The sequence below is a fragment of the Oncorhynchus nerka genome, linkage group LG5 (assembly GCF_034236695.1).
Source record: "Oncorhynchus nerka isolate Pitt River linkage group LG5, Oner_Uvic_2.0, whole genome shotgun sequence".
Taxonomy (NCBI): domain Eukaryota; kingdom Metazoa; phylum Chordata; class Actinopteri; order Salmoniformes; family Salmonidae; genus Oncorhynchus; species Oncorhynchus nerka.
Window position 1 is genome coordinate 25,217,814 of NC_088400.1, and position 72,089 is coordinate 25,289,902.

The following is a 72,089-nucleotide window of genomic DNA, read 5'->3' on the forward strand; positions in this document are numbered from 1 at the left end:
AAGCATCCCTTTATGGTGATAAGAGAATGTACAGTGGTGGGAAGTGTGATAAGATGGAGCTAGATGAAATTTGGCCGACATGCTACACATTTTCTCATCAATGAAACATTCGATCTCAATGCAGTTCTGTTCCCAAAACTAGAACCTGTTATGAACAGAGTTCACAAAGTTTTGTAGACTTGACCCTTAGCCAAAGTAAAAAAAAAAAATAGCGTTTAGAAGGAGTGCACTTCACAGAGAAGGCGCTTCCTAATGGAAATTTGCAAAACATGCTAAAACACGCCAATAGGATCTCACTAGCTCATGCTTGGCTCTGCCCACTATGCTTCATTTGTTCCCATTGGAACAACACCAATGAGATATCTTGGGTTAGTTATGCGTGTCTTTGGTAACACAATCATTGTGAAGTGAACATCCAACTTAGTATGACTACCTTAAATACAGTGCTTTCTGAAAGTATTCACACTCCTTGACTTTTTCCACATTTTGTTGTTTACAAGGTGGTAATTTATTTTCAGTGATCTACACAAAAAATATTCTAATATTAAAGGGGAAGAAAAAATCTAACATTTGTAAAAATAAAAATAATAAAAATAAAAACTGTATATGTTGATTAAATAAGTATTCAACCCCCTCAGTCAATATATGTTAGAATCACCTTTGGCAGCTATTACAGCTGTGAGTCTTTCTGGGTAAGTCTCTAAGAGCTTTGCACACCTGGATTGAACAATATTTTCAAAATTTTCTTTGAAAAATTCTTCAAGCTCTGTCAAGTTGGTTGTTGGTCATTGCTAGACAGCCATTTTCAAGTCTGGCCATAGATTTTCAAGCCGATTTAAGTCAAAACTGTAACTAGATCACCCAGGAACATTCAATGTCGTCTAGGTAAGCAACTCCGGTGTGTTTGGCCTTCTGTTTTAGGTTATTGTCCTGCTGAAAGGTGAATTTTGAATTTCTCCCAGTGTCAGTTGGAAAGCAGACTGAGAGGAAAACCTGGTTCAGATTTTGCCTGTGCTTAGCTCTATTCCTTTTCTTTTTACCCCCCAAAAAAAAAAAACTTGATAGTCCTTAACGATGAAAAGAATACCCATAACATAATGCAGCCACCACCATTCTTGCAAATATGAAGATTGATACTCAGTGATGTATTGTGTTGGATTTGCCCCAAACATAACACTTTGTATTCAGGACATTAAGTTCATTTCATTGCCACATTTTTGCAGTTTTACTTTAGTGCCTTATTGCAAACAGGATGCATGTTTTGGAATACTTTTAGTCTGTGCAGGTTTCCTTCTTTTCAGTCTGCAAATTAGGTTAGTATTGTGGAGTAACGACAGTGTTGTTCATCCATCCCCAGTTTTCCCCTATCGCCATTAAACTCTTCAACTGTTTTAAAGTCACCATTGGCTTCAGGTTGAAATCCCTGAATGGGTTCCTTCCTATCCAGCAACTGAGTTCGGAAGGATGGCTTATCTTTGTAGTGACTGGGTGTATTGATACACCATCCAAAGTGTAATTAATGACTTCACCATGCTCAAAAATATTCAATGTCAATGTTTACCCATCTACCAATAGGTGCCCTTCTTTACGAGGCATTGGAAAACCGCACTGGTCTTTGTAGTTGAATCTGTGTTTGAAATTAACTGCTCGACTGAGGGACCTTACAGATACTTTATGTGAGGTACAGACATGAGGTAGTCATTCAAAAATCATGCTACACTATTATTGCACACAGAGTGAGTCCATGCTAATTATTTTGTGACCTGTTAAGCACATTTTTACTCCTGAACTTACTTAGGCTTGCCATAAACAGGTTGAATAGTTATTGACTCCAGAAATGTACAAATTAAAAAATCCACTTTGACATTATTGGGTATAGTGTGTAGGCCAGTGACACACAATCTAAATGTAATCCATTTTAAATGCAGGCTGTAACACAACAAAATGTGGAAAAAGTCAAGGAGTGTGAATACTTTCTGAAGGCACTGTATGCCTCATGCCTTTCTTGTCCTAGTACTCAGGATAACCTACTTTACTTTAATATGGTTAGATGTTGGAGACAACCACAGGGACTTGACATTTGTTAGATTCCCCTGATACAAACCCTGGATTGTATTCCCATAAGATCACAAGTGATCTTTCTCTGTTAATTTGCTTGCAGACCCTTGACAAAACAAGCCTTTATTTAGTGGAATATCACTTGTAAGGAAATCTTCCTTCATAGTATGATACTAAAAAATCTCCTCCAGACACTACATTTGTATTGTGCAGGTTTTGATTCTGGGACCATTTGATATGGAAATGTAATGACTACATGTCAGAATTGTTCATGCCGAACCACTGTTCACAATCTCAGCTTCACTTTAAAAGCATTTTTATCTCTCCACAAAACAGGATAGAAATGAGTCCTCTTCAGCTGTTCAAAGACATTTGCTGACCTTCATTGAATTGGTATGTCCACCCATACTCAGGACATTTCAACTAACTGCTTGAGAGGCTATAATTAAGCAATAAGACCCGAGGGTGTGTGGTATATGACCAATATACCACAGCTAAGGGCTGTTCTTAAGCACGATGCAACACGGAGTGCCTGGACACAGCCTTTAGCCGTGGTGTATTGTCCATATATCAAAAACCTCAGAGGTGCCTTATTGCTATTATAAATTGGTTACCAACATAATTTGGTAACAAATTTATGTAAAAATATATGTTTTGTCATACCCATGGTATATAGTCTGATATACCATGGCTGTCAGCCAATCAGCATTTCACTTAGATGTTTCCATGGCCAATTCTCTCTCATAACTTAGGTCCACCTGAAGTGAACCACCTGAAATTCAAATTGCACTGTGAATGTATTTGGTATTTATGATGCCTGAAGTTTTCCAAGATGGCATAGCAGTTCAGACATCTTTTGTCCTCGTCTTGTCGTGTCCCGTATATATATATATATATTTACAACTTTTTTCACATACATTTTATTTTTATTTTCCATCAACTCATCTTCAAAACACTCTCCTGCAACCCGCCTCACCAATTTATATTTATAAAAAAGTATTATTTACCTCAAATCTGTAATCCTCCAAGAAGCTAGCCAGAAACTAGCCAGAAGCTAGCCAGGAGCTAGCCCAGAAACTAATCCAGAAGCTAATCAGAAGCTAGTTCAGACGCTAGTTAGCTTCTTTACTGGCAAATCGTTAGTATTCAGCTAACCACGGTTTGTGGTCATCAGCTATCCTTTAGCTCGAAAATCTATCACCAGTTTTGTACAGCGCAGCGCAGCGCAGCTCGGAACGGAACATACCGGACCAATTTTTCTCTCCATGTCTCTGGATTTCAACTGCTCTCTGGACTTTCATACCTGGATCTCACAGCTAGCTAGCTGCTATCCGTGTGACTATCGGCTTTCGTCGATTCTGGAGCAAATATCAATTATTCCGGAGCTAGCCAGCTCCGTCAATCACTCCTGAGTTCCATCAATCACTCCTGGACTGCAGTCACCTATCCGGACCCGTTTTACTGCCTACGCGGAGCCCCACCGGGCCTTCACAACTGGACTGCCGACGTTATCTACCCGAAGGAGTTATCCGGCTGGCTCCTCCGTCGCAACGTTACCTGAACGCCCATCTGCGGCCTGCTAACCGTTAGCTGTCTTACCGGCTGCTATCTGAATAGACAATCGGACAATTTATTTATTTTTATTTTTATTATGTTTTCTTCTTGGGCCTCTATAACTATATCTATTGTTTTTATTTTTTTTTGTTGTTGTGTGATTTGGATTAATCCCCTCTACCACACGGAACCCCACTAATCTACTGACGGAACGCAAGAGGTGGCTAATAACAGACCTCCATCCTATGCTAGCTTGCCACCGATGGCCTGGCTAGCTGTCTAAATCCCCGTGACCCCCAACCAACCTCTCCACTCACTGGACCCTTTTGATCACTCGACTAAGCACGCCTCTCCTTAATGTCAATATGTCTTGTCCATTGCTGTTCTGGTTAGTGTTTATTGGCTTATTTCACTGTAGAGCCTCTAGTCCTGCTCACTATACCTTATCCAACTTATTAGTTCCACCACCCACACATGCAATGACATCTCCTGGTTTCAATGATGTTTCTAGAGACAATATCTCTCTCTTCATCACTCAATACCTAGGTTTACCTCCACTGTATTCACATCCTACCATACCTTTGTCTGTACATTATACCTTGATGCTATTTTATCGCCCCCAGAAACCTCCTTTTACTCTCTGTTCCAGACGTTCTAGACGACCAATTCTTATTGCTTTTAGCCGCACCCTTATTCTACTCCTCCTCTGTTCCTCTGGTGATGTAGAGGTGAATCCAGGCCCTGCAGTGCCTAGCTCCACTCCTATTCCCCAGGCGCTCTCTTTTGACGACTTCTGTAATTGTAATAGCCTTGGTTTCATGCATGTTAACATTAGAAGCCTCTTCCCGAAGTTTGTTCTATTCACTGCTTTAGCACACTCCGCCAACCCGGATGTTCTAGCTGTGTCTGAATCCTGGCTTAGGAAGACCACCAAAAATTCTGAAATTTTAATTCCAAACTACAACATTTTCAGACAAGATAGAACTGCCAAAGGGGGCGGTGTTGCAATCTACTGCAAAGAGAAGCCTGCAGAGTTCTGTCCTACTATCCAGGTCTGTACCCAAACCATTTGAACTTCTACTTTTAAAAATCCACCTCTCTAAAAACAAGTCTCTCACCGTTGCCGCCTGCTATAGACCACCCTCTGCCCCCAGCTGTGCTCTGGACACCATATGTGAACTGATTGCCCCCCATCTATCTTCAGAGCTCGTGCTGCTAGGCGACCTAAACTGGAACATGCTTAACACCCCAGCCATCCTACAATCTAAACTTGATGCCCTCAATCTCACACAAATTATCAATGAACCTACCAGGTACCTCCCCAAAGCCTTAAACACGGGCACCCTTATAGATATCATCCTAACCAACTTCCCCTCTAAATACACCTCTGCTGTCTTCAACCAAGATCTCAGCGATCACTGCCTCATTGCCTGCATCCGTAATGGGTCAGCGGTCAAACGACCTCCACTCATCACTGTAAAACGCTCCCTGAAACACTTCAGCGAGCAGGCTTTTCTAATCGACCTGGCCGGGGTATCCTGGAAGGATATTGATCTCATCCCGTCAGTAGAGGATGCCTGGATATTTTTTTAAATGCCTTCCTAACCATCTTAAATAAACATGCCCCATTCAAGAAATTTAGAACCAGGAACAGATATAGCCCTTGGTTCTCCCCAGACCTGACTGCCCTTAACCAACACAAAAACATCCTATGGCGTTCTGCATTAGCATCGAACAGCCCCCGTGATATGCAGCTGTTCAGGGAAGCTAGAAACCATTATACACAGGCAGTTAGAAAAGCCAAGGCTAGCTTTTTCAAGCAGAAATTTGCTTCCTGCAACACTAACTCAAAAAAGTTCTGGGACACTGTCCATGGAGAATAAGAACACCTCCTCCCAGCTGCCCACTGCACTGAAGATAGGAAACACTGTCACCACTGACAAATCCACCATAATTGAGAATTTCAATAAGCATTTTTCTACGGCTGGCCATGCTTTCCACCTGGCTACTCCTACCCCGGTCAACAGCACTGCACCCCCAACAGCAACTCGCCCAAGCCTTCCCCATTTCTCCTTCTCCCAAATCCGTTCAGCTGATGTTCTGAAAGAGCTGCAAAATCTGGACCCCTACAAATCAGCCGGGCTAGACAATCTGGACCCTTTCTTTCTAAAATTATCTGCCGAAATTGTTGCCACTCTACGCAGACGACACCATTCTGCATACTTCTGGCCCTTCTTTGGACACTGTGTTAACAACCCTCCAGGCAAGCTTCAATGCCATACAACTCTCCTTCCGTGGCCTCCAATTGCTCTAAAAATACAAGTAAAACTAAATGCATGCTCTTCAACCGATCGCTACCTGCACCTACCCGCCTGTCCAACATCACTACTCTGGACGGCTCGGACTTAGAATACGTGGACAACTACAAATACTTAGGTGTCTGGTTAGACTGTAAACTCTCATTCCAGACCCATATCAAACATCTCCAATCCAAAGTTAAATCTAGAATTGGCTTCCTATTTCGCAACAAAGCATCCTTCACTCATGCTGCCAAACATACCCTTGTAAAACTGACCATCCTACCAATCCTCGACTTTGGCGATGTCATTTACAAAATAGCCTCCAATACCCTACTCAACAAATTGGATGCAGTCTATCACAGTGCAATCCGGTTTGTCACCAAAGCCCCATATACTACCCACCATTGCGACCTGTACGCTCTCGTTGGCTGGCCCTCGCTTCATACTCGTCGCCAAACCCACTGGCTCCATGTCATCTACAAGACCCTGCTAGGTAAAGTCCCCCCTTATCTCAGCTCGCTGGTCACCATAGCATCTCCCACCTGTAGGACACGCTCCAGCAGGTATATCTCTAGTCACCCCCAAAACCAATTCTTTCTTTGGCCGCCTCTCCTTCCAGTTCTCTGCTGCCAATGACTGGAACGAACTACAAAAATCTCTGAAACTGGAAACACTTATCTCCCTCACTAGCTTTAAGCACCAACTGTCAGAGCAGCTCACAGATTACTGCACCTGTACATAGCCCACCTATAATTTAGCCCAAACAACTACCTCTTTCCCAACTGCATTTTATTTATTTATTTATTTTGCTCGTTTGCATCCCATTATTTTTATTTCTACTTTGCACATTCTTCCATTGCAAAACTACTATTCCAGTGTTTTACTTGCTATATTGTATTTACTTTGCCACCATGGCCTTTTTTTTGCCTTTTTTTGCCTTTTTTGCCTTATCTCACCTCATTTGCTCACATTGTATATAGACTTGTTTATACTGTATTATTGACTGTATGTTTGTTTTACTCCATGTGTAACTCTGTGTCGTTGTATCTGTCGAACTGCTTTGCTTTATCTTGGCCAGGTCGCAATTGTAAATGAGAACTTGTTCTCAACTTGCGTACCTGGTTAAATAAAGGTGAAATAAAAAATGTATTAGGATCCCAATTAGCCGCTGCAAAATGATCAGCTACTCTTCCTGGGATCCACATGAAACATGACATAATACAGAAGATTATTCGTCAAGGATAATTCGTAAAGGATACAGTGCTGATGAAACTATTGGAATCAACCAACACAATATGTTACAGTAACTGTTATATAACCTTGAAGATATAAATGTACAGAAGCGCAGAGAGCTGTGAAATGTCACGCTGCGTATATTAAGCAGATACCGAGGTAGATGATCAGTGCCATCAGGATTCATTAGGCATTAGAATGGGATAGATACTGTAGGAAATTAGACACAACGAGTCCAAACAACTACTCAATTACACAGATGAGAAAGACATTTTATGGAAGAAAACAGACGATACTAAAGTCATTCAGTGGCTATGAATACATCCAGAAAGAGACATTGAAATGAAGCTAGGCCAATGGGGAGTTTTTCCTGATTTCTCAGGTTTATTTCAGGGTGTTGAGTTCAACCTTCCCTCACTGTACTCTACTGTCTCTAATATCATTATTTAAAAATGCAGTTGTATGCCTGTGTCTGATGCAAGACATTGCAGGAGTGCATCATCACAGATGGGTAGCTTTCTGATTGATGTACTGTATCTCATTTGATATGGCTGATACCACAGCATGTGAGGAAATATATATATATACTGTATATATATATATATATATATATATATATTGTTTTAGAGTAAGACAGTTCAAGATTGTTTTTATTTAGGATTTATTCTAATTTGTACCCAACACTTTTGCCAAACGTATGGCCTACGGCTTGCGTGTTATGAGAGAGCAATTGCAGAAAAACAAAGTTCCATTGCTCTTTGTATTCTAATTATATTTTAAACTTGATAATTATGTCTATATTACATACAGTATGTTGCTATAGTAAAAAAATCAGGGTATAGAAATGGCCTAACTTGTGCGACTGAATCATTGACAAAAGGCACTCGAAAACAATTATGTTTTTTAGATGCAAACAGTTCTGACCTTCTGCTCCTCATTTCAGAGGCAGACGTGTAATGAGATCAAAGTTGACAAGGTTACCAAGTTTACCAGGTTTGTTTGCATCAATAATTATCTTTTTTAATTCGTGCACATTTCTCCATTTCTATTTCTGTTTGTAAAGTACTGTTTTTCATTGAAACGTTCATGGAGTTTGGTCTGTACTCTTTGTATAGCATTTGCATTGTATACATGGCTGCATTACTGCCCGATTGAGCAGAAATTCACCACCTGCATGTGTAAATGTTGACTACCCATTGGGCAAAAACTAGTTGAATCGACGTTGTTTCCACGTCTTTTCAACCCCGCAAAAATAATAATGTGATAATATTGAATCAACGTCGAAAACTGATTGGATTTGCAAAACGTCATCAACGTAGGGGACATTTCATATTTTCTTCACCCAACTTTCAAGCTATATCCAATGACATGGTGACATTTGTTGTTGGTTTAATGTTCAATAAATGGTTAGCTGACATCTCAACCAAAAGTAAATAAAAACAAGACGTTGAACTGATGTCTGTGCCCAGTGGGTACTGACATTTGATTTTTCAGATATATTCAGAGACATCAAAGGAAATATTCAACCCATTGTGATGCAAAACACATCATACAAGCTGCATTTCTGCCTACTTGAACAGCAATAGCTCCGATACACATGAAAACATGATGTGACCCCGGGAATCGATAGAACATCGCTCAGAGATGCACAAAACATATAGAACATTCAAATGGGTCAATGTTTCCGTTAACAATATTCATGTTTAGCCCTGTGTGCATGATGCATGAAATGTGATAGCCAGCACTCTCTCTCTCAATTCAATTTCAATTTAAAGGCTTTATTGGCATATGTTTACATTGCCAAAGCAAGTGAAATAAGTTTAGATAATAAACTAAAGTGAAATAAACAATACAAAATTGTACAGTTAACATTACACTCGCAAAAGTTCCAAACGAATAAAGACATTTCAAAAGTAATATTATGTGCAAATAGTTCTAGTACAAAAGGGAAAATAAATAAACATAAATAAACATAGTATGTATTTACAATGATGTTTTTTATTTTCTGGTTGCCCTTTTCTTGTGGCAACAGGTAAGAAATATTGCTGCTGTGATGGCACACTGTGAGATTTCACCCAATAGATATGGGAGTTTATCGAAAATGTATCAACATTCTTTGTGGGTCCGTGTAATCTGAGGGAAATATGTCTCTAATACGGTCTTCCATTTGGAAGGAGGTTAGGAAGTGCAGCTCAGTTTCCACCTCATTTTGTGCGCAGTGCGCACATACTGTAGCCTGTCTTCTCTTGAAGAAGCATAGCAAGGCTATGCTCACTGAGTCCGTACATAGTCCAAGCTTTCCTTAAATGTGGGTTAGTCACAGTGGTCAGGTATTCTGCCACTGTGTACTCTCTGTTTAGGGCCAAATAGCATTCTAGTTTGCAAAGTTTTTTTTATTAATTCTTTCCAATATGTCAAGTAATTATCTTTCTCTTTTCTCACAATTTGGTTGGGTCTAATTGTGTTGCTGTCCTGGGGCCCTGTAGGGTCTGTTTGTGTTAGTGAACAGAGCCCCAGCACCATCTTGCTTAGGGACTCTTTTCCAGGTTCATCTCTCTGTAGGTGATGACTTTGTTATGAAAGGTTTGGGAATCGCTTCCTTTTAGGTGGTTGTAGAATTCAAAGTCTCTCTCTCTCTCTCCCCCCTCTCTCTCTCTCTCTCTCCCTACCTCTCTCTCTCTCTCCCTACCTCTGTCTCTCTCCCTACCTCTGTCTCTCTCCCTACCTCTCTCTCTCTCTCCCTACCTCTGTCTCTCCCTACCTCTGTCTCTCTCCATACCTCTCTCTCCATACCTCTCTCTCCATACCTCTGTCTCTCTCCCACCCAGTGGTTTGTTGAGTGTCATAAAACAGGAAGGAAGGATAGAGACTATTGTCATGGCTGAGATAATATGAAGATAAAGTGTATTTCCTCCAGTTCTGTTTGAGCAGCAGTTGACTGAAAGCATGAGAACCTCCCTCTAGACCATGTTTTAGAGGAACAGATGAGCTCAGAGAGCTCTTGTTAGGCAGCCCATTATTTCAGTGTGGTTGCCATTGTTACAGATAAGCATTACTGAGTTTTTTTCTTCTTCCATTGTTCTTTTACAGAGATGAAAAGACAGGAGAGAGGAGCCTGTGTGAGTTAGGATCAGTCATGTATATGGTCTGTTATCTATTGTGCTACTGCATTACTCTTTACCAAAACCAATCTAGCCTGGGGTTATGAGACAGGCCTGGGTCTTGAAAGAGTACTAGTCTCTTTCTCTACAGATGCAGTTTCTACAGTGAACCCATTTCAGCCGCAAAGTATCTGAATAGGTTGTGAGGAACAAAAGACACATTCCCTTTTATGCCAATATATGCAATTCACATGCAGACAGGAATCAAAGAAAAAGTTGAGTTCCCTACAAACAAAGTGAATTGCCCTTTAAGTCGTGACTATCGCTTTTTTACGTTTTCAGGGCTCCATGTGCCCATTTCTTTTCATCGTGCATAATAAAAGCAATAATGTGATGAAAACATTATTAAATATGAACATGAATATTAACCTGTATGGTTTCACTGGCAGGTTATTGATGACTATTACATTTGTATGGCTGAATCGGCAGAGTAGATCATTCCCTGAGGGCTCTTTTTTCCACTGACGATAAGCCAGTACAATTGTCAAATTCATGCTTGTTTGCAATTTCGACCTGTTAAAGCCGGCACTCTTCTAATTTCAAACTCTAGAGCCAGGATTGGTAATTTACCTGTTTTATATGCGCTCGCTTGCGCTGAGTTGGGAGGAGTGGCAGTATCTGAGATATGTCCTTAAAAACATGTGCCGAAGTGCAAATTTCAGTATGCGCTGGTGGGGATTTTTAAGACCAACCGAAAGCTGGTTTTAGCGGTAACATGGTTGTCTATGGCATGAATTTTGACAATAGAAGCGGAGCCTATCCAGCTGTGTTGCACAGTTCCAATACGCATATGGAAAAGAGAGATGTACTTTTCGTGCCCGTAAACCTTGTATTTTATCCCATTTCTTTTAATTTGAATAAAAATGAAGCCTCCTCTCAATGAAGGCAGTTTTTCTGGTCATGCCCAATGCATTCGCCAAATAGGCAAGACATTCAATAAAGGGTTTGGATCGTGAGACCACTTTTAAATAAATGTTCATCACCAAAGCTTTATTAAAAGATTAAGTTTAGCAGCAGCAAAACAGTGAGCGGACATCACCTTTTATCAATCTAGGCTATTCTACTTTATTTTAGCCAGCTCCTGTTGTTATTTGGATGTGTGTAAAAAAAAATGTAGGCTATATGTCCACCATGGAACAAGAGAGGAGATAATCCAATGGTCCCTCCATGTAGGCTATATGTCCACCATGGAACAAGAGATGAGATAATCCAATGACCCCTCCATGTAGGCTATATGTCCACCATGGAACAAGAGATGAGATAATCCAATGGTCCCTCCATGTAGGCTATATGTCCACCAGGGAACAAGAGATGAGATAATCCAATGGTCCCTCCATGTAGGCTATATGTCCACCATGGAACAAGAGATGAGATAATCCAATGGTCCCTCCATGTAGGCTATATGTCCATCATGGAACAAGAGATGAGATAATCCAATGGTCCCTCCATGTAGGCTATACGTCCACCATGGAACAAGAGATGAGATAATCCAATGACACCTCCATGTAGGCTATATGTCCATCATGCTACAAGAGATGACATAATCCAATGACCCCTCCGTGTAGGCTATATGTCCATCATGGTACAAGAGATAAGGTAATCCAATGACCCCTCCATGTAGGCTATATGTCGAAGAGACAAGATAATCAGCTGCCACTCATATTTAAAACACATTCAAGTTATTTTCCTGTAACAATTGCTTGTTTTTTTTTTTTTTTTTTTTTAAAAAAACTTCCCCTACTATCACTAAAGCTTGTTCAACAGCAATGTGTCTGGTGTCTTCTCATCCTGGCCATGCATTATCCAAGTAGCCTATTCATAAAAGGTCTCTAAATGGTCTACCCGTATGACTTTTGCAGACATGCTTTCGCATTATTCACATAGGTCTACCTGCAGTGCCTGCATCCCTCCCCATTTCTAAAGAGCGCCTCTTGGCCAGTTAACAAAGACGTGCTCCTCCAAACATAGGCTTTTGAAATGTACCCGTCCTATGAGGCCATATCAACGGTAGGCTTAGGCTTTATCTTGCTTGACGTATCTCACACGTCTAGTATTTTATATTTGAGGAGAAGTGTGATGCGTAAAGGCCTATTCAAGTTGAAGCCAATTACAACAATGTTGACTGTCAACACTCCAAACACTGGATGTTGTTTCTTTACTGTTGCTATCACTTGTTACTGTAGCCTACGCTATATAATTAACCTAGGATCAATCCACAATGGACTAGAAGGAGAATATTCCATGCCCCCAGCCGATTGGAGTTCATGACAATGAAAAGACCGTCAATAACCTGCAGAACTTGAGACAAACCCATGCATTATTAAGCCATGGAATGCCTTGATTGGCCAGTGAGTGGCCACGCCCTCATCATACCTACAGTACAACATCAAAACCCAGCACTTTCACGCCACTGCCAGCTATTGAGACGATAATAATGGCTGTGAAAATAGCAAGACTATCTCTGACACACCTCTGGAGCTCCAGCGCTACCGCTGGCGCTAAGATTTACCATTGTTAGGTTTGTTCAAATAGAGCACTAGATGAAAGCATTGAACTGAAGTATTCCGCAGTCAGTCTTTTGGATGGAAGAGAAAACATGTCTTACCTTGATGCAATCACCTCCCTCCAGGAATTCCCATCCTTCCCAGAAATGTCTCCAGGAATTCCCATCCTTCCCAGAAATGTCTCCAGGAATTCCCATCCTTCCCAGAAATGTCTCCAGAAATTCCCATCCTTCCCAGGAATGTTCTCATCCTTTCCAGGAATTTTCCCATCCTTCCCAGGAATGTCTCCAGATTGATTGTGAAATCTGTTTGTTCTGGAAAGCAGAAAGCTGCCCAACGTTCTGGGACGGAATTATAATTCCATAGTGCTGATAAAGGATCCTCCTGGTTAATAGCTCCCACAGAGGGTGAAGAAACCCTCAAGGCCAGCGGCGCGTCACAGTACCCAGATACCTCACATTCTGAGAAACAGGAACACGCCAAAGCATCAATATCCTGACAGCTTCTCCCTGACGACGCACACGGCACATCCATATTAATGGTCAGACCTCAACAGAGGTGATATGGTCCCTTAAGATTATTGGCAGGTTAAGAATATGTTAGGTTTATGGGATCCATAATTATGCGGCAGCTTTTCCTGATTGTCCTGCTAATGGCGATAGCATTAACACTGTTTGCCAATTAGCCAGCCTACTCTCTGAGCCATAGCACATTGAGCAGAAGGGAATGGCTCCATTTGTCATGTGAAGGTTCTGCTCACAGCCCTGAGGCATTTTCAGCTCCATCCAAAGATCAGCAATATATTAGGCCTGGCAACAGTCATCGATTTGAACACGTTTACTTCCCCTAATTTAGTTGTCAGCAGGATTAATGGAAAAGCAAAACCATCTTGGTAAATTGATAAGGGCTATGAGGTGATTTGTTACAATGCCATCCTCTTACTGTTCATATTTAAGTGAGTCTTAAATATTTGAAACAGGGAGTTAGACATATTTTGTATGATGTTTCTCTGTCCCCCCAGTGTGTAAAGAAAGACTACAAGTTGTAGTGTGGCCCTCCGTAACCTTTACCGTTAGAATGGGCAAACATCATTTTGACAAGAATGGGAAAACATTCATTTAAGCTATCTCAGTAAGAACATGGCAGCATTAAAAACCCTGCCTGTGGCATAGTGCAGGCTATTCCATTTCACCCCTTCATGTCTTAAAGACATGCTCCGGAACTTTGGCGACTAGGAAGTATTTTTTAAACCTCCTGCTTTGGGCTGGATGTGTCAATGTGTTGTTCATAGATGCATACTCTATGAGCAGAATTACAGTACTGTCTTACCTCAATTAGCCACAAAATCCCTTGTTTGAAAGTGACTAGTCATAGTCATAGACTAGTCAAAGACTGTTCTCTCTGCTACCGCACAGCAAGCGGTACCTGAGCACCAAGTCTAGGTTCAAAAGGCGTCTTAACAGCTTCTACCCCCAAGCCATAAGACTTCTGAACAGCTAATCAAATGGCTACCCGGACTATTTGCTTGTCCCCCTGCTCCTTAATTATTCATTTCTTTCTTCTTTTTTAAAATTTATTTGACTTATTTTTGTTTCAGTAAATACTTTCTTAAACTCCTTCAGTATTGGTGGGTCCCCTGCGGGACGGTAGAGCTAACGTAGGCTAATGCGATTAGCATGAGGTTGTAAGTAACAAGGACATTTCCCGGGACAAAGACATATCTGATATTGTCAGAAAGCTTACATTCTTGTTAATCTAACTGCACTGTCCAATTTACAGTAGCTATAACAGTGAAATCATACCATGCTATTGTTTGAGGAGAGTGCACAGTTTTGAACATGAAAAGTTATTAATAAACAAATTAGGCACATTTGGGCAGTCTTGATACAACATTTTGAACAGAAATGCAATGATTCATTGGATCAGTCTATAAATTTGCACATACACTGCTGCCACCTAGTGGTCAAAATCTAAATTGCACCTGGGATGGAAAAATACATTATGGCCTTTCTCTTACATTTCAAACATGATACAAAAAAACTGTGTTTTTGTATTTGTATTATCTTTTACCAGATCTATCTAATGTGTTATATTCTCTTACATTCCTTTCACATGTCCACAAACTTCAAAGTATTTCCTTTCAAATCGTACCAAGAATATGCATCTCCTTGCTTCAGTGCCTGAGCTACAGTCAGTTAGATTTGGGTATGTCATTTTAGGCGAAAATTTTAAAAAAGGGCCCAATCCTAATGAGGTTAACATTTATTTTTGAACTGCATTGTTGATTAAGGGCTTGTAAGGTCTACACTGGTTGCATTCGGTGCATGTGTGACTGTTTTGTGACTGTTTTCTGGAAGCAGTACGGCACCATTTCCCTACATTTTCCCCCACGTTGGAATTTCAGCCAGTGTTGTAGTACTCGAGACTGGTCTCGGTCTTGAGTCCAGTCTCGAGAGCACATATTGAGTGTCTCTTGTCTTACTGTCAGATACATTTGTACTTGGTTTTGACTCGGTCTTGGACAGTGAGGACTCGTAATTTCTTCCCTAGACCAGCCGAGACCAGCGGAGTAAAAAAGTAATAATTATCAGCTTCCATTCAGGCAGTGCATAAAAGCGCTTCACCAGGCCAAATATATACACACCTTCCTTATGGCCTATTGAAATCTGGGATATCTACTTAACTCTTAACATTACCGTCCTTTACCTTCATTGAAAAATATCCTCAAACTTTGAAGGGAAGACCGGGAAAAATTGCTGGAAAGTTGGGCGCTCAATATTAGTAAAGGGGAGAAGGGGAAATTGTAAATATCTTTATATCTATTGTAGACATGACTGCACAGTGGCAAACCTAGGTCTTCAGTGTGTAACAGGTTAGTACGGTGATGAACCTATTGGACCTCGGCCTTCAGTTCGTGACAGGTTAGTACAGTGGCGAACCTACTGGAATAAGGCCTTCAGTGTGTGACAGGCTAGTACAGTGGTGAACCTATTGGAATAAGGCCTTCAGTGTGTGACAGGCTAGTACAGTGGTGAATCTATTGGACCTTCAGTGTGTGACAGGTTAGTACAGTGGTGAACTTATTGGAATCAGGCTTTCAGTGTGTGACAGGCTAGTACAGTGGTGAACCTATTGGAATAAGGCCTTCAGTGTGTGACAGGCTGGTACAGTGGTGAACCTATTGGAATAAGGCCTTCAGTGTGTGACAGGCTAGTACAGTGGTGAACCTATTGGACCTTCAGTGTGTGACAGGTTAGTACAGTGGTGAACTTATTGGAATCAGGCTTTCAGTGTGTGACAGGCTAGTACAGTGGTGAACCTATTGGAATAAGGCCTTCAGTGTGTGACAGGCTAGTACAGTGGTGAACCTATTGGACCTCGGTCTTCAGTGTGTGACAGGTTAGTACATTGTTAAACCTACTGAGCCTTCAGTGTGTGACAGGTTAGTACAGTGGTGAACTTATTGGACCTAGGCTTTCAGTGTGTGACAGGTTAGTACAGTGGTGAACTTATTGGACCTAGGCTTTGAGTGTGTGACAGGTTAGTAAAGTGGTGAACTTATTGGACCTAGGCTTTCAGTGTGTCACAGGTGAGTACAGTGGTGAACTTATTGGACCTAGGCTTTCAGTGTGTGACAGGTTAGTACAGTGGTGAACCCATTGGCCCTAGGCCTTCAGTGTGTGACAGGTTTGTATGGTGGTGAACCTTTTTAGTCTTCAGTGTGTGACAGGCTAGTACAGTGGTGAACCTATTGGACCTAGATATTCAGTGTGTGACAGGCTAGCACAGTAGTGAACGTATTGGACCTAAGTCTTCAGTGTGTGACAGGTTAGCACAGTGGTGAACGTATTGGACCTAAGTCTTCAGTGTTTGACAGGTTAGTACAGTGGTGAACATATTGGACCTAGATCTTCAGTGTGTGACAGGTTAGTACAGTGGCGAACCTATTGTACCTCAGTCTTCAGTGTGTGACAGGCTCGTACAGTGGTGAACCTATTGGACCGTGGTCTTCAGTGTGTGACAGGTTCATACAGTGGTGAATCTATTGTACCTAGGTCTTCAGTGTTTGACAGGTTCGTACAGTGGTGAATCTATTGGACTTTTAGTGTGTGACAGGTTAGTACAGTGGTGAACCTATTGGACCTAGGTCTTCCATGTGAGACAGGTTAGTACAGTGGTGAACCTATTTGATCTACGTTTTCTGTGTGTGACAGGCTCTTACCAGCACATTTGTAGGTACAGTTGCAAGATAATGTATGTGAACCCTTTGGAATTACCTGGATTTCTGCATAATTTGGTCATACAATTTGCTCTGATGTTCATCTAAGTCACAACATTTGAAAAAGATTCTGCATAAACTAATAACACTCAAACAACGATATGTTTTCATGTCTTTATTGAACACACCGTGTACAAATTCACAGGGTAGGGTGGAAAAAGTATGTGAACCCTTGGATTTAATAACTGGTTGACCCTCCTTTGGCAGCAATTACTCAACCAAACATTTTTTGTAGTTGCGGATCAGACCTGCACAACGGTCAGGAGACATATTGGACCATTCATCTTTACAAAACCGTTTCAGTTCAGTAATATTCTTAGGCTGTCTGGTGTGAACCACTCTCAAGGTCATGCCACTGCATTTTGAATCGGTTTGAGGTCAGGACTTTGACCAGAAGGCGTATTTTCTTCTGTCGAAGCCATTTTGTTGTTGATTTACTTCAGTGTTTTAGGTCGTTGTCCTGGTCCATCACCCAACGTGTGTTGAGCTTCAATTGGCGGACAGATAACCTAACATTCTCAGCTGTCCAGGCCCTGAGGCAGCAAAGCAGCCCAAACCATGCTCCCTCCACCAAACTTTACAGTTGGGATGAGGTTTAGATGTTGGTGTGTTTTTCTTTTCTTCACACAAAGTGTTGTGTGTTCCTTCCAAACAACTCAACTTTAGTTTAATCTGTCCACAGACTATTTTGCCAGAAGCGCTGTGGAACATCCAGGTGCTCTTTGCGAACTTCAGACGTGCAACAATGTTTTGTTTGGATAGCACTGGCTTCATCCGTGGTGTCCTCCCATGAACACCATTCTTGTTTAGTGTTTCACGTATCGTGGACTTGTCAACAGAGATGTTAGCATGTTCCAGAGACTTCTATAAGTCTTTAGCTGACACTCTAGGATTCTTCTTAACTTCATTGAGCAATCTGCACTGTGCTCTTTCAGTCATCTTTGGACTGCAGGATGACCTCTCCCAGGGAGAGAACTTTCTCCATTTATAGACAATTTGTCTTACCGTGGACTGATGAACATCAAGGCTTTTAGAGATACTTTTTTAACTCGTTCCAGCTTTATGCAAGTCAACAATTCTTAATTTTAGGTCTTCTGAGATCTCTTTTGTTCAAGGCATGGTTCACATTAGAAAATGCTTCTTGTGAGTAGCAAACTCTAATTTTATGAGTGGTTTTTATAGGGCAGGGCAGGTCTAACCAACATCTCAAAGGGGTTCACATACTTTTCCCAGCCTTCACTGTGAATGTTTAAGTTACGTATTCAATATAGGCAATTTGTGTGTTATTAGTTTAAGTACACTGTGTTTGTCTATTGTTGTGACTAAGATGAACATCAGATCAAATTGTATGACTAATATATGCAGAAATCCAGGTAATTCTAAAGGATTCACATACTTTATTGTTCCACTGTATACGCCCTATACCCATTTTTTTTCAGTGGACATTTGCTATACTCACTTATTAATCCCTTCTGTTATGTATCAAAGTAGTGCAGAGGAGGTATATGACTTATTAATTATGTACTACAATAGAAAAATCATGCACAAAGTAGCCCACACCATCGCAAAGCACGTGAAATATATTCACATGCGCGCAGCACACATATCCTAGTTCAGCGGAATATTATCTGCATGGAAGCAAGAGCTTGCAGCTCTCAACGGTGGCCGGTAGGGTAAGAAAGACATTTCAACCTATGATATCTACCAGAAAATGCTAACTAAGGCAACAATGGGTATGCAAACCAGGTATTGAAAAAGTGTGGTCCTTAGTCTGTGATGTGCATTTCAGTCATAATTTCTAAATGCTTTCTCAATAAACCTTCCCAATTAAATGTTGACTGAGATGTAGGCCTACCTGACATAATGATATAATGCTGATTTGTATCAATGGGGAGGGAATTGTTAGATTACTTGGGGAATTGTTAGATTACCTGTTCGATCTAGCAACCTTTCGGCAGGTAGCCTAGCGGTTAGAGCATTGGGTCAGGTTGCTAGATTGAATCCCTGAGCTGACAAGGTAAAAATCTGTCATTCTGCCCCTGAACAAGGCAGTTAATCCACTGTTCCTAGACCAGTTAATCCACTGTTCCTAGACCAGTTAACCCACTGTTCCTAGACCAGTTAATCCACTGTTACTTGGCCGTCATTGTAAATAAGAATTCCTTCTTAACTGACTTGCCTAGTTAAATAAAAAATAAAATAAATAAATAAATATTGCTGCTCTCTCAGAACTAGAAGCACAAGCATTTCGCTACACTCGCAATAACATCTGCTAACCATGTGTATGTGACTAATACAATTTGATTTGATTTGATTTGTTTCACTAATTTAAATTACTGAAATATTTTTATTTTATTTCTCCCAGACCTAAAAAAAACTGTCTCCTGATGTGGTTTAATCGTTGTTGTGGACTTAGAAAATCATATATATATACTTTTTTTTTTAACATAGGATCTTTCACACTGGGCACCTCCCCTTCACACAGGACCCACTTCTCCAGGCATCACTACACCACTGCATAGGGCCGATGGAAAGACAGCAGTCCATTCACTCAGACATAATAAGCCAGTAGGTCACAATCATAATACAAAAACACAACCATTAGGCTAAGCATTTCCCAATGGAAATGTACAATTATAACTTCCCATTTACATTTTTTTAATGTTTAGCACACAAAGTAACCAATGATCTAAAGTTTAAATGCAACAATGTTTCACACACAAGTTACTTTCAAAGAGATGGCTGACAACAGCAATAAAAACCCAGTTCCACTCACCAGATGATCATTAGAAACATCACTTTTTGTTGAAAGTTATTCTTGAAAAGGGAGAAGTTAGCAAATTAGCAACACCATCCTCTTCGACGACACCTGCTGCAGTGTCTGCAAACTAGCCTACAATGATAGATAGCTAGACCTTGGGAAAACTATTGCTCGCTATTTCACAGTGACCTTCGACCTGTTGGCCATTACAAGTCAATGTGATTGGTTGATTCCACTGTCACACCAAAATGTTGCCCCAATTCAGTTGAATGGCAGATGCCTTCTATCAAGCTTCTGATGACCTAGCCAATAGCTGACTTAGCTAGATAGATGTATCTCCCCAGAGAACACCAAAGTGTTAACCTTTGCCTTTGTAGCAAAAACTGAAGAGATTAAATCAGAACATCATTGAAAATAATAAAATAACAATAATGACTTTTTATTATTTTATAAACCCTTGGCCTTTCTCTGAAAGCACAGAAGGTCCTCAATGTTTGTAGAGTGGCTCTATTTCCCTCATTATGCATTTTTTCACCATTCTGAATGTCTAAAGAATTCACATATTCTTCTGAAATAAGAACACAGAAATAATGGACATTTTAAAATCATATTTTGGTGACGATTTTACAAAATTATAGTCATGGTCTTGACTTGGACTTAGATTATTCTGGTCTCGGTCTTGACTCTGTCTCGGACCTCTTATCCTCCTCCTGGTCTCGATCTTGACTTGGTCTTGGTTTTGACTCAGACTCGATTCGCTCCGGTCTTGGTCTTGAATCGGTCTCACTTTAGGTGGTCTCGAACACAACACTGGATTCCTCCAATGAGGTTCAGCCCTTCACGATTTGAGTGACAGCTAGCAAGATGCACACTCAGCAGAGCGAGAGAGAGAGAGAGAGCATTGACATGGCGCACATACAGTGCAATCAGAAAGTATTCAGACCCCTTCCCATTTTCCACATGTTGTTACTTTATAGCCTTATTCTAAAATCTACTCAATATCCCATAATGACAAATTATGTTTGCACATTTATAAAAAGTAAAATCTGTAATACCTTATTTACATAAGTATTCAGATCATTTGCCATGAGACTCGAACTTGAGCTCAAGTGCATCCTGTTTCCATTGATTATCCTTGAGATGTTTCTAGAACTTCATTGGAGTCCACCTGTGGTAAATTCAATTGATTTAACATGACTTGGAAAGGTACACACCTCTCTATATAAGGTCCCACAGTTGACACTGCATGTCAGAGCAAAAACCAAGCCATGGGGTTGAAGGAATTGTCCATAGAGCTCCGAGACAGGATTGCATTGAGGCACATATCTGGGGAAGGGTACGAAACAACATTGAAGGTCCCCAAGAACACAGTGGCCTCCATCATTCTTAAATGGAAGAAGTTTGGAACCGCCAAGACTCTTCATAGAGCTGGCCGCCCGCTGTCGAAACTGTGAAATCGGGGGAGAAGGGCCTTAGTCAGGGAGGTAAACAAAAACCCGATGGTCACTCTGACAGAGCTCCAGAGTTACTCTATGGAGATGGGAGAATATTCCAGCAGGACAACCATCTCTGCAGCACTCCAGCAATCAGGCTGTTATGGTAGAGTGGCAGACGGAAGCCCCTCCGTCAGTAAAAGGCACATGACAGCCCGCTTGGAGTTTGCCAAAATGTCCCTAAAGGACTCTCAGACCATGAGAAACAAGATTTTCTGTTCTTATGAAATCAAGATGGAGCTCACAACCTCAGACTGGGTTCACCTTCCAATAGGACAATGACAACACAGCCAAGACAACTCAGGAGTGGCTTCCGGACGAGGCTCTGAATGTCCTTGAGTGGCACAGCCAGAGCCCGGACTTGAACACCGCCGAACATCTCTGGAGAGACCTGAAAAAAACTGTGCTGTCGACGCTCCCCATCCAACCTGACATAGCTTAAGAGGATCTGCAGAGAAGAATGGGAGAAACTCCCCAAATACAAGTTTGTCACACCCAATAAGACTCAAGGCTGTAATCGCTGCCAAATGTGCTTCAACAAAGTATTGAGTAAAGCATCTGAATGCTTATATAAATGTAATATTTATTTTTTATATATATATATATAAATATGCAAAACAAAAAAAAAACAGTTTTTTGCTTTGTCATTATGGGGTATTGTGTGTAGATTGATGAGGGAAATACATTTGATACATATTAGAATAAGGCTGTAACGTAACAAAATGTGGAAAAGGTGAAGAGGTCTGAATACTTTCCGATTGCACTGCATCTGCACATATGTGACGCAGTAAGCAATTTTCGGGGACACATTTGTCTTGTGAGCACTACTTTCAGAACTACTGGCTACAAAGAGTTGAACACATTTTACTGCTCTCTGTCCATGAAGGTTCAAGGCCATGCAGTAAAACCTAAGCACTCATAAGCCAGATCATCAACTCACGAGTGCATCGATTTTTAAGAGTGGCCAGTAATGCAATAATTCATGACATATGAAATTAACGAACCCACCCCCATCAACATTGAGAGAGCCGGTCAGTGTATTCAACAAAGGGAGAATTGATGCCACCCCGTAATTGAAACTTTGAGCATGAACCTGATTTATTCACCTGTTTCGATACAGCTTGTTGAGTTGAGTCTCTATGTTGGACACTCAGTGGACAATCATGTGCAGTGGATAGGGACAGTGAACCATGCAGTCAGAGGAAGGCCCAAAAAATTGTCAGACTCCAGCTACCCTAGTCATGGTGTCACTCCCCTGACCTTAGAGAGCTTTTTCTGTCTCTATTTTGGTTTGGTCAGGGTGTGATTTGGGTGGCCATTCTTATTTTTTAATTTTTAATTTCACCTTTATTTAACCAGGTAGGCTAGTTGAGAACAGGTTCTCATTTGCAACTGCGATCTGGCCAAGATAAAGCATAGCAGTGTGAACAGACAACACAGAGTTACACATGGAGTAAACAATTAACAAGTCAATAACACAGTAGAGAAAAAGGGGGAGTCTATATACAATGTGTGCAAAAGGCATGAGGAGGTAGGCGAATAATTACAATATTGCAGAGTGATAAATGATCAGATGATCATGTACAGGTAGAGATATTGGTGTGCAAAAGAGCAGAAAAGTAAATAAATAAAAAACTGTGGGGATGAGGTAGGTGAAAATGGGTGGGCTATTTACCAATAGATTATGTACAGCTGCAGCGATCGGTTAGCTGCTCAGATAGCTGATGTTTGAAGTTGGTGAGGGAGATAAAAGTCTCCAACTTCAGCGATTTTTGGAATTCGTTCCAGTCACAGGCAGCAGAGTACTGGAACGAAAGGCGGCCGAATGAGATGTTGGCTTTAGGGATGATCAATGAGATACACCTGCTGGAGTGCGTGCTACGGATGGGTGTTGCCATCGTGACCAGTGAGCTGAGATAAGGCGGAGCTTTGCCTAGCATGGCCTTGTAGATGACCTGGAGCCAGTGGATCTGGCGACGAATATGTAGCGAGGGCCAGCCGACTAGAGCATACAAGTCGCAGTGGTGGGTAGTATAAGGTGCTTTAGTGACAAAACGGATGGCACTGTGATAAACTGCATCCAGTTTGCTGAGAAGAGTGTTGGAAGCAATTTTGTAGATGACATCACCGAAGTCGAGGATCGGTAGGATAGTCAGTTTTACTAGGGTAATCTTGGCAGCGTGAGTGAAGGAGGCTTTGTTGCGGAATAGAAAGCCGACTCTTGATTTGATTTTCGATTGGAGATGTTTGATATGGGTCTGGAAGGAGAGTTTGCAGTCTAGCCAGACACCTAGGTACTTATAGGTGTCCACATATTCAAGGTCGGAACCATCCAGTGTGGTGATGCTAGTCGGGCAAGCGGGTGCAGGCAGCGATCGGTTGAAAAGCATGCATTTGGTTTTACTAGCGTTTAAGAGCAGTTGGAGGCCACGGAAGGAGTGTTGTATGGCATTGAAGCTCGATTGGAGGTTAGATAGCACAGTGTCCAATGACGGGCCGAAAGTGTATAGAATGGTGTCGTCTGCGTAGAGGTGGATCAGGGAATCGCCCGCAGCAAGAGCAACATCATTGATATACACAGAGAAAAGAGTTGGCCCGAGAATTGAACCCTGTGGCACCCCCATAGAGACTGCCAGAGGACCGGACAACATGCCCTCCGATTTGACACACTGAACTCTGTCTGCAAAGTAATTGGTGAACCAGGCAAGGCAGTCATCCGAAAAACCGAGGCTACTGAGTCTGCCGATAATAATATGGTGATTGACAGAGTCGAAAGCCTTGGCAAGGTCGATGAAGACGGCTGCACAGTACTGTCTTTTATCGATGGCGGTTATGATGTCGTTTAGTACCTTGAGTGTGGCTGAGGTGCACCCGTGACCGGCTCGGAAACCAGATTGCATAGCGGAGAAGGTACGGTGGGATTCGAGATGGTCAGTGACCTGTTTGTTGACTTGGCTTTCGAAGACCTTAGATAGGCAGGGCAGGATGGATATAGGTCTTTAACAGTTTGGGTCCAGGGTGTCTCCCCCTTTGAAGAGGGGGATGACTGCGGCAGCTTTCCAATCCTTGGGGATCTCAGACGATATGAAAGAGAGGTTGAACAGGCTGGTAATAGGGGTTGCGACAATGGCGGCGGATAGTTTCAGAAATAGAGGGTCCAGATTGTCAAGCCCAGCTGATTTATACGGGTCCAGGTTTTGCAGCTCTTTCAGAACATCTGCTATCTGGATTTGGGTAAAGGAGAACCTGGAAAGGCTTGGGCGAGGAGCTGCGGGGGGGCCGGAGCTGTTGGCCGAGGTAGGAGTAGCCAGGCGGAAGGCATGGCCAGCCGTTGAGAAATGCTTGTTGAAGTTTTCGATAATCATGGATTTGTCGGTGGTGACCGTGTTCCCTAGCCTCAGTGCAGTTGGCAGCTGGGAGGAGGTGCTCTTGTTCTCCATGGACTTCACAGTGTCCCAGAACTTTTTGGAGTTGGAGCTACAGGATGCAAACTTCTGCCTGAAGAAGCTGGCCTTAGCTTTCCTGACTGACTGCGTGTATTGGTTCCTGACTTCCCTGAACAGTTGCATATCGCGGGGACTGTTCGATGCTATTGCAGTCCGCCACAGGATGTTTTTGTGCTGGTCGAGGGCAGTCAGGTCTGGAGTGAACCAAGGGCTGTATCTGTTCTTAGTTCTGCATTTTTTGAACGGAGCATGCTTATCTAATATGGTGAGGAAGTTACTCTTAAAGAATGACCAGGCATCCTCAACTGACGGGATGAGGTCAATGTCCTTCCAGGATACCCGGGCCAGGTCGATTAGAAAGGCCTGCTCACAGAAGTGTTTTAGGGAGCGTTTGACAGTGATGAGGGGTGGTCGTTTGACTGCGGCACCGTAGCGGATACAGGCAATGAGGCAGTGGTCGCTGAGATCCTGGTTGAAGACAGCGGAGGTGTATTTGGAGGGCCAGTTGGTCAGGATGACGTCTATGAGGGTGCCCTTGCTTACAGAGTTAGGGTTGTACCTGGTGGGTTCCTTGATGATTTGTGTGAGATTGAGGGCATCTAGCTTAGATTGTAGGACTGCCGGGGTGTTAAGCATATCCCAGTTTAGGTCACCTAACAGAACAAACTCAGAAGCTAGATGGGGGGGCAATCAATTCACAAATGGTGTCCAGGGCACAGCTGGGAGCTGAGGGGGGGTCGGTAGCAGGCGGCAACAGTGAGAGACTTATTTCTGGAGAGAGTAATTTTCAGAATTAGTAGTTCGAACTGTTTGGGTATGGACCTGGAAAGTATGACATTACTTTGCAGGCTATCTCTGCAGTAGACTGCGACTCCTCCCCCTTTGGCAGTTCTATCTTGACGGAAGATGTTATAGTTGGGTATGGAAATCTCTGAATTTTTGGTGGCCTTCCTGAGCCAGGATTCAGACACGGCAAGGACATCAGGGTTAGCAGAGTGTGCTAAAGCAGTGAGTAAAACAAACTTAGGGAGGAGGCTTCTAATGTTGACATGCATGAAACCAAGGCTTTTTCGATCACAGAAGTCAACAAATGAGGGTGCCTGGGGACATGCAGGGCCTGGGTTTACCTCCACATCACCCGCGGAACAGAGAAGGAGTAGTCTGAGGGTGCGGCTAAGGGCTATCAAAACTGGTCGCCTAGAGCGTTGGGGACAGAAAATAAGAGGAGCAGGTTTCTGGGCATGGTAGAATATATTCAGGGCATAATGCACAGACAGGGGTATGGTGGGGTGCGGGTACGGCGGAGGTAAGCCCAGGCACTGGGTGATGATGAGAGAGGTTTTATCTCTGGACATGCTGGTTGTAATGGGTGAGGTCACCGCATATGTGGGAGGTGGGACAAAGGAGGTATCAGGGGTCTGAGGAATGGGACTAGGGGCTCCATTGTGAACTAAAACAATGATAACTAACCTGAGCAACAGTATACAAGGCATATTGACATTTGAGAGAGACATACAGTGAGGCATACAGTAAACACAGGTGTTGAATTGGGAAAGCTAGCTAAAACAGTGGGTGAGACAACAGCTAATCAGCTAGCATAACAACAGCAGGTGAGATGGCATTGACTAGGCAACTCGGCCGACAGATAAAACAAACAAGCAGAATGGAGTACCGTGATTAATGGACAGTCCAGCGTGCATCAGCTATGTAGCCAAGTGATCAGAGTCCAGGGGGCAGCGGTGGATGGGGCAGGGGGGCTGGGCTGGCGAGTGTTATCCAGGTTAAGAAAACTAACAATGACTAAATAGCTTGTAGCTAGCTAGCTGGTTAGCTTCTGGAGGTTCTTGAGTGTGTTCTAAAAATAAAGATAATAGCGACTCCGTATCACATTGGGTGAGGCAGGTTTCCGGAAGGTATAAACACATTTTTTAAAAATCGGGAAGAGATAGAGTACATATGGGCCACTGCGTTTTTGGGACGCGGCGCTGCAGACGGTTAGCAGGCCTGTGCTAACAAGCTAACAGATTAGCAGGCCGGGGTAAACAAGGTAGTAGTTAGTGTTCTTTTTTCTATGTTTTTGTATTTCTTTGTTTTGGCCGGGTATGCTTCTCAATCAGGGACAGCTGTCTATCGTTGTCTCTGATTGGGAACCATACTTAGGTAGCTTTTTCTCACATGGCTTTTGTGGGTAGTTGTTTTCTGTTTAGTGTTTTGTACCTTCGGTTATTCACTTTGTTATTTTTGTTTAGTATTCAGTTTAAATAAAAAGTCATGAACACTTACCACGCTTCGCTTTGGTCCGATTCCCCTTCATCTGACGACGACGCCCGTTACACATGGACTGTTCTCTCTGCTACAGCACGGCAAGCTGTACCGGAGCGTCAAGTCTAGGTCCAAGTCTTTTAAACAGCTTCTACCCCCAAGCCAAAAGACTACTAAACATCTAATCAAATGGCTACCCAGACTAACTTGCCCCCCCCCGCCCCCACCTCTTTTACGCTGCTGCTACTCTCTGGTATTATCTATACATAAGTCACTTGATAACTTTACCCAAATGTACATATTACCTCAATTAACCGGTGCCCCCACACATTGACTCTGTATCGGTACCCCCTGTATATACAGTAGCCTCGCTATTGTTATTTTAATGCTGCTGTTTAATTTTATTTTTTTTCATTATTTGTTACTTTATTTCTTATTTTTGGGTTTGTGAGTATACATTTCACTGTAAGGTGAAATGCTACACCTGTTGTATTCGGCAATTTGATTTGATTTGACAGAAATAACATACACCTAATGGAGTTTAAGTGCATATCTGATTAATTCCCCATTACACATTTTTTATGTGGGTTTGATATGAGGGAACATCCTGGTAAGAAACCTCCCCTGCCCCTTCCTCCTGTCTTCCACTTCATACGAAGCTTCCCTAGCCCCTTCCTCCAGTCTATAAGAAGCTTCCCCAGCCCCTTCCTCCTGTCTTCCACTTCATACGAAGCTTCCCTAGCCCCTTCCTCCAGTCTATAAGAAGCTTCCCCAGCACCTTCCTCCAGTCTATACGAAGCTTCCCCAGGCCCTTCCTCAAGTCTATAAGAAGCTTCCCCAGCCCCTTCCTCCTATCTATAAGAAGCTTCCCCAGCCCCTTCCTCCTGTCTATAAGAAGCATCCCCAGCCCCTTCCTCCTGTCTTCCAGTTCATACGAAGCTTCCCCAGCCCCTTCCTCCTGTCTTCCAGTTCATACGAAGCTTCCCCAGCCCCTTCCTCCAGTCTATAAGAAGCTTCCCCAGCCCCTTCCTTCAGTCTTCCAGTTCATACGAAGCTTCCCCAGCCCCTTCCTCTAGTCTATAAGAAGCTTCCCCAGCCATTTCCTTCAGTCTATACGAAGCTGCCCCAGCCCCTTCCTCCAGTCTACAAGAAGCTTCCCCAGCACCTTCCTCCAGTCTATACGAAGCTTCCCCAGGCCCTTCCTCAAGTCTATAAGAAGCTTCCCCAGCCCCTTCCTCCTATCTATAAGAAGCTTCCCCAGCCCCTTCCTCCTGTCTATAAGAAGCTTCCCCTGCCCCTTCCTCCTGTCTTCCAGTTCATACGAAGCTTCCCCAGCCCCTTCCTCCAGTCTATAAGAAGCTTCCCCAGCCCCTTCCTCCAGTCTATAAGAAGCTTCCCCGGCCCCTTCCTTCAGTCTTCCAGTTCATACGAAGGTTCCCCAGCCCCTTGCTCTAGTCTATAAGAAGCTTCCCCAGCCCCTTCCTCCTGTCTTTCAGTTCATACGAAGTTTCCCCAGCCCCTTCCTCCAGTCTATAAGAAGCTTCCCCAGCCCCTTCCTTCAGTCTTCCAGTTCATACGAAGCTTCCCCAGACCCTTCCTCCTGTCTTCCAGTTCATACGAAGTTTCCCCAGCCCCTTCCTCCAGTCTATAAGAAGCTTCCCCAGCCCCTTCCTTCAGTCTTCCAGTTCATACGAAGCTTCCCCAGACCCTTCCTCCTGTCTTCCAGTTCATACGAAGCTTCTCCAGCCCCTTCCTCCAGTCTATACGAAGCTTCCCTAGCCCCTTCCTCCAGTCTATAAGAAGCTTCCCCAGCCCCTTCCTCCAGTCTATAAGAAGCTTCCCCAGCCCCTTCCTCCAGTCTATAAGAAGCATCCCCAGGCACTTCCTCCTGTCTTCCAGTTCATACGAAGCTTCCCCAGCCCCTTCCTCCTGTCTTCCAGTTCATACGAAGCTTCCCCAGCCCCTTCCTCCAGTCTATAAGAAGCTTCCCCAGCCCCTTCCTTCAGTCTATACGAAGCTGCCCCAGCCCCTTCCTCCAGTCTACAAGAAGCTTCCCCAGCCCCTTCCTCCAGTCTATACGAAGCTTCCCCAGCCCCTTCCTCCAGTCTATAAGAAGCTTCCCCAGCCTCTTCCTCCTGTCTATAAGAAGCTTCCCCAGCCCCTTCCTCTAGTCTATAAGAAGCTTCCCCAGCCATTTCCTTCAGTCTATACGAAGCTGCCCCAGCCCCTTCCTCCAGTCTACAAGAAGCTTCCCCAGCACCTTCCTCCAGTCTATACGAAGCTTCCCCAGCCCCTTCCTCAAGTCTATAAGAAGCTTCCCCAGCCCCTTCCTCCTATCTATAAGAAGCTTCCCCAGCCCCTTCCTCCTGTCTATAAGAAGCTTCCCCTGCCCCTTCCTCCTGTCTTCCAGTTCATATGAAGCTTCCCCAGCCCCTTCCTCCAGTCTATAAGAAGCTTCCCCAGCCCCTTCCTCCAGTCTATAAGAAGCTTCCCGGCCCCTTCCTTCAGTCTTCCAGTTCATACGAAGGTTCCCAGCCCCTTGCTCTAGTCTATAAGAAGCTTCCCCAGCCCCTTCCTCCTGTCTTTCAGTTCATACGAAGTTTCCCCAGCCCCTTCCTCCAGTCTATAAGAAGCTTCCCCAGCCCCTTCCTTCAGTCTTCCAGTTCATACGAAGCTTCCCCAGACCCTTCCTCCTGTCTTCCAGTTCATACGAAGTTTCCCCAGCCCCTTCCTCCAGTCTATAAGAAGCTTCCCAGCCCCTTCCTTCAGTCTTCCAGTTCATACGAAGCTTCCCCAGACCCTTCCTCCTGTCTTCCAGTTCATACGAAGCTTCTCCAGCCCCTTCCTCCAGTCTATACGAAGCTTCCCTAGCCCCTTCCTCCAGTCTATAAGAAGCTTCCCAGCCCCTTCCTCCAGTCTATAAGAAGCTTCCCCAGCCCCTTCCTCCAGTCTATAAGAAGCATCCCCAGGCACTTCCTCCTGTCTTCCAGTTCATACGAAGCTTCCCCAGCCCCTTCCTCCTGTCTTCCAGTTCATACGAAGCTTCCCCAGCCCCTTCCTCCAGTCTATAAGAAGCTTCCCCAGCCCCTTCCTTCAGTCTATACGAAGCTGCCCCAGCCCCTTCCTCCAGTCTACAAGAAGCTTCCCCAGCCCCTTCCTCCAGTCTATACGAAGCTTCCCCAGCCCCTTCCTCCAGTCTATAAGAAGCTTCCCCAGCCTCTTCCTCCTGTCTATAAGAAGCTTCCCCAGCCCCTTCCTCCTGTCTATAAGAAGCTTCCCCTGCCCCTTCCTCCTGTCTTCCAGTTCATACGAAGCTTCTCCAGCTCCTTCCTCCAGTCTATAAGAAGCTTCCCCAGCCCCTTCCGCCAGTCTATAAGAAGCTTCCCCAGCCCCTTCCTCCAGTCTATAAGAAGCTTCCCCAGCCCCTTCCTTCAGTCTTCCAGTTCATACGAAGCTTCCCCAGCCCCTTCCTCCAGTCTATAAGAAGCTTCCCCAGCCCCTTCCTCCAGTCTATAAGAAGCTTCCCCGGCCCCTTCCTTCAGTCTTCCAGTTCATACGAAGGTTCCCCAGCCCCTTCCTCTAGTCTATAAGAAGCTTCCCCAGCCCCTTCCTCCTGTCTTCCAGTTCATACGAAGCTTCCCCATCCCCTTCCTCCAGTCTATAAGAAGCTTCCCCAGCCCCTTCCTTCAGTCTTCCAGTTCATACGAAGCTTCCCCAGACCCTTCCTCCTGTCTTCCAGTTCATACGAAGCTTCCCCAGCCCCTTCCTCCAGTCTATAAGAAGCTTCCCCAGCCCCTTCCTTCAGTCTTCCAGTCTATAAGAAGCTTCCCCAGCCCCTCCCTCCAGTCTATAAGAAGCTCCCTCAGCCCCTTCCTCCTATCTTCCAGTCTATAAGAAGCTTCCCCAGCCCCTTCCTCCTGTCTTCCAGTTCATACGAAGCTTCCCCAGCCCCTTCCTCCAGTCTATAAGAAGCTTCCCCAGCCCCTTCCTTCAGTCTTCCAGTTCATACGAAGCTTCCCCAGACCCTTCCTCCTGTCTTCCAGTTCATACGAAGCTTCCCCAGCCCCTTCCTCCAGTCTATAAGAAGCTACCCCAGCCCCTTCCTTCAGTCTTCCAGTCTATAAGAAGCTTCCCCAGCCCCTCCCTCCAGTCTATAAGAAGCTCCCTCAGCCCCTTCCTCCTATCTTCCAGTCTATAAGAAGCTTCCCCTGCCCCTTCCTCCTGTCTTCCAGTTCATACGAAGCTTCCCCAGCCCCTTCCTCCAGTCTATAAGAAGCTTCCCCAGCCCCTTCCTCCAGTCTATAAGAAGCTTCCCCAGCCCCTTCCTTCAGTCTTCCAGTTCATACGAACCTTCCCCAGCCCCTTCCTCCAGTCTATAAGAAGCTTCCCCAGCCCCTTCCTCCAGTCTATAAGAAGCTTCCCCGGCCCCTTCCTTCAGTCTTCCAGTTCATACGAAGGTTCCCCAGCCCCTTCCTCTAGTTTATAAGAAGCTTCCCCAGCCCCTTCCTCCTGTCTTCCAGTTCATACGAAGCTACCCCAGCCCCTTCCTCCAGTCTATAAGAAGCTTCCCCAGCCCCTTCCTTCAGTCTTCCAGTTCATACGAAGCTTCCCCAGACCCTTCCTCCTGTCTTCCAGTTCATACGAAGCTTCCCAGCCCCTTCCTCCAGTCTATAAGAAGCTTCCCCAGCCCCTTCCTTCAGTCTTCCAGTCTATAAGAAGCTTCCCCAGCCCCTCCCTCCAGTCTATAAGAAGCTCCCTCAGCCCCTTCCTCCTATCTTGCAGTCTATAAGAAGCTTCCCCAGCCTCTTCCTTCAGTCTTCCAGTCTATAAGAAGCTTCCCCAGCCCCTCCCTCCAGTCTATAAGAAGCTCCCTCAGCCCCTTCCTCCTATCTTGCAGTCTATAAGAAGCTTCCCCAGCCCCTTCCTTCAGTCTTCCAGTTCATATGAAGGTTCCCCAACCCCTTCCTCTAGTCTATAAGAAGCTTCCCCAGCCCCTTCCTCCTGTCTTCCAGTTCATACGAAGCTTCCCCAGCCCCTTCCTCCAGTCTATAAGAAGCTTCCCCAGCCCCTTCCTTCAGTCTTCCAGTTCATACGAAGCTTCCCCAGACCCTTCCTCCTGTCTTCCAGTTCATACGAAGCTTCCCCAGCCCCTTCCTCCAGTCTATAAGAAGCTTCCCCAGCCCCTTCCTTCAGTCTTCCAGTCTATAAGAAGCTTCCCCAGCCCCTCCCTCCAGTCTATAAGAAGCTCCCTCAGCCCCTTCCTCCTATCTTCCAGTCTATAAGAAGCTCCCTCAGCCCCTTCCTCCTATCTTCCAGTCTATAAGAAGCTTCCCCAGCCCCATCTTCTTGTCTTCCAGTCTATAAGAAGCTTCCCCAGCCCCATCTTCTTGTCTTCCAGTCTATAAGAAGCTGCCCCAGCCCCATCTTCTTGTTTTCCAGTCAATAAGAAGCTCCCTCAGCCCCTTCCTCCTATCTTGCAGTCTATAAGAAGCTTCCCCAGCGCCTTCCTCCTGTATTCCAGTCTATAAGGAGTTTCCCAAAACCCTTCCTCCTGTCTTCCAGTTTATCTCAGTCACTGAGAGATGACCGCTAATTGGTTTTCATTATCATTATGAATAATTATGAAATGTTATTCTACATGCAGGGCCTCTTGCTCCTGACCAGTTTAATTACTGTCTCTGTGCTAGTCGTGGCTGTGGCAAGGTCTGCAGGTCCACCAAGCAGCAGTGAAAAGACTCTCTCAAAACAGGGAGTGGTAGAGGGGGAGCCATAGGTGGGTGGGAGGGACTGTCCTCATATTAATGTACCAGTTACTGTAGCATAAAAATACAACTGCACCTTGGCTCTGGTGTTTCCGTGGTTTTCTCCCAGTGAATGATGACTTGTTAAATTGAACAGTTGAACTTAGAGAAATATTCTGGTTACAGAGGTATACTGTATCTCCATCTTCCTGGTCGTCTTTGACTGTGGCTGTTGCAGAGGAGTGTGCAGGACCAGTACAGTGTTAAAGAAGCATGTGTCAGTCCTGTGTGGGGGCACTCAGGAGGGAGGACTGACTGACCTGATGAACTGGCTCTGTGAGACGTATGGGTAGGGAGCCGGTGTTGGCAGTACGTCTGCATGAGCCTAACAAACTGCTGCGAGCATAAACAAACTGACCCTAAAGCTCCACTTATGAAGAGGATAGTGTTGTAGTTTTGGATAAAACCTGAAAGATAATCTTCTGAGTGAAAAACCTCAAGAGACGGGAGTACTCAGTCCTGATGAATGGCAGGTAAATAAACATTGGCGTCAGGTAGCCTAGTGGTTAAGAGCATTGTACCAGTAACTGAAAGGTTGCTAGTTGTAAAGTCTGTTGACGTACCCTTGAGCAAGGCATTTAACCCAAACTGCTCCCGTCCATCTGTATAAGAGCATCTACTAACATGTAAATGCAACATTGATTGACAATAATTAAAGCAGCAATGTATGGATTTTTGTCTCAGGACATATGCTATCTTATTTCAGTCACAGCTGAAGAAAAAGAGAGCTGCTGATAACTTGGTGAGGCAGGGTTGAATGAAAAACACTGACTGTCTTTGGAGAATGCAACATCCAGTGTTTCTGTACAGCATGACAGGGCTCTGAAATGTGAAATGAGCTGTGCTTTCTGGTACTGTGTGTGTGTGTGTGTGTGTGTGTGTGTGTGTGTGTGTGTGTGTGTGTGTGTGTGTGTGTGTGTGTGTGTGTGTGTGTGTGTGTGTGTGTGTGCGTGTGTGCGTGTGTGTGTGTGTGTGTGTGTGTGTGTGTGTGTGTGTGTGTGCGTGTGTGTGTGTGTGTGTGTGTGTGTGTGTGTGTGTGTGTGTGTGTGTGTGTGTGCGTGTGTGCGTGTGTGTGTGCGTGTGTGTGTGTGTGTGTGTGTGTGTGTGCCCCTGCACTTTTTCTGAAATAACCTGCAGCTTTTTTTTTTTTATAAAGCATGCATTTATACATGCAAACTACACTGCTATTCCTCTGGGTCAGGTTGTAAACATATGTTCCCTGGTGAGCATAAACACATTCATATTCTAGCAAAAACACACACGTACCCGCATACTCGTACCCACACAACCCGAACCTCACACCCACTTGGAGAGTTAAGCCTAATGTTCTCAACCTGGGGTTTCCCCTAACATAACAGGCCTTGGAGCTTGGAGCACAAATTTACCCTAAACTTTCAAACTTTATTGCCGTAAAACTTAAATTAAATGCAGTGTCAAACTAGCCGCCTGTCCCTTGTACTAGCCGGGCAATGGCACACATTTCAGTAAATAAAGGTGTTTCAAATAAACTGCGGGTCTAAATGAATTGTTTATGAGGTTTAATGTTTGATTTGTTCAATTAAATCATTCAGTAATCACTCAAAAAACCTATAGCAATCATCCATTTTTATCATCAGTAAGAAACTGCTAGACATTGGCTGCTTACAGCTCTGAACTGCTAGCTAACTGGCATGCACAAAAACAGTCAACAACTTTGGTAATACAGACCCCCGGAAATCGGCCAATGTGAGAACTGCTGAAAATGCACAGTGAAAGAGGCGAATAATATTTTACATAAAGGCATACAAAGACAAAATAAATGTGACACAGTATGTAAAATGACAACACATTACTGCAAGAAATTAAGAAATAGTTTAGAATGCTGGAAGTGAATGCTGGAGTTAAACAATTAACTATGAGCAAAAGCTGTGTGCATTTAGGAAATAGACGCCTGGCTCAAAAAGAAGACTGTCTATAATAAGTGCCTGTTGTGTTAAGTTATTCAAGTAAATAAAGGCCTATTAATTGAAGTTTTACGTTAAGTTTAATTTGTATTTATTGGCTAACAGCATGAAACCCACCACTAATGGAAACTAGTGATAAGCCATGTTAAACTAAAAATGTTGAAAATGTTCTGCTTTAAAACTGAATTATTTAGTTTTATTTCTGTCTGAGAAATAGTATCTAAATTATGTGAATAGTTTAAACTTGGCAATGGGTTTTCATGCAATATGTTCATACTGTTCATACTATCCTATTTTGGTATAGCCTACATGCAACTGGCGATCACCCATTCTCCTCGAGCCAAATATGCTGACCGGGCATCTGGCTGATAACAGTGTGCATTTATAGAACTGCAGAGTTTACAAGTCAAAACAACTCAATGCGCTATTTGCAGACACAATTTTTTTGTGGAGTTTGATACATTATGTTGTACATTCCATCTAATGGAACAGGGCTGGTTAATCCCTCGGTTGTTCTAATGACCTTAAAACCATTATTGGGGAGAGATACATGATTGTCTCAATCTAATATTGGTAAACGTTTAGAACAAACGATTGCTTTTCACTTTACCTGTCTGACTATAGATAGGCTCAGAGGAGGCTGGTGGGCGGATATATAGTAGGACGGGCTCATTGTAATGTCCGGAATAGAATTCATGGGATGGAGTCAAACATTTGGTTTCCATATGTTTGACGTGTTTGATACCGTTCCATTTATTCCATTACAGCCATTACAATAAGCCAGTCCTCCTATAGCTCCTTCCACCAGCCTCCTCTGGATGGGCTACACTTTAATAAGAGCATGGGAATACTTTCACATCTGATGTTGCTGAGATAGCCCATTCCCACTTGTGTTGATGTTGTACAGCCAATCTGCAGGCAGAGTGCTTCTTGCGATTGATTACCCGACTGCAGCAAACATATCAATGAGAGAGATATGCCCTTGCCTGGGCCGTGGGGCCAATGCCGATTAATGCCTTGTGTCAGTCTCCAATATAGATCATTCATTCACACTGAGGAATCCTGGGAAGAAAATTCTCTCTGTGTCTCACATTATCTCTCACAAGCAACTCCACACATTCAAATTGTACAGAGCAGTTGTGCATTTGTACAATGAGACACAAGCATAACAAAAATCAGGCAAAACACTTTCAAAAGTTAAGATTTTGAGGACTTTAAGCAAATGGAAGACTTCACTTTTTAACTTACATTTTTGGGGTTATCATATTGGTTTCTTTGATATTCCTCAAGTAATGCTACTTTGTAATTAACTAGCCCTCACACCATTCTATTTGTAAGGAGCAGTTGCCTCACTTCATATTGCTCACTTCATGTTCCCCTCAAAGAGAAAGCCATGTTAACAGTGAGGGAAAAATGATGTATTCACCTTATTTGTTGGCTATGTAACAATTATTTACTTAACGAACAGTAAGATATTTCTGTCCTGCTAATGCTGTGTTTTATGGTCTCCACTCTAGCACCCTGCAGCTAGTCTGGATGTTGAGGACATGGGTTCTACGAGAGATAGTTTGAAGCTGACAATTGATTTGTGTTGGTGATAAAAACCTAAAAGCTAGCATTCTATAGACAAGATGTGGTGTGTGTGACTCAAGATAGAGAGAGCCTGGAAGAGTTAAGAACAATGCCTCATTGTCTCATCTTCCTGGCAGCTGGGAAACTAAGTAAAAGACCATCCCGTGTAGATAACCAAGGTGGCTTATGGGAATGTTAGAAGTGACTGACTAAGCAATCTTGGTATCAGCTATATAACTGTGCATCGTCTGTAAAGGCTAGACTCTCAACCTAACAGTCAGTCAAGACTGGTGGGCCGACGGTCTCATTATTGCAATAATTAATCAATATTAAATAAAGATGATTGTTTTGAAGAAATAACCAAGACCAGGTCTCTCTCAGTACTGAATTTCCACGACACAACACAAAGGAAATGACAGGCTTTTGTTTACAGTGCATAAATAGAATAGCAGTGTAAAATAGGTTTAAACATGTCAATTCAATCATCCGGACTGATCTATTTCAAGCCTGTGGGCATATGTCACCTGTGCGACAACATCACTCCAAACAGGATCAAACTGATACTTATCAATTAACCACTTTTAAAATGTCACAGTTACTCATCTATCATCGCCTTTACAGTTATTCATCTATAATCTTCTGTGGACTCAGATTCAGAGGTACTCTCTCAAAAATCATGTTTGATCTGAAACCTCCAATGAGTACTAGAGTTCACAGAATCAAAGGATTGGAGAATATGTGATATGCATAACTTCTTATAATGAATTAACATTTTATTGTATCATAAAAAATATACAATTAAACTTGATAAGAAGTACAAATCTAAATCAAGTTATTTGACCCAAATCTGTGTAAATATATGAGTAAATATATGTGTAAATCTGAGTATTTTAAATGACTAAATTAATAAAAATTCTAAGCACCTACAGTATTGGAAGTTGATCAGTGTTTGTATTCAATATGCCCACTGCTGTGTGTTTCTTAGCCATGTTGAGAGGAGAAACTGACCCATTGAAGATCCTCCCCTGAAACATATCAATGAGGAGAAATAGCATGCCTCATGTTAATGTCCTTCATTACTCTCCCATGTGGTCCATAAACAAACTGGACCAAACAATGAACCCTTGCCATGTTTACCCAGGGCCAGATTACCAAGGGGCCACTCATAAACAACAGCAAAATGTGTTGAATAGCAGGAAATTAGCTTTAAAACTGCAAAATGTTCACTCAGCCTCATGACAACATTATAAAACTGCAAATGTGTTGAAATGCAGGATTATAGGTGTTTTCCGAAAGGTAGGTGCCTGGGGCACAAAATGCGTTCGACCGGCCCTGTTTACCTAAACAACACTGGGCAGGTTCAGGGTCTGGATCACCTTCACTGGTTTAAGTATGTGGGGAATAGTGTGATTTTCTGAACCAAGCCACAGCATAGTCGCAGGAGGCTCCAGATTTCTGCTCTGTCTTTGGGTTGGGAGACGTTTGATCGCCCGGGGTGAAGTTCTGGATCTATGACATGAAACATTTAACAGCACGGAGTGTGCTTATAGCCTCTTAGCAAGAATTAAAGCACTTGATTACATCAACATTTCTGCTGCAAAGCTTGCTTGAGTTTCAACTTAATGTTCACTCCTAAAGAGAAAACAGGAAGAATTGGCCCCGAGACATGTCCTCCTGCTTCACCACTAACAGTTTGTAAGCAATACCACCCAGTGCTAACTTAGTAGAAATAGGTTAAGGCCACAAGGTTGCCCATTTTGATTAATGGAGGTTTTACAGCTATTAATCTCCTCAAGTTAAGCAGATTAATATGGGCAAGGATACCTTGAAAGTCTAAAGTAGGTCCCTTTAGTTGTATTTGCAAGGGGAAATTACATATCTAATAGGTTTCACTAAGCCAAGAGTCATTACTCACATGATGAACGAACACAACGCAAGGTGCATGATGATTGATGTGAGGGGAGATTGGAGTAGGAAAAGTAGGTTTCTTGAGGTAGAGGTGAGCCTTGGAGGCTGTCTCTCTCTCTATGGGTATTTAAGGGGTATCACGAGACGACAGTCAACTCATCCATCATGTCAGCAGCAATGTAAGTGAAGCTCACACTTGGGGATAAAGCTAACAAGGGATGAAGGTTTTCAGCAAGGTCTCTATTTGGAAACGCCCCAACATGTATTCAAGGTAAATGGATTGACACATCTTGACTTATATCTCACTATACATTTCAGTTAAGAAGCTGTTAAGACATTTTCATTACCCTTGAAATCACTGTGTAAATACACATGTGACACAGACATACACTACATGGCCAAAAGTATGTGGACACCTGCTTGTCGAACAACTTACTCCAAAATCATGGGCATTAATATGGAGTTGGTCCCCCCTTTGCTTCTATAACAGCCTCCACTCTTCTGGGAAGGCTTTCCACTAGATGTTGGAACATTGCTGTGGGGACTTGCTTCCATTCAGCCACAAGAGCATTAGTGAGGTCGGGCGATTAGGCCTGGCTCGCAGTCGGCGTTCCAATTCATCCCAAAGGTGTTTGATGGGGTTGAGGTCAGGGCTCTGTGCAGGCCAGTCAAATTCTTCTTCACCGATCTCGACAAACCATTTCTGTATGGACCTCACTTTGTGCACGTGGGCATTGTGGTTAGATCGTTGGACTAGTAACCGAAAGGTTGCAAGTTCAAATCCCCGAGCTGACAAGGTACAAATCTGTCGTTCTGCCCCTGAACAGGCAGTTAACCCACTGTTCCTAGGCCGTCATTGAAAATAAGAATTTGTTCTTAACTGACTTGCCTAGTAAAATAACAGTAAAATTAAAATAAATTAAATTGTCAGGCAGAAACAAGAAAGGGCCTTCCCTAAACTGTTGCCACAAAGTTGGAAGCACAGAATCGCTTAGAATGTCATTGTATGCTGTAGCGTTAAGATTTCGCTTCATTGGAACTAAGGGTGCTAGCCCGAACCATTAAAAACAGCCCCAGACCATTATTCCTCCTCCACCAATCTTTAGAGTTGGTACTATGCATTGGAGAAATGGTAGAGTTTTCCTGGCATCCGCCAAAGTCAGATTTGCCCGTTGGACTTGTGCTTGGTGGCTTTAGGCTTGTGTGCGGCTGACTGGCAATGGAAACCCATTTCATGATGCTCCCAACGAACAGTCCTTGTGCTGACGCTGCTTCCAGAGGCAGTTTCGAACTCGGTAGTGAGTGTTTCTACGCGCTTCAGCACTCACGTTCTGTGAGCTTGTGTGGCCTTCCACACAGCTCTTCAGTAAGGCTATTCTACTGCCAACGTTGGTCTACGGAGATTGCATGGCTGTGTGCTCGATTTTATACATCTATCAGCAACAGATATGGCTGAAATAGCCGAATCCACTCATTTGAAGGGGTGTCAATATCATTTTTTATATATAGTGTATTTTCCTGTGTCATCATTTGCTTCAATGCCTTTCAATGCCTTGCTTCAGTGCCTTGCAAAAGTATTCATCCCTTTTGGCGTTTTTCCTATTTTGTAAATAATAAATAACAACATGTAATTTAAATCGATTTTTATTTGGATATCATGTAATGGGCATACACAAAATAGTCCAAATTGGTGAAGTGAAAAAATGATTAAAGAAATACAAATAAAAGGGAAAAGTGGTGCGTGCATATATATTGACCCCCTTTGCTATGAAGCCCCTGAATAAGATCTGTTGCAACCAATTAGCTTCAGAAGTCACATAATTAGTTAAATATAGTCCACCTGTGTGCAATCTAAGTGTCACATGATCTGTCACATGATCACAGTACATATACACCTGTTCTGAAAGGCCCCAGAGTCTGCAACACCACTAAGCAAGGAGCACCACCAAGCAAGCGGCACCATTAAATCCATTATAAAATCATTGAAAGAATATGGCACCACAACAAACCTGCCAAGAGAGGGCAGCCCACCAAAACTCATGTACCAGGCAAGGAGGGCATTAATCAGAGGCAACAAAGAGACCAAAGATAACCCTGAAGGATCTGCAAAGCTCCACAGTGGAGATTGGAGTATCTGTCTGTAGGACAACTTTAAGCCGTACACTCCACAGAGATGGGCTTTATAGAAGAGTGACCAGAAAGAGCCATTGCTTAATTAAAGAAAAAAATAAGAAAACATATGGAAGAAAGTACTCTGGTCAGATGAGACTAAAATTGATCTTTTTGGCCATCAAGAAAAACGATATGTCTGGCGTAAACCCAACACCTCACATCACCCCGAGAATACCAACAGTGAAGCATGGTGGTGGCAGCATCATGCTGTGGGGATGTTTTTCATCGGCAGGGACTGGGAAACTGGTCAGAATTGAAGGAATGATGGATGGCACTAAATACAGGGCAATTCTTGAGGGAAACCTGTTTCAGTCATCCAGAGATTTGAGACTGGGATGGAGGTTCACCTTCCAACAGGACAGTGACCCTAAGCATACTGCTAAAGCAAAACTCGAGTGGTTTAATGGAAAACATTTAAATGTCTTGGAATGGCCTAGTCAAAGCTCAGACCTCAATCCAATTGAGAATCCGTGGTATGACTAAAAGATTGCTGTACACAAGTGGAACCCATCCAACTTGAAGGAGCTGGAGAAGTTTTGCCTTGAATAATGGGCAAAAATCCCAGATGTGCCAAGCTTATAGAGACATACGCCAAGAGACGTGCAGCTATAATTGCTGCAAAAGGTGGCTCTACAAAGTATTGACTAAGGGGGTGAATAGTTAGGCACGCTCAAGATTTCAGTTTTTTTGTCTTATTTCTGGTTTGTTTCACAATAAAATATATTTTGCATTTTCAAAGTGGTAGGTATGTTGTGTAAATGAAATGATACAACCCCCCCAAAAAACTATTTTAATTCCAGGTTGTAAGGCAATAAAATAGGAAAAATGCCAAGGGGGGTGAATACTTTCGCAATCAACTGTAGGTTTGTTGTTCATCTACTCCCTCGGGGTGCTAGGCTAGCGTGTACAGGCTATGTGTAGCATTGAGCTCATGAGACCCTAGCCCTAGCAATAGAGATGTGGTTGCCTTGAAGAGATGCCTAACCAGCTGTGGATGTGAGGGACTCTCCTGTTTCTCTATCCAGTCTGTCAGCCACAGAGCATAAATGGTCGTGAGCGGCATTGAGAGAGAGCGTTCCATTTTGTCCCTGCCCATCAGAGAGGGGTGGCTAGACAGCTGGGTCCAGGGAAAGGCCTTCAGGCCTCCTGTCCCTTCAAAGTGTAATGTTTTGTGACAGAGCCACCGAGCCCTGGGAAACAGCCTGTAACAGCCACACCTTCAAATACAAAGTTCTGAGAGAAAGACAGCCAGGAGAGAGACAGCCAGGAGAGAGACAGCCAGGAGAGAGACAGCCAGGAAAGAGACAGCCAGGAGAGAGAAAGCAGAGAAAGAGAGAGAATTAACAACAACAAAAAACAGAGCAACGTGAGCATAGCCTTGCTATTGAGAGAGGCCGCCGTAGGCAGACCTGGCTCAAGAGAATACAGGCTATGTGCACACTGCCCACAAAATTGGGTGGAAACTGAGTTGCACTTCCTAACCTTCTGACAAATGTATGACCACATTAGAGACTTACTTCCCTCAGATTACACAGACCCACAAAGAATTTGAAAACAAATCCAATTTTGATAAACTCCTATATCTATTGGGTGAAATACCACAGTGTGCCATCACAGCAGCAAGATGTGTGACCTGTTGCCGCAAGAAAATAGCAACAAGTAAAGAACACACACCATTGTAAATACAATCTATATTTATGTTTATTTACTTTCCCTTTTGTACTTTAACTATTTGCACATCGTTACAACGCTGTATATAGCCAAAATATGACATTTGAAATGTCTCTATTCCTTTCAAACTTTTGTGAGTGTAATGTTTACTGTAAATATTGTATTGGGAATTTCAATTAGTTCATTATCTATTTCCCTTGCTTTGGCAATGTAAACACATGTTTCCCATGCCAATAAAGACCCTTAAATTGAAATTGAGAGAGAGAGAGAGAGAGAGAGAGAGAGAGAGAGAGAGAGAGAGAGAGAGAGAGAGAGAGAGAGAAAGCCCAGAGAGAGAGCGAAAGAAAGCAGAGAGAGAGGAGAGAGAGAGAGCAAACATAGAGAAACACAGAGAAAGAGAATGCACAGAGAGAGAGAGAATGCACAGAGAGAGAGAATGCACAGAGAGAGAATGCACAGAGAGAGAGAATGCACAGAGAGAGAGAAAGACAGATAACACAGAAAGATAATAGAGATATATAGAGATAAAGCACAGAGAGAGAGAAAGCACAGAGAGAAAGCATAGAGAGAGAGAGAGAGAGAGAGAGAGAGAGAGAGAGAGAGAGAGAGAGAGAGGAAGCACACACAGAGAGAGAGAAAGCACAGAGAGAAAGAGAGAGAGAGAGACTTTGACTTTTTGTCTTTATTTAATGAAACTTTCTCATTTCATTAAAACCTCACCACCCCCACCCTCCTTAAAAATAAAACACCAAAATATATCCTGTACTGCATACATGTACCATAATCACCTTGCCCTCTACCCCACGATACCAAATAACAACACATCACATCACAATAACAAAAACCTCACCACTTCCACAACTGTATCTCCAAAACATCTTCCCCTACTATACAGACAGCCCCCCTAACACACCATATCTCCTGAAACATCTCCACACTTTTTGTCATTTTATAGAACTCAAATTCTACCCTAAGGTGCGCCAAGACCATCCCATTAAGTAATAGTAAAGGGTCTGTTGTCCCCCCACCTTTCTCTGTTCCTCACTCTGCATTCTGTTCCTCTCTCTCTGTTCCTCCTTGTTAGCCAAATTAACAACTTTGCCTGAGCAAACAGAAAATTCAACAAAACACATTTGGCCTTCTCTTTATTTGAATACCTGTACCCCATTATAAACATCCCAACAGTAAAAACCACCCCCAACCTCTCACACAGACATTCCAACAGAGACATTAAGGCATTAACCTGGCACACACAGAAAAGACATGAATCAGTTTCCCTCATAACACAGAAAGGACAACCCTGCCTGATTCCCGGTTCAACCCGTGCCGACCAGCTGTTAGTGGCCAGGGCTCTATGTATAACCCTCCACTGGTGGTCCCCTGACCTCTTTGGTACTGGGGGTTTGTAAAGCCACATACCTCCTGCCACTGATGTGCCTTTACTCCTGTTAGGCTCCTAATGTTCCTTACCTTAAAACCTCTCAGCGCACGGTCTAGTGCGCTGAGATCGAAGATCTTCAAAAGTAAGTGATTTATTTTATCGCTATTTCTGATTTTGTGACGCCTGTGCTGGTTTGGAAAATATGTTCATGTGAGACGCTGTCCTCAGACAATCGAATGCTATGCTTTTGTCATAAAGCCTTTTTGAAATCTGATCCGATTACCAAGTGTAACGGCTTTCTTCCGTCGAAGGAGAGGAGGACCAAAATGCGGCGTGGTTAGGGTTCATGTTTTTTAATAAGAAAAACTAAACATGAGCACAATTACAAAAACAACAAATGTGGCAAAACCTGAAACAGTCCTATCTGGTGCAGAGAACACAAAGACAGGAAACAACCACCCCAACACAAAACAAGCTACCTAAATATGGTTCCCAATCAGAGACAATGACTAACACCTGCCTCTGATTGAGAACCATATCAGGCCATACATAGAAACGGACAAACCAGACACACAACATAGAATGCCCACCCAGCTCACGTTCTGACCAACACTAAAACAAGGAAAACACAAAAGAACTATGGTCAGAACGTGACAGTACCCCCCCCATCCCCCCAGGGTGCGGACTCCGACCGCACAACCAAAACCTATAGGGGAGGGTCTGGGTGCGGTGGCGGCGCTGGACGTGGACCCCACTCCATCATTGTCTTTGTCCACCTCCTTAGCGTCCTTTGAGTGGCGACCCTCACCGCCGACCTTGGCCTAGGAACCCTAACAAAGGGCCCCACTGGACTGAGGGGCAGCTCCTGACTGAGGGGCAGCTCGGGACTGAGGTAGCTCAGGACTGAGGGGTAGCTCAGGACTGAGGTGTAGCTCAGGACTGAGGTGTAGCTCAGGACTGAGGGTAGCTCAGGACTGAGGGGTAGCTCAGGACTGAGGGGTAGCTCAGGACTGAGAGATAGCTCAGGCTGGTTGACAGCTCTGGCAGCTTCTGGCTGACTGACGGCTCTGGCAGCTCCTGGCTGACTGGCGGCTCTGGCAGATCCTGGCTGAATGGCGACTCTGGTGGATCCTGGCTGACTGGCGGCTCTGGCGGCTCCTTGCAGACTGCCGGCTCTGGCGGCTCCTTCCAGACTGGCGGCTCTGGCGGCTCATGACAGATGGGAGACTCTAGCAGCTCTGGACAGGCGGGAGACTCTAGCAGCTCTGGACAGACGGGAGACTGTAGCAGCTCTGGACAGATGGGAGACTCTAGCAGCTCTGGACAGACAGGAGACTCTAGCAGCTCTGGACAGACGGGAGACTCTAGCAGCTCTGGACAGACAGGAGACTCTGGCAGTGCTGGAGAGGAGGAGGGATGGACAGGTGGGAGCACCTGTAGGGCTGAGACGGAGAGACAGTCTGGTGCGGGGGGCTGCCACCGGAGGGCTGGTGTGTGGAGTTGGTACTGGATAGACCGGACCGTGCAGGTGCACTGGAGCTCTTGAGCACCGAGCCTGCCCAACCTTACCTGGTTGAATGCTCCCGGTCGCCCTGCCAGTGCGGCGAGGTGGAATAGCCCGCCCTGGGCTGTGCTGGTGAACCGGGGACACCATGCGTAAGGCTGGTGCCATGTACGCCCAAAGAGAAGCACTGGAGACCAGATGCGTAGAGCAGGCTTCATGGCACCTGGCTCGATACCAACTCTAGCCCGGCCGATACGAGGAGCTGGTATGTACCACAGCGGGCTATGCACCCGCACTGGGGACACCTTGCGCTCCACAGCATAACACGGTGCCTGCCCGGTCTCTCTCGCCCTCCGGTAAGCACAGGAGGTTGGCACAGGTCTCCAACTGGCTTCGCCACACTTCCTGTGTGCCACCCCCCAATATATTTTTGAGGCTGACTCTCGGGCTTCCATCCGCGCCGCCGTGCTGCCTCCTCATACCAGCGCCTCTCCGCTTTCGCTGTCTCCAGCTCTTCTTTGGGGCGGCGATATTCTCCTGGCTGTGCCCAGGGTCCTTTACCGTGCAACTCGTCCTCCCATGTCCATTCCTCCTTGCGCTGCTCCTGCTGCCCCTGCCTGTCACCATGCTGCTTGGTCTTGTTGTGGTGGGTGGTTCTGTAACGGCTTTCTTCCGTCGAAGGAGAGGAGGACCAAAATGCAGCGTGGTTAGAGTTCATGTTTTTTAATAAGAAAAACTAAACATGAACACAATTACAAAAACAACAAATGTGGCAAAACCTGAAACAATCCTATCTGGTGCAGAGAACACAAAGACAGGAAACAACCACCCACAAACCCCAACACAAAACAAGCTACCTAAATATGGTTCCCAATCAGAGACAATGACTAATACCTGCCTCTGATTGAGAACCATATCAGGCCATACATAGAAACGGACAAACCAGACACACAACATAGAATGCCCACCCAGCTCACGTTCTGACCAACACTAAAACAAGGAAAACACAAAAGAACTATGGTCAGATCGTGACAGTACCCCCCCACCCCCCCAGGGTGCGGACTCCGAAAACACAAAAGAACTATGGTCAGAATGTGACACCAAGATTCTAACCTTTTGAACCATGTAAGACACTTGTATTTTCATGAATGTTTAATATTACGATTTTTTTATTTTGAATTTGGCGCTCTGCAATTTCACCGGATGTTGTTGAATTTGATCCCGCTAGCGGGATCCGTGCGCTGAGGTTTTTAATCCAGAGGTTGTAGAGGGCTTTACCTCCCACCCCTTCAAACTCCCCCTTGCTCGGAGTGTTAAAATCTAACAAGTCTTCCAGACCCCCTTGCCAGCCCCCAGTCTCTGCCATCACCTGCAGTGGCGGACACATTGGTGGCCCCTCCCCATTGGACGCTCAAACAGTGCCTCCTGGACCTTCTCCAGGAATCTTTTCAGCAGCCTAAGAGACGTTATTCCTGTTTGTTGTGCCAGGACTTCGGGGGATTTCCACCCCTCCTCTCCCAGCAGTCGCAGGTCACCCAGCCTTTGTAAACCCGCTGCCATCAGTTGCCTCTGCAGGGTGGCCGACTGAACCAATCTCAAAGGGATGGATGGGTTGAGGAAGATAGGCTCCTCCCACACACACAGCCCAGGTTCCATACCCCCTTCTCATGTGGGCCTTAGCAGCTGCCAGGCCCTTAGCACTGCAGAGTAAAAGTCTGAGAGACCTGCTGTACTCAGCCTCTCCAGTTTCATGAGGAAAAGCTGCCGGTCCAACCCTAATCCGCCAGCTCTCCTCAACACTGCACATGCTGGTTCCCTCCAGCCGACATCAGTATGGTACAGCAGTCTCTGCACCATCTTTAGTCAGAAAGCAGCCACCCTGTTCTCCGGTTCGACCAGACCCTGTCCTTCTTCGTGGACGGTTATGTACAACACTGCCGCCCTCAGCCAGTGATAGCCCGACCAGAAAAAGTCCACCATCTTGCGTTGCTGGTCTGTGAGCAGACCGGCAGGGGGGTTGAGGACAGCCAGTGTATGCCACAGGGAAGATGCCACCAGGTTGTTGATTATCAGCACCCTCCCTCTATATAACACTTGGGACAGGAGCCACCTCCACCTGGTCAGTCTTGACACCACTGCCTGTGACAGCCCCTCCCAGTTCTTCCTGACCCACCTCTCCAAGCCCAGGTACACCCCCAACACTTTAAGCCCTTCACAACCCCACTGCAAACGCCCTGGAAGCAGAGGGGCCCTATCCCCCCATGCCCCACATAACAGAGCTTTGCTCTTGCCACAGTTTACCTTAGCTGATGAAGCTCCCACGTACACCTTCCGACTGGTCTCTATTGCCTGCATTTCCTGACCATCCCTGACCTTCACAGAAACTGCTATGCCTGTAAACACATCCATGCCTGTCCAGCACACTCCCCATCCATGCCTGGCCAGTGTATATAACTGCCCCGATAGTGGGCATCCTTTTCTAATGCTCCGATTCACCCAGACTGGCCTACTGAGCCCCCCCTCCCACCTTGACCATACATGACGCCCCAGCATACAACATCTTCATAAGGTCAAAAACCTTTTCCCAAACCCAACACAGACATCACATTAACTTCTTGGATATAGGGGGCACTCTTTTAATTTATGGATAAAAAACGTCACGAAAAGATGCTCGACTATGCATATAATTGACAGCTTTGGAAAGAAAACACTCTGACGTTTCCAAATCTGCAAAGATATTATCTGTGAGTGCCACAGAACTGATTCTACAGGCGAAACCAAGATGAAATTTCAAACAGGAAATGCCCCAGATTTTGAATGCGCTTTGTTCCAATGTCTCCTTATATGGCTGTGAATGCGCAAGGAATGAGCCTACACTTTCTGTCGTTTCCCCAAGGTGTCTGCAGCATTGTGACGTATTTGTAGGCATATCATTGAAAGATTGACCATAAGAGACTACATTTACCAGGTGCTCCGGTTGGTGTCCTCCGTTGCAATTATTGCGTAATCTCCAGCTGCGTGTATTTTACCATTTGCTTCAGAGGAGAAACTCCCACGAATGACTTATCAACGAATAGATATGTGAAAAACACCTTGAGGATTGATTCTAAACAACGTTTGCCATGTTTCTGTCGATATTATGGAGTTAATTTGGAAGAATGTTCGGCGTTGTAATGACTGAATTTTCGGGGGGTTTTCTTAGCCAAACGTGATGAACAAAACGGAGCGATTTCTCCTACACAAATAATATTTTTGGAAAAACTGAACATTTGCTATCTAACTGAGAGTCTCCTCATTGAAAACATCCGAAGTTCTTCAAAGGTAAATGATTTTATTTGAATGCGTTTCTTGTTTTTGTGAAAATGTTGCCTGCTGAATGCTAGGCTTAATGCTATGCTAGCTATCAATACTCTTACACAAATGCTTGTGTAACTATGGTTGAAAAGCATATTTTGAAAATCTGAGATGACAGTGTTGTTAACAAAAGGCTAAGCTTGTGAGCCAATATATTTATTTCATTTCATTTGCGATTTTCATGAATAGTTAACGTTATGGAAATGAGCTTGAGGCTATAATTACGCTCCCGGATACGGGATTGCTCGACGCAACAGGTTAAACAGATACTCATGGTCCACTCTATCAAATGCCTTCACTTGATCTAGAGACCAGTCCAAAGTTCACATTATAACCTCTTGACAAGCCCAACATGTCCCTGATTAAGAACAAGTTGTCTGTGATTGACCGTCCCGGTACACAATATGATTGGTCCTTATGTACTATCGAGTCCAGATGGGACTTCAGTCTGTTAGAGTGGACCTTGGCAAATCCAGTCCAATTATTCCCAGATTTTTTTGAAAACTCCACTGGGAGTCCATCGACCCCCGCTGCACGACCTGTGGACATCTGGGTTACGGCCTCTGCCAGTTCATGGGACAACAGAGGAATGTCCATTTCATCCCTCTGTGCCAGAGAGAGCTTAGAGAGTTCTGCAAACAAGACCTGAGCACACATAGGATCACACATTTCTGCCCTATAAAACTCAGTATAAAACTCCACAGTCCGCTCCCGCATCTCCCTGACCACAGAGGTCACCCGCCCATCTGACAGCCGTAGACAATGCATACCCTTGGCTTCACTGCTCTGTCTTTCCAATCCAAAGAAGAAGGAGCTGGGAGCATCCATCTCCTTGAGCATGGAGAACCTAGCTCTTACAAGTGCTCCCTTTGCTTTAACATGGTCCCTATGTAAATTCAGCTAAATTAGCCTGGAGGCCTACATTGCCTTGCCCCACCATCTCTACCTCCATCTCACTAATACTATGCTCTAGTTCCCCCAAAACTTTCTTAGCCTCTGAGGATGAGAGAGTTGTATACTGTTGACAGAAAAGCCGAATTTGGACTTTTCCCACATCCCACCATTGACTCAGGGACTCATACTCCTCCCTTCACTGCCCCCACCTTTCCCAAAAGGTCCGGAAACCTGAGCAAAAAGTGGCCTCTTGTAAGAGCTTTACATTAAACTTCCAATAGGATGCCTTCTGGGGCCCTGGTTAAATAGACAGCTTAGCCATGGTTATGTGGTGATCTGACAATCCCACCGGGAGAATGGTAGCGCCCAACAGCCTATTGCTCTGTCTTGTGCTGTGTTGTTTAGTTCTCCAAACATCCACTAGGTCAAACTGATTAATGATGTCCCTCAACACTCCCACTGACACTGAATGAGGCTTTCCCCTTTTCTGTCTTTCGTAAAATCCATTGTACAATTCCAGGCCCCGCCGACCACCAGCATCTCCTCAGGCGCAACCTGTGAGAGGTCCTGTCTAAGACACCCAAATAGAACCCCCCTCTCTCTCCCTGTTTTAGGCGCATACACATTTATAAAGACAAAACCCATGTTGTTAATTTCTGCTTTTACAACAAGCAGCCTACCCCTACACACCTCCTTTAACCTCTTCAGTCGACCCTCTACTTTTTTGAACATTTTGTTAAAAATCGCGCAACATTTCAGCGCCCTGCTACTCATGCCAGGAATATAGTACGTTCATATGGTTAGAATGTGTGGATAGGAAACCCTCGGACGTTTTTAAAACTGGTTAAATCACGACTGTGGCTATTACATAACGTGCGTTACATCGGAAAGCGCAGGAAAACCTGATCACAGAAAATGGAAATAAATATCCTTGCGCCACTTCCAGCAATTGTTAACAGTGAGCCGAATTAGATAAGACCGAGCATTCAACTCCCACAGCATCCCCATGTTGTCTAGAGTCTTGTGAATTGAATCATCTTTGATTCTTGGTTGAACCGAAAGAGGGGCACGACTTACCTCCGGTCTCCGCCCAGATCATTCCGGAAGAGCTCTCTCCTGAAATTTTTTCCAAGACGACAGCTAATGATATTTACATCGCCTACGGATGATTTTTATCGCTTATTAACGTTTACTAATACCTAAAGTAGCATTACAAACGTATTTCGAAGTGTTTTGTGAAAGTTTATCGTCTACTTTTGAATTTTAAAAATGACGTTACGTTGTGAAATCGCTGTTTTTTTCGTTTATCACACAGTCTACATATAACGATATCTTGGCTTTATATGGCCCGATTTAATCGAAATAAAGACCCAATAGTGTTTATGGGACATCTAGGAGTGCCAACAAAGAAGATGGTGAAAGGTAATGACTGTTTTCTATTTTATTGTGCGGTTTGTGTAACGCCGAAATGCTAATTATTTTGTTTACGTCCCCTGCTGTGCTTTTCTGTTGTAGTGTATTGGTGCATGCTATCAGATAATAGCTTCTCATGCTGTCGCCGAAAAGCATTTTAAAAATCTGACTTGTTGCCTGGATTCACAACGAGTGTAGCTTTAATTTGATACCCTGCATGTGTATTTTAATGAACTTTTGAGTTTTAACTAATACTATTAGCATTTAGCGTAGCACATTTGCATTTCCAGAGCTCTAGTTGGGACGCAAGCGTCCCAAGTAGAGGCAAGAGGTTAAGGAGCACATTTTTACAGACAGATCCGGTACAGAAAGTACTGCCACCCCTGCACTAAAATGTGTCCCATGGCTCAACACACTTGACCCTTTCCACCATAGCCTCCAATCAACTTCATTTACCACATCACTATGCGTCTCCTGCAGAAACAACAGCTGTACTTTTTTTGTTTTACATATTCACCCAACAGACTCCTCTTTCCTGAATCTCTTGCACCATTTATATTGAGTGATCCTACCTGCAGTCTCCATAAGATTTGGGAGAAAAGCCAGCAAAGAAGCTCTAAAAGCCCCAATGCCAGAAAGAAACTATACATCTAAACAGTGCTGTGACCCACTTCCTCAACCTAAACCGTTTCCTGGGTGAGAGGACACCATGCCCCTCATTTTTCATATAATGTTGTACTGATATTACAAACTTTCTCGGATCAGAAAAAAAGCCTCAGGACTAACTTTTTCCCCTTGGTCTCATTCAGGAACCTTGTCAGTTCCCTCAATGTGAACTTTGACCCCTCTGCTTGACTGGCTGTCAGCTCCGGACCCATTGAAGAGGAGTCTGAAAAAATACCTCCTCATCATCCTCTTCTTCAGACTCACTTTCCTCCTTATCTCCATCTCCCACCCTGACCACCTGCCCTTCCTCTATGGTGAGGGCCTTCCCCCAGCACCAGGCTAAAGTTCCATGGTGCCTTTGACCAGACCAGTCTCTAGCCTCCCACCTCCGTTTTTCTACCCTTTTTCCTTTTCTGCTTGACACCCTCCTCCTCCTCCCCCTAGTCTCTTACACTTCCCCACTATACTCTCCTCATCCACTAGCATAACCTGACTAGACCCAGCCTCATCTACACCACCATCCATAGCATGAATAGGCCCAGCCTCAGCTACCCCACCATCTCTAGCCTGACTAGACCCAGCCTCAGCTACCCCACCATCTCTAGCCTGACTAGACCCAGCCTCATCTACACCACCATCCCTAGCATGACTAGGCCCAGCTTCTGCTGTATGCATCTCATTGCCACCTGCATGTTGACCTCGATTTCCCCCACTGGTGCTTGTTCCCTCACCTTGTCTACGGCCTTTATGTGAAGAAGCAAAACTCTTATGCCCCAAATCCCCACACTCAAAACACTGTAGATTATCTGTGCTGGCAAACCCTGCGTAGAGCTCCTCCCCATGCCTCACTTTAAAATGCACATTTAACTGTTGCTCATTGTTATTCAGAAACATAAACACTCGCCGCCGGAACGAAACAACATGCTTAACGGCATCTGCCTGAAAACTTGCCGACAGTTCACGAAACCCGCTGGCAAACTTACCAAAACGACTCAGCTCTTTCCTGATTTGATCATCCGTAATAAACGGAGGCAAATTTGCAACTACTACTCTTGTCGAAGGGGTTACAAATATTCCACTAGCAATTAGCCTACCAACTAAATTTGCTCTTTTCTTGAACAGAACCACAGCTTTGTTAATTCTAGAAGTGGAATGTATAAATTCAGCTCCTACCTGTTCACCAACTGCAAGCAGAATCTCCTCCACTTTAACCTCTTCAACTATGGGGGCGCTATGTCATTATTGGATAAAAAGACGTGCCCGTTTTAAGCGCAATATTTTGTCACGAAAAGATGCTCGACTATGCATGGAATTGACAGCCTTGGAAAGACAAAACTCTGACGTTTCCAAAACTGCAAAGATATTATCTGTGAGTGCCCCAAGATGAAGATGAAGTTTCATACTGGAAATGCCCCAGATTCTGAAGGCGCTGTGTTCCAATGTCTCCTTATATGGCTGTCAATGCGCCAGGAATGAGCCTGCCCTTTGTGTCGTTTCTCCAAGGTGTCTGCAGCATTGTGACGAGTTTGTAGGCATATCATTGGAAGATTGACCATAAGAGACTACATTTACCTGGTGTCCCGCCCGGTGTCCTGTGTCGAAATTATTGCGTTATTTGTAGGTCCATGCGCGTTCCATTTCTTCAGAAGAGAAAGTCAACTGCCACGAAGGATTTTATCGTCGATAGATATGTGAAAAACACCTTGAGGATTGATTCTAAACATCGGTTTGCCATGTTTCTGTCGATATTATGGAGTTAATTTAGAAAAAAGTTCGCGTTTTAATGACTTTATTATTTTTTTTTTTTACCCAAACGTGATGAACAAAACGGAGCGATTAGTCGACACAAATAATATTTTTTGTAAAAACGGAACATTTGCTATCTAACTGAGAGTCTCCTCATTGAAAACATCTGAAGTTCTTCAAAGGTAAATGATTTTATTTGAATCCTTTTCTGGTTTTTGTGAAAATGTTGCATGCTGAAAGACAGGCATAATCCTATGCTAGGCTATCAATACTGTTACACAAATGCTTGTTTAGCTATGGTTCAAAAGCATATTTTGAAAATCTGAGATGACAGTGTTGTTAACAAAAGGCTAAGCTTGAGAGCAAATAGATTAATTTCATTTCATTTGCGATTTTCATGAATAGTTAACGTTGCTTTATGGTAATGAGCTTGAGGCTGTAGTCACGATACCGGATCCGGGATGGCTCGACGCAAGAAGTTAACTACATCCTCAGGAACACACTTGAATCCATGCCGTATCGACAGAGTCTCCTCCACGCTAGGCTGAGAAGCCATCTCGCACACCACACCTTCCAAACCCTGGGAAACTGACTGTCCTCCTCCACCCTAACTTTTAAAAACCTGTGGATACCGCTAAAACAAATAGTGCATTAACCCTCCACTATAGAAAATACAATTGAAAGAAAAGACCAAGGACAGAATAAAGAAAGTTAGTTAGGACAGAGTCCTCCACACCAAACACTCAAACTCCAAAAAACTCCCAGCATGCACTGTGAGAGAGAGATATAGAGAGAGAGAGAGAGAGAGAGAGAGAGAGAGAGAGAGAGAGAAAGCACAGAGCGATGAAGAGAGAAGGCAGAGAGAAAGCACAGAGATGAAGCACACAGAGAGAGAGAGCAAGCACAGAGAGAGAAAAAAAGCACAGAAAGAGAAGGGAAGCACAGAAAGAGAGAGAAAGGGAGAGAGAGAGAGGAAGCACAGAGAGAGAAAGCACACAGAGAGAGAGAAAGCACAGAGAGAGAAAGCACAGAGAGAGAGATGAAGCAGAGAGAGATATAAAGCACACAGAGATAGAGAAAGCACAGGGAGAAAGAGAGAGAGAGAGAAAGAAAGCACAGAGAAAGCGAAAGCACGGGGGTGGGGGACGCCAATCACACACATACACACCTCTTACTTCCAGAGGTGAACTTACAGACATGGAGGTTGAAGAGGAAAGAAAGAGTGTGATGAATGGAGTTTATCACTCTCTGTCCTGTCACAAGTTCCTCCTGGGCTGGGAGAAAAGTCATTTGAAGAAATACTTTTGCACAAAGGTTTGTTGAACTCGGTTTCCCCAACATAATATCGCTTTGGGGGTGAATTTTTGTACAGTGAGGAGCCCACTACGCTATAACAGTGACTCAGCTACAAGGCCATCCCCCAGCAATTACTCTGTGTGCTGATCAGAGTTTCTCATGTTGCTGAAACTGAGAGGATTTGTTTTTCTTACTTTAATTAAACCGTGAGGACGTTCTTTGGTTTCTCTCTCCTCTCCTACTTCTCTACCCCAGCTGTGAGGAGGCAGCATGCCAGTCAGGGGCACTGGCAGGCAGGCAATGCAGGGTAAACTTCAGTACACACATACTCCCATGCCAATCCTCCCACACACGCACACACGCACACACGCACAGACACAGGAAGCACACATCTTCTCCGGATCAGATCATGCCTCTCACTCCCCTCACCATCTCCCATTATGAGAGGAAAGGAGTCAAAAGGTCATGACGATGCGTGTAAAATTAGACAGAATATGTATTGGATTTGTCAAATCTGACTTTGCGTGAGTGTTTTACAGTTTTACCTCCCCCCTCTGGACTGTATGAAGTCAAAGGTGTGAAAATCCTCCATCTGGTCTGGCAGCATCTCCATCCATGCACCTGAGTCCTACTTTTACGTAATCCTAACCTCTGCTAGCTAACGCATCAATGAGATCCCAACCCAACCAAAAACCAAACCATTACATAAACCAAGTAAATACTACAGAGAATATGTATTGCCTTTAAAATGCAGAAACCTTTTAGATATTGCTCTCCCACGTGATATTTTTTGCATCTCAAATCAAATCAAATGTTATTTATCACATACACATGGTTAGCAGATGTTAATGCGAGTGTAGCGAAATGCTTGTGCTTCTAGTTCTGACAATGCAGTAAAAACCAACGAGTAATCTAACCTAACAATTCCACAACTACTACCTTATACACACAAGTGTAAAGGGATAAAGAATACACACATAAAGATATATGAATGAGTGATGGTACAGAACAGGCAAGATGCAGTGGATGGTATCGAGTACAGTATATACATATGAGATGAGTAATGTAGGGTATGTAAACAAAAAAGTGGCATAGTTTAAAGTGGCTAGTGATAGATGTATTACATAAAAATGGCAAGAAGCAGTAGATGATATAGAGTACAGTATATACGTATACATATGAGATGAGTAATGTAGGGTATGTAAACATTATATTAAGTGGCATTGTTTAAAGTGGCTAGTGATACATTTTTTCCATCAATTTCCATTATTAAAGTGGCTGTAGTTGGGTCAGTATGTTGGCAGCAGCCACTCAATGTTAGTGGTGGCTGTTTAACAGTCTGATGACCTTGAGATAGAAGCTGTTTTTCAGTCGCTCGGTCCCTGCTTTGATGCACCTGTACTGACCTCGCCTTCTGGATGATAGCGGGATGAACAGGCAGTGGCTCAGGTGGTTGTTGTCCTTGAGGATCTTTATGGCCTTCCTGTGACATCGGGTGGTGTAGGTGTCCTGGAGAGCAGGTAGTTTGCCCCCGGTGATGCGTTGTGCAGACCTCACTACCCTCTGGAGAGCCTTACGGTTGTGGGCGGAGCAGTTGCCGTACCAGGCAGTGATACAGCCCGACAGGATGCTCTCGATTGTACATCTGTAGAAGTTTGTGAGTCCTTTTGGTGACAAGCTGAATTTCTTCAGCCTCCTGAGGTTGAAGAGGCGCTGCTGCGCCTTCTTCACAACGCTGTCTGTGTGGGTGGACCAATTCGGTTTTTCCGTGATGTGTACGCCGAGGAACTTAAAACTTACTACCCTCTCCACTACTGTCCCGTCGATGTGGATAGGGGGGGTGCTCCCTCTGCTGTTTCCTGAAGTCCACGATCATCTCCTTTGTTTTGTTGACATTGAGTGTGAGGTTATTTTCCTGACACCACACTCCGAGGGCCCTCACATCCTCCCTGTAGGCCGTCTCGTCGTTGTTGGAAATCAAGCCTACCACTGTAGTGTCGTCCGCAAACTTGATGAATGAGTTGGAGGCGTGCATGGCCACGCAGTCGTGGGTGAACAGGGAATACAGGAGAGGGCTCAGACCGCACCCTTGTGGGGCTCCACTGTTGAGGATCAGCGGGGTGGAAATGTTGTTATCTACCCTCACCACCTGGGGGCGGCCCGTCAGGAAGTCCAGTACCCAGTTGCACAGGGCGGGGTCGAGACGCAGGGTCTCGAGCTTGATGACGTGTTTGGAGGGTACTATGGTGTTAAATGCTGAGCTGTATTCGATGAACAGCATTCTCACATAGGTATTCTTCTTGTCCAGATGGGTTAGGGCAGTGTGCAGTGTGGTTGCGATTGCATCGTTTGTGGACCTATTGGGGCGGTAAGCAAATTGGAGTGGGTCTAGGGTGTCAGGTAGGGTGGAGGTGATATGGCACTTTCTAATGGACTCGCTCACCGAATCAGCGTATTCGTCAATGTTGTTGTTGGACGCAATGCAGAACATATCCCAATCCGCGTGATCGAAGCAGTCTTGAAGCGTGGAATCAGACTGGTCGTACCAGCGTTGAACAGACCTGAGCGCGGGAGCTTCTTGTTTTAGTCTCTGTCTGTAGGCTGGAAGCAACAAAATGGAGTCGTGGTCAGCTTTTCCGAAAGGAGGGCGGGGGGGGAGGCCTTATATGCATTGAGGAAGTTAGAATAACAATGATCCAGGGTTTTACCAGCCCTGGTTGCGCCATCGATATGCTGATAGAATTTAGGGAGTCTTGTTTTCAGATTAGCCTTGTTAAAATCCCCAGCTACAATGAATGCAGACTCAGGATATGTGGTTTCCAGTTTACATAGAGTCAAATAAAGTTAGTTCAGGGCCATCGATGTGTCTGCTTGGGGGGGAATATATTCGGCTGTGATTATAATCAAAGAGAATTCCCTTGGTAGATAATGCGGTCGACATTTGATTGTGAGGAATTCTAAGTCAGGTGAACAGAAGGACTTGAGTTCTTGTATGTTGTTATGATCACACCACGTCTCGTTACTCATAAGGCATACCCCCCCGTCCCTCTTCTTACCAGAAATATGCTTGTTTCTGTCGGCGCGATGCGTGAAGAAACCAGCTGGCTGCACCGACTCCGATAGCATCTCTCGAGTGAGCCATGTTTCCGTGAAGCAAAGAACGTTACAGTCTCTGATGTCTCTCTGGAATGCTGCCCTTGCTCGGATTTGATCAACCTTGTTGTCAAGAGACTGGACATTGGCGAGTAGTATGCTAGGGAGTGGTGCGCGATGTGCCCGTCTCCGGAGCCTGACCAGAAGACCGCTTCTTTTGCCCCTTTTACAGCGTCGTTGTTTTGGGTCGCCGGCTGGGATCCGATCCATTGTCCTGGGTGGAAGGCAAAACACAAGATCCGCTTCGAGAAAGTCATATTCCTGGTCGTAATGATGGTGAGTTGACGTTGCTCTTATATTCAGTAGTTCCTACCCGACTGTATGTAAGGTAACTGCATGGTACTGCATGGTAATTTCTCAGGAAAGTATATATTGTGATATGATTCATTTACCCCCTTTCCATCACTTTACTGTGTACTGAGACAAACCCTATACTAAATAAACAACACACTTTGGTTCAAATAGGATACATTTTTTTCAAGTGCTTTAAACATTTTATTGAGCCTGTCTGGAGTACCAGGTGGGCAAGGCTTGTTCTATCTGAACCCTTCCATTGGTTCCATTGTGCCAGGCAAGCTCAATCAGCAACAAAGATTTTTTGAACCCAGGTCTGGTAAACAGTTATACAGACAACACCTCAGGTCAATAAGAGGGTACACTCTGGTCAACGACACAGACAAACTCCCCAGATCATTTCAGGACTGGCTAAAGCAGTAAAAAAAGTGATACTTGAGACAGATGTGTCCTTTGTGCACCCAACACTCAGAGATAAACTCTCTCTCTCTGAACTCTTACCCCCCTCTCACCACTCCCCACCCCCCTGAGGTATAATGTGCTTACCCATGCCAATAGAGCTGAGGTGAGAGTGGAGGAACAGCAGCAGTACTAAACTGATTTAATTAGATGTGACATGTGCCATTGAACTCCAAAATCCTACACTACATTATTGACATACAGTAACTGCCAAAATAAAGAAAACACATGAGTAAATGAGGGATATAAAAATGTATTGAAAGAAGGTGCTTCCACACAGGTGTGCTTCCTGAGTTATTTAAGCAATTAACATCCCGTCATGCTTAGGGACATGTATAAAATGCCCAGTTTCCCATTAGTTTGGCTACCATGACTAGAAAAAGAGATCTCAGTGACTTTGAAAGAGGGGTCTCAAAGGAGCATCAGGGATTGAAAGTGTGTGTGTGTGTGTGTGTGTGTGTGTGTGTGTGTGTGTGTGTGTGTGTGTGTGTGTGTGTGTGTGTCAGTCTCAGTCTCAGTCACCAGGTCTCAACCCAATTGAACACTTATGGGAGATGCTGGAGACAGCGTTTTCCACCACCCTCAACAAAACACCAAATGATGTTGTCGCATCCCTCCAATAGAATTCCAGACACTTGTTGAATCTTTGCCAAGACGCATGGAAGCTTTTTCTGGCTTGTTGTGGCCCAATGCCCTTTTAAGACAGGTGTTTCTTTTATTTTGGCAGTTATCTGTAAATACAGTATCTAATGTATATTTATAACTATCAATACAGAGGAACATAAAGCAGGGTTCAGTAAGTGATAATAACATTAACAAAGGATCACCATTTTGCTTTCCAGAATTAGCCACATTGCCTCTCCTCGATTTGTAGTTGGTCTGGTCCTGTTATTGACTAGGATAGGAAGAATAATCTGAATATGTTGGACAAAAACAATCCAGTATAACTGGTGGTAAAGCGTTCAAAGAAAAAACACTTTCCAAAATAAAAATTATATGTCTAATTATAGGTTGTAATGAGATTCCCACTTTTCTCACTGATATAATTAATACAAGTCTCCTGTTGTTGACAGCCATTAGAGGAACACAGAACAATTAGTGTTGTTAAGTGTTAATCTGTTGTGTAGCATGGGAATGCCTTTTTCATTTGTTTGGGGCTGTGTTTATTTGTCTAATGTATTTCTAATTTACTTGAAGAATTCAGGCCTGAACATTTACAGTTGAAATGATTTAATGAATATACTGGGTCCTCTTCTGGGACATGACTTATCTTTAAAGGTATCCTTGAAGACAAGCTGGGATATTCTCCCAGTAAACTGTTTGGTGCTCTGAGAGAGATTAAAGGGGTTCGTGATTAAGGACTGCACAGTTTTGTTCACTATTGTACAGGAGGTTCCAATCTCATACCACCCTGGAGGCCGCCTAGATACATGTACTGTAAACACATCACTGTTCTAATCAGGAAGTCTTTCTTGTCTCATGACCACACAGTAAACAGGTATTAATACATATTGAGAAGCTGATGGGATCGGGGGACTGGCATTGTGACTGGATTTTCAGATGGGTTTTCTCATGATGACAGTACACAACTGAACATTTATTTTAAGAGACTGGTGGTTTCTCTACGCTTCAGTAGCTTTCAATATTTTATGTTGTGGAATTGAGGGACTGATGTCTGGAGCTGTAATGCATGTCCCATGTTAACAGATACATTATGCACACCTGGGTATTAAAACCACTTTCATCACTACCCTAAAAAAACACGTCCAGAGTACTTTATATAAAATGTTGTTTCTGTTCAACAGAGCATTGGCAACATTATAGTTCCTCTAACCATCGGCCATATATACAGCATATACAGTGAATTACTTTTAAAGAGCAGTTAATGTCAAATTGAATTTCTAATCTGTACCTGTGCTCTCTCTATACTGAGCTTGCTGCCAATGAGAGCAATCAGTGAGAAAGTCATGTTAGCAGCATATAGACGTGCTAGCTGACAGCGTCACAAAAACGATGCACACACTTCCAATGGGGCAGAAGTCTGTGTGTTTTTGTGATTCTACGTGGCCAGATAGCTAGCAACAATTACAAGGAGCTGCCGTGTGGGGAGTCGCAGGTGGCTCGTTTCAGCTAGTTTTATCTTGTTCTTGATACCATGTCTTGTTTTGAGGTGTTTTGACTGATGTCACGTCTTTGCTAATATGGGAAAAATTGTGGCTAGCTAACCAACAACTGTAACAATGTATTTGAGAGACAACAAGTGCTCATTGTGCACATTTATGTATGTTTTCAATAAACATTTGAGACTAAATATAGTTTACATGTTGCCAACAATATAAGCCAACCCCGACTGTTTTGCGCCATAGTTGTGCATCCGTCGGTTTTGTTGCTAAACAACCAACCCATCTATTGCTATGTGTGAACGTTAAAGGTCCAATGTAGCCTTTTTTATCATTTCAAATCATTTCTGGGTAACAATTAAGTACCTTACTGTGATTGTTTACAATTGAAATGCTCAAAAATAAACAAAAAGAGCTTCTTAGCAAAAAGCTATTTCTCCAACAACATTTTTTCTAAGACTGTCTAAGATTGGCCTGAGTGAGGGGCCTTAATTGGAGGAACCTAATGGGAGGGATATGTAAGCTGAAAACTAGCTGTTATTGGCAGAGAGGAGGGCAAACTCTCTTTGTTATTGGTCTATTAACTTATGTTACCTGGTGATGTCGCCAGGAGGTCCAATAACCCCACCCATGCAAATAAGATGAAATTCCAGACAGTCTTTTCAAACAGCTCTTACATTAAAAGGGCATAATCATAATTTTCACAATTTCACAGTATTATTCCCACCTCATAGTGGAAATATATGTAAAACACAGGAAATCACGTTTTTGACTGCACTGCCCCTTTAATGTTACACATTTCAAATTATATAGTGAGGTTTAGATAGTTATGTCTCTCAAGGGATGTTATTAGAAGGAAAATGGTTTGACTTAATTCTACAACATAGTGGTTTTAACGCACTATAATAGATTTATAATTTCATTTTTGGACATAAAAGACAGTAAAATCACTAGGAAATCAGCTCAAAGTGATTTTGAGTTAGGAAATCTGTTCTAAAGTATTCTCAAGCATAGGATATGCGATCGTATCCCAATATTATCAGGGTTTGAAATTATTCTTTTTTGTCAGATATTATATCTGTTTGGGATTCTTGCAGTCAATTTGCAGTCTACAAATTATTTAGTACTGTGTTCCGGCTCCCCGACCATCTGTTCAAGAAAAAATTGGGCCACGACTGAATGTAATTGGGGACCCCTGCTATATGTTATATATTATAGCAAGGACCCTCTCCCTACCCCCAAAAGACCCCCTCTCCTTACCAAATAATTGCCACTCAAACAGTTTGATGCTCTGGCCAGGATACTCTGGCCAAGATGAGAGTTAACCCGAGATAACTGACAATCACGTAGCATATCATTGTTTTTGTTGAGGCAACTGTGTTGGAGCTATCAAATCAGCGAGTGGCTGCTCTTCTGTTCATTGTCACGAAACACCACACGTTCCACCTGTGTTTGAAGTTCAGGATGAGGAAGTGTAGCACGTATAGAAGGATTTATATCAGCCTAATCGAGGTGTAGATAACATCACACATTCCACCTGTGTTTGAAGTTCAGGATGAGGAAGTGTAGCACGTATAGAAGGATTTATATCAGCCTAATCGAGGTGTAGATAACATCACACATTCCACCTGTGTTTGAAGTTCAGGATGAGGAAGTGTAGCACGTATAGAAGGATTTATATCAGCCTAATCGAGGTGTAGATAACATCACACTTTCCACCTGTGTTTGAAGTTCAGGATGAGGAAGTGTAGCACGTATAGAAGGATTTATATCAGCCTAATCGAGGTGTAGATAACATCACACATTCCACCTGTGTTTGAAGTTCAGGATGAGGAAGTGTAGGACGTATAGAAGGATTTATATCAGCCTAATCGAGGTGTAGATAACATCACACATTCCACCTGTGTTTGAAGTTCAGGATGAGGAAGTGTAGCACGTATAGAAGGATTTATATCAGCCTAATCGAGGTGTAGATAACATCACACATTCCACCTGTGTTTGAAGTTCAGGATGAGGAAGTGTAGCACGTATAGAAGGATTTATATCAGCCTAATCGAGGTGTAGATAACATCACACATTCCACCTGTGTTTGAAGTTCAGGATGAGGAAGTGTAGCACGTATAGAAGGATTTATATCAGCCTAATCGAGGTGTAGATAACATCACACATTCCATGGTTTGAACTTGTAACGGGGCTGCTTGGGATTTCTACTAATGCGACTCGGTGCATCCAATGGCGATGTCCTCGATAGGTATAACGTCGGGAGCAGGTTAACGCTCCTCTAATTGAATCCCGGCCTCTGTCAGTGAAGCTAATAATGTGATAGTATGACTTGTTTATGATACACCTCCTGTTTCAAAAATATTTGAGCAAATTACAAAGATAAAGCATCAAATACTCAGCTGGGGTCATGTCTTCCAACTGTTAATGAATTGAGGCACAGTCAGTGAGGGCATACTTTTTTTTATCAGTGACGCACTGAATTTTTTAAAATTTTTAATGGTTTCTGTCTTTTCACAATGTTCTCTCCTGTGATTAATTATGTACTAAACCTTGCGCAAAGACAGTTATGTACAAGATACAAAATGCAAAATGTTACCCAGCAGTTTCTAATGAGGATAGAAAATGTAGCCTATTTTCATTTACTTCATTATTCTATCCTCTGTTATCGTAAACTTGAGGCTTAAAATTTGTATTTTTGTGAAACAGTGCCATACGTAATCCTCCAATATAAAACCTTGTAGAATATATTTCATATTTAATAACATGAGAACAAATAAAACTGTCAAAATCAGTCAGTGTGCTATTTTGATGGGGGAGGAAATAACCCCTACAGGCCGAGCAATTTAAGTAGTTTGGAGTCAGCTGACTGCAGTTCTACCAGAATACTGACTGGCGGGTTTAGATTAACTACAGCAACAGATCAGTTTAATTTCTCTACATGTACGTCTCTTGCATGACAATAAGGCGTCTTTGCTGTGTCTACAATACCAAGCGAGAAGATGCAGCTCCAGCGTTCTCTCATTAAGAAACCATCAAGTGCCTCGGTAACAACTCTAAGATAGGGAATGACAAATCACTCCTCTTTGCATTACAATCTAGCGTGATTCGCAGGAGAGAATCAATAAAGCATAGGACGAGGGGTCGATTTTCTCATAGCGAGACAACAGATATGAGTAATGAATGATTATCTGCTGATAACAAGACAATGCAGAGATCTGTTCTTGCACCTCAGGGGTAACGACACACTGTACTGCTGCTACAGTAATGGCTGGAGCTACCAAGTCCATGATATTAAACAGACTGGCACTAATTAATTGTACATATGCTCCATATATTGTTTAGATGACTACTGGATTACAACGTACTCAGATGTCCTGTCAGTTATTCTGGTGGTACAGCCATGAATTGCAGTCAATAGCCAGCACAGCTCAGATGTGAATGTAACAAAGAAAATGAGACGTACAGGAACCATGGATAAATACCATGCTACACTGTAGGTGTTGTTATGTTGTTTCCCCTAGCAAATATGATCACCATATGACATCATCATATCATATGACATCATCATGTTTAGAGACTAGGATATGTGGTAGATATGCATCCTCTTCATCCCCTCTGTTGGTTTGTCCCACCTTGCGTTACTGGCAGCCATCTTGGTCCTGGACAGCACAGCAGTGAGACAGGGATCAATCAATATGCTGCAGTGCACTTCAGCGTCTTCACAAATTACCCATCTCCTCTCTCCTCTCTGTTCATCCTTAGCTGGATGAAAAGTGGTTCAAGAGTAAGAGGAACGATTCTGTCGCCTTGGCTTACACCTGTCACAGGCCTGAACGAGGAGTCCTTCAAGGACCGATTTCCCTTTTCATCCGTCCTCTCTAACCTCTCTTTTTCTCCCCCAAAGACATTACCTCCTCTCTCTAGGCCCATCTCTTCCTGAGTGAACCATGAACCATGGCACTGACCATGCGCTTTGTGCTACGGAAACAAGCAAGCATGAAAGTTGATGTCATTCCCATTCTTGTGACTGGGGACAGATATATCTTTGGCGTGTTGAGATGAACGTTGACTAAAATGATTGAAATGAACCCTGTCTAAACCAGTCTAGACCAGTGTAAACACAGTGGTGACACTTTTGGGAGAAAATTGGAGAGAATGTATTTTTGAGATGAGGCATTATCTCTCAATCTGCTCTACTTTTCCCATTAGTAGGTATTTAGGCCACGATTCAATGTGATCCCGTTGTAGCAGGCGTGGCATTTAAAGAACATTTACATTGAGCTGGCATATCAAGCGTTTACCGTGAATGCGATCTCTGCGAACGTGGGAACATTGGCTTTAATAAAATACTTCTTAATAACATTGCTCTACAAGCGCGATCAGATTGTATCCTGGCCTTAGTTAACAATCAGTGGCAAAAGGTTATGTAGCACAGTATACTCAAATTGTATTTGTCACATGTGCCGAATACAACAGGTGAAATGCTTACCCACAAGCCCTTAACCAACAATGCAGTTTTAAGAAAATATAGTTAAGAAAATGTACTAAATAAACTAAAGTACCAAAAAATGTAAAATAACACACTAAAATAACAATAACAAGGCTATATATAGGGAGTACAGGTACCAAGTCAATGTGTGGGGGTGCAGGTTAGTCGTGGTCATTTGTACATGTAGGTAGGGGTAAAGTAACATAGATAATGAACAGCGAGTAGCAGCAGTGTAAACACAAAGGGTGGGGGGTCAATGTAAATAGTCCGGGTGGCCATTTGATTAATTATTCAGCAGTCTTATGGCTTGGGGGTAGAAGCTGTTAAGGAGCCTTTTATAACTAGACTTGGTGCTCTGTTACTGCTTGCCGTGCGATAGCAGAGAGAACAGTGTATGACTTGGGTGACCGGAGTCTTTGACAATTTTTTGACCCTTCCTCTGACACCGCCTAGTATATAGGTCCTGGATGGCAGGAAGTTTGGCCCCAGTGATGTACTGGGCTGTATGAACTACCCTCTGTAGCACCTTATAGTCAGATGCCAAGCAGTTGCCATACCAGGCGGTGATGCAACAAGTCAGGTTGCTCTCGATGGAGCAGCTGTAGAACTTTTTGAGAATCTGAGGACCAATGCCAAAGCTTTTCAGGCTCCTGAGGAGGAAAATGCGTTGTCGTGCCCTCTTCAAAACTTTCTTGGTGTGTTTGGGCCATGGTACTTTGTTGGTGATGCGGACACCAAGGAACTTGAAGCTCTCAACCTGCTCCACTACAGCCCTGTTGATGTGAATGGGGTCATTTTCGGCCCATCCTTTCCTGTAGTCCACAATCATCTCCTTTGTCTTGCTCACATTGATGGTGAGGTTGTTGTCCTGGCACCACACTGCCAGGTCTCCGACTTCCTCCTTGTAAGCTGTCTCCTCATTGTCAATGATCTGGCCTACCACCGTTGTGTCGTTATCAAACTTCATGAGGGTTTTGGAGTCGTGTTTGGCCACGCAGTCATGGGTGAACAGGGAGTACAGGAGGGGACTAAACACTCACCCCTGAGGGGCCCCCTGTGTTGAGGATCAGCATGGCAGAAGTGTTGTGCCTACCCTTACCACCTGGGGGCGGCCCGTCAGGTAGTCCAGGATCCAGTTGCAGAGGGAGGTGTTTAGTCCCAGGGTCCTTAGCTTAGTGATGAGCTTTGTGGGTGCAACAGATGTATATGTACTCTCCATGCGTTGTGTTTTCTCAAAATAAATCACTTCGGCGAGTGGTCCCAGTTGAGCATCATTTATTTCTGCTGTTGTTAAATGGGAAACAGCACGTTAGTTGTGCAGGGATTAACGGTATTGATGGCTGTCGATGGCAAAATCCCTTGCATCACATTTTCATACTGGGCGAACAAAATACAAAAATACAATACAAAATATAACATGTGTAAATACCTGTTGTTAAATGGGAAACAAAACGTTAGTTGTGCAGGGCTGAACGGTATTGATGGCTGTCGATGGCAACATCTGTAGCATGAAGACAACTGTGTTAGCAGTGGCTTATGTGACCATTACATCGGTGTATGCTAGCTAACACACTTATTTACAGCAATCATATGCCAAAGCACATCCCAGAAAGCCCCTCAATCCCTAACAGGTACCATATACCCACAGATGAATAAATCAGGAACGTACAGCAAACTTGTACACGTTGTAAAATAGAAAATGGAAAACAGTATTCAGAACTTGACTACCCCTTGCATCACATTTTCATACTGGGGAGACCTGACGTTCGCGATCTCCCCCTATCTGCAAGCGGGGCCAATCACAACACACCTTATTGTCATCAGAGTTGAACTAACCAATAAGAATGCTTGAACATTAAATACACATTTCTTTAGAGGCAAGTGGAAACATAACCAACCCTGTTACATGGGCATTATGGTGTTGAATGCTGAGCTGTAGTCAATTCTGACAGATGTTGCCTGTAATCCATGGCTTCTGGTTGGGGTATGTACGTACAGTCACTGTGGGGACGACGTCATCAATGCACTTATTGAAGAAGCCGGTGACTGAGGTGGTATACTCAATGCCATTGGAGGAATCACGGAACATATTCCAGTCTGTGCTAGCAAAACAGTCCTGTAGCATAGCATCCGCATCATCTGACCACTTCCGTATTGAGCGAGTCACTGGTACTTCCTGCTTTAGTTTTTACTTGTACGCAGGAATAAGGAGGATAGAATTATGGTCAGATTTTCCGAATGGAGGGCGAGGGAGAGCTTTTTACAGGTCTCTGTGTGTGGAGTATTGTTGGTTACATATGTGACATGCTGGTAGTAATTTGGTAAAACGGGATTTAAGTTTTCCTGCATTAATGTCCCTGGCCTCTAGAAGCACCGCTTCTGGATGAGCATTTTCTTGTTTGTTTATGGCCTTATGCACCTCGTTGAGTGTGGTGTTAGTGACAGCTTTGGTTTGTGGTGTGAAAGAGACGGCTTTGAACAATATAGATGAAAACTCTCTTGGTAGATAATGTGGTCTACAGCTTATCATGAGCTACTCTACCTCAGGCGGGCAATAACTCGAGACTACCTCCTTTGCACAGTATACTCCTTGGTTAAGAACACATAGAGTAATATCTTCCCGCAGGGCCGGCTCAAGCTTCCTGGAGGGCCTAACCGAGAGCGGGCAAAAATATTTTGTTTACACGCCTTTTGATGGCGGAGAGAACAAATGTTGCAGTTTGAAAGCATTCTTTTTTGCATTTCTACAAATTTTACCATGGGACAGAGAGACATTTGTAGTTTTAAAGCAAGTTTTCTGCAGTTCTACACATGTTGCCGTGGGGCAGAGAGAAATTTGTACAATCGTATAGCAGATTTCATGCAATTTTACAAATTTTTCCAGGGACATGCACAGACAGGGGTCTATCTGTGCCAGAGCACCTGGTGGTGGTATATATATATATATTTATATACATTTTTGTCTTTGTCGTTCTGAACCCACTGCCCCCAAGTCGTTGTCGTCAAGTTCACCACCCCTACCCCGTCCATTGGTCTGCCCTGTAAGGAGCTCACGTCTGCCCGGTTGTGCCTTTTTCCCAGTCTGCCCTGTATCCAAACACGCATGGTTTGAGATGCGACCAGTCAAGGTTTACTGCCACAGCAGCATACCATTTGATTAACACTTGATAAAACTTGATTTAGGTTACATCCTTCTCAATATTCTGTCTGGTTGGCTGATAGCCTACGCACAGTAGCACTTATTTCCTTATAGGATCATAGCCACGGGAAGGGTGCACAGCACCCCCGCTAATTTATATATATATATATATATATATATATATATATATATAGAATTACTGCTGTATGTTCATAAATGAATAAAATAATTCAGAATAGCCTACTATAGCCTATAACTTAGCCACAGAGGATCAATAACTAATTTGTAAAAAATTGCCTAGCTGTGGATTGCGTGTAGCCAAAATAACAATAAAGGCATCGGCTACAGTCAGGAACGAGCAGCAAATCTGTCAGTGAGCAGGATGCAGACAAAACAGGCCTTTCGCTATATTTCAAATACAATTGTAGGACATTTCAGGTTGGAAAAAGTTAATGGATCCTTCTGAACAGAGAAAACTCTAATCTGTCTGCTGTCTGCTACCAAATGATTTTAATCAACTTCCAAATAGACCTGTTGAGCCAACATTGTTTTACAAAGTAAAACAAGAGAGATAGGCTTTTGGGTGAGTGAGCTGTGCATTCACTGGGTGAGTCAGTGAAACTGGAAAGCTATTTTAGGACTATAATTTCCTTCGCATATTGCACAATATGTGTCTCCTCCACACACCTAGGTCTAGGCTATTGATGGATTCAAGACAATGTATTTTTTATTGATCTCAGATTCTCAGTTTGTCAGTGTCAAAGTAGCCTGCCATTTTGACAATTTTTCTGCCAAAGTCTCCACTCATGTAAAATTACGTAGACTTGCGTGAAATGCGTTAGTAAAAGGTAACATTTTCCTGGACCCTAGGCTACAAAACATTTTCCTGGACCCTAGGCTACAAAACATTTTCCTGGACCCTAGGCTACAAAACATTTTCCTGGACCCTAGGCTACAAAACATTTTCCTGGACCCTAGGCTACAAAACATTTTCCTGGACCCTAGGCTACAAAACATTTTCCTGGACCCTAGGCTACAAAACATTTTCCTGGACCCTAGGCTACAAAACATTTTCCCCATGTGTGCAACTTCTGTAACCGCCTCTAATCTACTGCTCTATGCCACTAGTAAATGCGATGATATGCATACAATGCTTTATTATAAAGGTGCATTTTCCTCATGTATTATGGTACCCCAGCGCTCCCCAGGTCACCCCGTTCTCGTGCTCACTTTTTCTTCCGGCACCTCCCAATTTACACTTTTACAGAAAGCACTGAACCACATAAGAAGAGGCAAAGCAAGAGGTTTCACTCTCACCTAAATCTGTCCAAAATAAGCCCAATGTGTTTGTTTCTATTGGCTTATTTTGGACCTAAGCTTATCGCCTGCCTTCCTGCCCCTGGGACAACAACTCCCATTGTTAGGGTGGAGACATGAGCATCTCGTCATTATATACAGATCTCTGACTGAACACAGGTAGGCTAGGCTCTAGCTAACCACCATATACTAAAATATCCACACAAGCCACCAGCCAGCCAGCTATATACTGTATCATGAGTTAGAAGATTATGAATATTAGGCTATATTATGAAGTTATTATTTAAGAGCATTGAAAGAAAAATCACAATCAGTATAAAAAATAAAGCTACCTAACTAGCAGATTTACATCAATCATCAACATCAATGATCAGCTGATCGCCCACCCTCTTTTCCCGATGTCAATCATGTCTTTAGGAGGCACTGTAACTAACTTGCTTACAATTTGTGATGAGTGAGCTTGTTGTTGCAGCAATACATAGGCCTACAGTATGCTCAAAAATGTAAAAAAAAAGAGGCACTTAGTATGATATTAATTTTTACATATGAATTATGAGCGTTTAAAAAAAGCACCTGCCTCCTGAAAGGTCTGTGCATTGTCCATGTTAGTGATATACGAGTGAGGGTGACTAACACATTTAATGGGGGAACATTGGATGTCAGGGCCCCTGGGCATGTGCCCGGTCAGTATTCAGTCACGACTACTACAAGTTTAGATAACTGGATAGACTATTTACCAATTTAAAAATTGTTAGCTAGCATGGCTAATTGAGTGATGTCAGGAGCTACATTTCCATTAAATTTACAACACATTTTCATGCTAATATTCTAGAATCCGCATAAAGAAAATACAGTGCATTTGAAAAGTATTCAGACCCCTTAACTTTTACACTTTGTTACGTTACAGACTTATTCTAAAATGGATAACAAAAATCTTCATCGATCTACACACAATACCCCATATGCACATGCCCAGAGCCCACGTCCTGGTAATCCATCTGGCCCCGCAGCCTTGTGTATGTTGACCTGTTTAAAGGTCGTACTCACATCGGCTACGGAGAGCGTGATCACACAGTCATCCGGAACAGCTGATGCTCTCATGCATACCTCAGTGTTGCTTGCCTCGAAGCGAGCATAGAAGTGATTTAGCTCGTCTGGTAGGCTCGCGTCACTGGGCAGCTCGTGGCTGAGCTTCCATTTGTAGTCTGTAATGGTTTGCAAGCCCTGCCACAAAAGATGAGCGTCGGAGCCGGTGTAGTCTGTTTCAATCTTAGTATTGATGCTTTGCCTGTTTGATGGTTATTCGCAGAGCATAGCAGGATTTCTTGTAAGCTTCCGGGTTAGAGTCCCGCACCTTGAAAGCGGCAGCTATAACCTGCGTTGTACAGGAGTGGCAACAACATTGACAAAAATGTATACAAAATATATACAGGTGAAGTCGAAAAGTTTACATACACCTTAGCCAAGTACATTTAAACTCAGTTTTCACAATTCCTGACATTTAATCCTAGTCAAAATTCTGTATCTTAGGTCAGTTAGGATCACCACTTTATTTTAAGAATGTGAAATGTCAGAATGATAGTAGAGAGAATGATTTCTTTCAGCTTTAATTTCTTTCATGACATTCCCAGTGGGTCAGAAGTGTACATACACTCAATTAGTATTTGGTAGCATTGCCTTTAAATTGTTTAACTTGGGTAAAACGTTTCGGGAAGCCTTCCACAAGCTTCCCACAATAAGTTGGGTGACTTTTGGCCCATTCCTCCTGTCAGAGCTGGTGTAACTGAGTCAGGTTTGTAAGCCTCCTTGCTCACACACGCGTTTTCAGCTCTGCCCACAAATTTTCTTTGGGATTGAGGTCAGGGGTTTGTGATGGCAAACCAATACCTTGACTTTGTTGTCCTTAAGCCATTTTGCCACAACTTTGGAAGTATTCTTAGGGTCATTGTCCATTTGGAAGACCCATTTGCGACCAATCTTTAACTTCCTGACTGATGTCTTGAGGTGTTGCTTCAAAATATCCACATAATTTCCCCTCCTCATGAAGCCATCTATTTTGTTAAAAGTCCCTGCTGCAGCAAAGCATCCCCACAACATGACGCTGCCACCCCCATGCTTCACAGTTGAGATGGTGTTCTTTGGCTTGCAAGCCTCCCCCTTTTTCTTCCAGATATAACAATGGTCATTATGGCCAAAGAGTTCTATTTTTGTTTCATCAGACCAGAGCACATTTCTCCAAAAAGCACAATCTTTGTCCCCATGTGCAGTTGCAAACCGTAGTCTGGCTTTTTATGGCGGTTTTGGAGCAGTGGCTACTTCCTTGCTGAGCGGGCTTTCAGGTTATGTCGATATAGGACTTGTTTTACTGTGGATATAGATAATTTTGTACCTGTTCCCTCCAGCATCTTCACAAGGTCCTTTGCTGTTGTTCTGGGATTGACTTTTCGACACCAAAGAACGCGTCTCCTTCCTGAGCGATATGACGGCTGCGTGGTCCCATGGTCTTTATACTTGCATACTATTGTTTGTGCAGATGAACGTGGTACCTTCAGGCGTTTGGAAATTGCTCCCAAGGATGAACCAGACTTGTGGAGGTCTAAAAAAAGGATTCTTTGGTGTTGGCTGACTTCTTTTGATTTTCCCATGATGTCAAGCAAAGAGGCACTGAGTTTGACGGTAGGCCTTGAAATACATCCACAGATACACCTCCAATTGACTCAAATGATGTCAATTAGGCTATCAG

General features: G+C 43.7%; 1 protein-coding gene across 1 annotated transcript; it reads left to right on the forward strand.

Annotated features, from left to right (window-relative positions):
• The first annotated feature begins 29,466 nt into the window (after window positions 1-29,466).
• Window positions 29,467-30,534, forward strand: LOC135571679 (uncharacterized). The gene is made up of 2 exons (XM_065018175.1): window positions 29,467-29,860; window positions 30,083-30,534. The coding sequence occupies exons 1-2, from the start codon at window positions 29,467-29,469 to the stop codon at window positions 30,532-30,534; spliced, it is 846 nt and encodes a 281-aa protein (XP_064874247.1).
• Window positions 30,535-72,089: the final 41,555 nt, after the last annotated feature.

Bases quoted from the DNA above. Each gene is read 5' to 3' on its own strand.
- LOC135571679 (XM_065018175.1), top strand. From the start codon at position 29,467: ATGAAGCTTCCCCAGCCCCTTCCTCCAGTCTATAAGAAGCTTCCCCAG. The intron at 29,861-30,082 runs GTCTTCCAGTTC...CCTGTCTTCCAG, and splicing joins TTCCCCAGACCCTTCCTCCT to TTCATACGAAGCTTCCCCAG.